Genomic DNA, 72,089 nt, shown 5'->3' with positions numbered 1-72,089 from the left:
ACTGCACTTCCTGTCTTCCCGCCCAGGAGACATTGGCCCACAAGCGGCGGGGGAGGGAGAAAATTGGAGGGGGACCACCGGACTTGTGGTCCCTCACCACAGCTGAGCAGTGGACACTGGACTGGATCTGATCGGTGGTCCCGGGGAGAGGGCGGTCACCAAGAAGGAAGTCGGCATCAGGCAAGCAAGTGAAACGCAGCTGAATGGCAGTTCCCCTTGGCACATGTGCCACCCCCCACCCCCATACTGCCCCCTCCACATTACCCACACCACCCCTCCACCACCACCATCACCCACCACTCCAACCTCTGGACACATTTCAGGTTTCTGGAAAGGGCTGTTCTATCTATACTGGAGATGCAGTCGCAGAGCCTGGGACTGCATGAGGTGATGTTGGCAACCATTCAGCCCCTGCTAGTGCAGTAGGAGGAGTCGAACCACCTGCAGAGAACGTGTCGACCATGCATGCCAGCAAAGACAGAGGCGTTGGGGGTGAAGATTTCGGCCATGAGTCAGGATGTCCAAAAACTGGGACACTCAGTGCGTGTGGTGGCCGAGACCCAGGACAGGGCTATCCTATCACAGCAGCTGTGTACCAGGGCCACATGGACATTACAGCAGCGCTTGAGAGCGTGGCCCAGTCACAGCGGATCATGGCTGAGGGTGTCAGTGACATTACCCGCGCACTGACCGACATGGCACAGACCCAGAGAGAGGTGGTGCAGTCACTGGCTGATGTGGCACAGACCCAAAGTGGTGGCACAGTTGCAGTATGGAGTGGCACATCCCAGAGGGAGGCGGTCCACCCCCTGTGCTCCATAGCCACGAGCATCAAGACCCTGCATGGGCTGCCAGGACTGGCAACGCCAGGTGGCAGGGGAGCTGCAGGGATCAACTCAGATCGAACCTCTATCCCATGGAAAAGCCCGGGGACCATCAGGCACCCCTAGGGAGGAGGAGGTAATGCGTCCCATGCTGGTGACTCCCGTAGGGGAAGTGATGGAAGAGCACAGTATCTTGGACTCCCCCTAGGCACCTGCCAGGAAGGTAGACACCAGTTAATTGTCCCTGGTGTATCTTGTGGGCAGTGAGCCGAACAGGGTGGCACCACACCACCTGGGCCAACACTGTTCCCCTGCTCAGCTGGAGTCTTCAATGGCATGCCCGATCCAGCAGGTCCTCGAATGACAGGCACTGTCGGTACACCGGGGCCTGTTGGGTGACCGGCTCTCCATTCTCACCGGCGCATCCTGTTCCTCTGGGGAAGCCTTCACTACTGAAGGGTCCTCCTGCTCCTACAGTTTCGGTGCATCCTCCAAGGCAGCTAGGGTGAAGGCCACCATTCCTGGTTGAATTCCAAAGGCCATTGTCTGCGGGTGATGAAAGGCAGGCACTTTAGCATGGAACATACCCTCATGCCCAATCAGGTCCAACGGGCAACATGGTGCCCCCGGTCTGTACTGCATCCCCTGCCCCTTAAGTTACCCCCCGACTCCTCCCCCATCCTCACACGCGTCCCTGGCCATTCCCCCGGCACCCTGCCCTTCGCAACCCTGACTCTGTCGGTACCCAACACTGTGGGGGCTTGGACCCTGGAGCCTGTCCCTGATACCAGGGGTACTGTTGGCTGGACGTACGTTTGCTGGTGGTATGCTCCGCAGCCCCCATCCGGCTACTGTGCCGGGCTATTGTGGACGTTGCCCTCGGGTGAGCAGTCTGCTGCTCCGCTGGCAGGTGGCGCACATTTGGTGAGGGTAGGCAAGAGTTGGTGGGATGGAGGATGAGGGCTGGATTGCAGCGGCTGGGGTGTGGTTATAAATATGGCAGTCAATATCGTCGGCTTCCTTAATCCTAATTATGTTTGCTCTCGAGTCACCAGGTATCTTTCGATACCGCCACAAGGTTCAAACCCGAATACTGATCAAAGAGCCAATACACCAGTTAGTTAGTTCAAAGACAATACTATTTATTTACACACACAGTAATATCTACTCATGCACAAAATGCTACAAACCAAACTCTGTCTAAAGCTAACGCCTATACTTAACTTCGGGTGCCCACTCAGTCAGAGGAACAATGGTTCGGATCTGAGGTTGTTGGGTTCGAAGATGTACAGGAGAACATCCGTCTGGTAGCGAGTGTTGACCTTGGACTTACTTGCTTCTGGTGCAGCTGGTGGACGGGTCTCTGCGCTTTGAGAGCCGAGTCCAAGAGAGCGATTCTCTCTCGGGGGTTTCTTCTTTGGCTTCGCACGCTTTTGGATGGGCCTTGAACTTGGCCCCACTTAATTGGGCCACATTTTGATCACTGGTATCGATCTTGACCAATAAAGGGGTGGGTGCCCTGGTGGCTGGGTGTGTCCTAGGTGGCCGTTGGCCTTGCTTTGTTTACGCTTTCAGTTTGGGGAACTGGCGCCGGGATGTCTGGAGCTGTATCGGTTGTTTGAGTGTCTTTCCTTTGTTCCCGGAGATGGGCCATCAATATGCTAATTGACCTATAGTTTCAGTCTCGTCTGGGAGCTGCCTTCTCCGATATGCATACAGGCTCTGCGTCTCCTTGCTTTCTTAACATTGTCCATATTTCCCTACAGTCATTGCGATCATCCATTTTGTATTCTGGAAGTGGCCATCCCAGATGGCTACAGTGTGGGGATGGAATGCAGTGATGGTGCGGTGTGGGCACCCATATGACCATTGTCACTCATCACATCCAGTGGGTGTTCAGAAGGCTGAGCAGCAAGATGGCTGTCTTGCAGGCTGTGGCAATGGCAGTCCATGCCATGATGCATTACTTCTGTGAAGAACTCACGGCCCATCCCCTGGTCACCTTTCCCACCCCACCCCCTCCCCTCGGCCTAGTCAGCATACCCCCTCAGTCTGCCCTGCCAGGGTCCGACCTCTTCTCTCTCTCTCATCGGCCACGGTGCATGTTTCCCGATTTTTGAAACCACAAGTGAACCTCCCATTGGTAAATCCTCCCAGTGGTGGCTGAGAATCGTAGAGGCCCCATAGAATACTGGGTCAGGTCCGCTAATGATATGCAAATGGCATTTACTGCGGTGTAGAACGCATTGACACCACTGCCGACGGAGAATCTTCTGCCCTTTGTCCTTATTATTTTTACCCCTTTCCCACCCCCCTCTGTGTTTGTCTGTCTTGTGTGTGTGGGTAGAAGGTAGGGCAGTAAAAGGGGGGGGTAGTAGGTTAGTTTGCTTATTGTTCAGTTGTATTTATTGCATATGTCATCAATATTCTTGTTATAAATAAACAAACTAATTGTGTTTCAACTTGCAAACTTGGTGGCTGTAATTATTCGGCAGCTAAGGGCCAAAGACTTCGGGAATTTTTCAAAAAAAATTCTATTTATTGATTGACAGGATGAGGGCATCACTCTGTTAGGCCAGCATTTATTGCCCATCCCTAGTTGCCCTTCAAAAGGTCATGGTGAGTTGCTTCTTGAACTGCTGCAGTCCTTGAGTTGTGGTACAATGTTGTTGGGGAGGGAGTTCCAGGATTTTGTCTCAGTGACAGTGAAGGAACGGCGATGTATTTGCAAGTCGGGCGGGTGAGTGACTTGGAGGGGACCCTCCAGGTGGTGGGGATGCCAGGTATCAGCTGCTCTTATCCTTTGGTGAGTTGTTGAAGTGCATCTTGTGGATGGTAATAAGAATATAATAATAATCTTTTTTAGTGTCACAGGTAGGCTTACATTAACACTGTAATGAAGTTGCTGTGAAAATCCCCAAGTCGCCACATTCCGGTGCCTGTTCGGGTACACGGAGGGAGAACTCAGAATGTCCAAATCCCCCTAACAGCATGTCTTTCGGGACTTGTGGGAGGAAAACCACGCAGTCGCGGGAAGAACATGCAGACTCCGCACAGACAGTAACCGAAGCCGGGAATTGAACCTGGGTCCCTGGCGATGTGAAGCAACAGTGCTAACCACTGTGCTACCATGCCACCCACACAGCTGCCACTGTTCGTCAGTGATGGAGGGTTTGAATGTTTCTGGAAGGAGGAGCAATTAAGCCCTGTCTTGTCCTAGTTGGTGTCGAACTTCTTGAGTGTTGTTGGAAATGCACTCATACAAGCAAGTGAAGAGTACTCCATTACACTCCTGACTTGTGCCTTGCAGATGGTGGAGAGGCTTTGGGGGGGTCAAGAGGTGAGTTACTCGCTGTAGGATTCCGAGCCTTTGACCTGCTCTGGTAGCCACAGTATTAATATGTCTAGTCCAGTTCAGTTTCTGATCAATGGTAACCCTCAGGATGTTGATTGTGGGGGATTCAGCGATTGTAATGCCATTGAATGTCAAGGGGCGATGGTTAGATCCTCTCTTGTAAGAAATAATCATTGCCTGGCACTTGTGTGATGGGAATGTAACTTGCCACTCATCAGCCCAAACCTGGATATTGTCTGAGGAATTGGAAATGGTGCTGGACATTGTGCAGTCATCCGCAAACATCCCCACTTCTGACCTAATAATGGAAGGGAGATCATTGAAAAAGCAGATGAAGATGGTTGGGCCTAGACACTATCCTGAGGAACTCCTGCAGTGATGTCCTGAATCTGAGATGATTGACCTTCAGCCACCATGACCACCTTCCTTTGTGCCAGGTATGACTACAATCAATGGAGAGTTTTCTCCCAGATTCCCATAGACTGCAGTTTAGCTAGGGCTCCTTGGTGCCATACTCAGTCAAATGCTGCCTTGATGTCAAGGGCAGTCACTCTCACCTGGCATTCAGCTCTTTTTCCATGTTTGAACCACAACTGTAATGAGGTCAGGAGCTTATTGACCCTGGCATAACCCAAACTGAGAATCTGAGCAGGTTATTGATGAATCAGTACCTCTTGATAACACAGTTGATGATTCCTTCCATCACTTTCTGATGATGGTTAATTAACTTGTGTTATGTGTGACTCCGGCACGCGTGGGAGTTGAATTAATCATTCGCGAGCCCAGAGTTTTGTAACAGCATGTAGGTGAGAAGTTAGAGTATCCCTCTTTCTCCCATTGTTTCCACTAGAGAAGAGGGACCACAACGCTCCAAAGAGGGCAATGATGTGTGGGGAAGTGCCAAACTAAACAGTGCTATTGAAATTGTAGGACATTTTGCATAAGTCTCTACACTCATGTAGACAATGTTTATCAGGGATGCTCAATGTTGAGTAGCACTATTACTTTCAAAATAAATACCAATATTATTTTGGATAGATTAAGATTGCTCGGGCAACATGGTGGCGCAGTGGTTAGCATTGCGGCCTCACGGCGCCAAGGTCCCAGGTTCGATCCCAGCTCTGGGTCACTGTCCGTGTGGAATTTGCACATTCTCCCCGTGTTTGCGTGGGTTTCACCCCCATAACCCAAAGATGTGCAGGTTAGATGGATTGGGCACGCTAAATTTCCCCTTAATTGGAAAAAATTAATTGGGCAAAAAAAAAGATTGCTCAAAATTGTTCGGGCCCAAGGTTCTGATAAAATCTTATCAAAGATGCTTAAAGAGACAGATAAGGAGCTGGATTCTCTGCACCCCAACGGCGAAATTGCGTCCGGCGCCAGGGCGGAGTATCCAGTTTCACACATGGAATCGGGACTGGTACCGGTCCCTCGATTCTCCGGCCCCCAAAAACGCGCCACATATCCACCACCTGCGGCCATTTCTTGAGACCCGACCCGCTATTCCCGGCTTGATGACGTTGTTCTAATATTGTCCCAGCTGTTCGGGAAACTCGCGGGCCAGCTGCGGATTCGGTCAGCTGTGGGCCAATCGGAGGGTAGAGGGGCTTCATATGGGACTGGGCCTTTATTGTGCAGGTGGTCCGGATCGGGTGCGCTGCCGATCGGTAGCACTATTTCCGTGGTCCAGGTCCGCGGTCTGAGTCTGCCATGGAGCACAGCGCGGCCGCTGGAGGCCATCGCCATGCGCATGCATGGCCTCTAACCCGGAAGTGCGGTGGGGTCGTACCTACAGCTGGAGCTGCGAGCTCCACGATGGCTCCCTGCTACCCCCCTGCAGGGCTGTGAAACTCAGGCCTTTTGACACCAGTTTTTCTGGCGCAAAAGACCACAGTTTTCATGACGGCATGGGGGACATAGTCCCTGAAACTGGGAATCCAGCCAAAGGTATTTCTTGTCTGTCACACAAATAACTCAGGGATTCTTCCATCAGACTCAGAAGCTCATGTTGTTCCTGCATTCAAATAGGGGGACTAAACAAAGCTGGGGATTTCCATTATTTGGAAGCTCCTAGAGCAGGAAAGTGATGGAGTTATTAGAAATTCATGTGGATCAAATTTAATAGGGTTTTCTTGAGGATGTCACCGAGGTGGTGAATGAAGTAAAATTGATAGATATTGGACTTTCAGTTAAGTTAGTTAGCTAAGTAAGGTTGATAAATAGTTGCTTGGCAGTATAGAATTTATGTGCTGCTAAAAAAATACATTTTGTCAAAGCTTTTCCCGAAAGCATAAATAGGCATAATATGTGGACATGTTCTTTCTGTTTGTGAAGAACAGGTCCTTGTGTATATATATATATATATGTATAGCTTCCAGTACGCACAAATATACATGCAAACATGTACACACATTGAACCTACTTCAGTTAAATAAAATGAGTAATAGAAATTTTCTGCTTCATTCCACGTGACGATGCCTTCAATCAGAATTGAACTGCCTGTTTTACATTTAAAACGCTGCTTGGCAGTTAATTATCAGTCACCATCACCTGGTGCATTTTCCACAGCAATGCCTCTCCCAATCAGAGTCCACTTGCCAACCAATCAGCACTTTCTTTGCATACAGTATAAGTTGTTGGGCTGGATCCGTCGGGACGCTCTGTTTTGCTGGCAGCCCAGGGGTTTCCCGACGGTGTGGGGCTGCCCCACAATGGGAAACTCCAGTGACCAGCCAGCGAAACAGAGCATCCCACCGGTGCACTGAATCAGAAATCTGGGGGAATGGAGAATCCAGCCCGTTGTTTCCCCTGACATTAGTATTCTTGTGAGTGTCCTGATGAGTGCAAGGTGAGAAGTTTCAACAAAATGATTTCTTTAAGATTGATAAGTTACCTAAAATTTGGTTACTTTGCATGGTGGATCCTTGCAGTATCATTGAGAATTTGAAATGTTGAATTGGGAATTTGTCCCAAAATTTAGTCACAAAGTTGGAGTTAGCAATGTGATTCAGCTTGGAGGCATACTCGTAGTTATCTCAGGGACTGGTCCTGAGCCCATTATTCTATCGGGGGCAGGATTCTCCGCCGGCGGGATTCTCCATTTTTCCAGAGTCCGGGGGTTTCCCAATGGCGTGGGAATGCCCCACAATGGGAACCCCCCGGTCGGCGTAACGGAGAATTTCGCCGGCGGGTCGGGGCTGAAATGTGGCGCGGCGGGGCGGAGAATCCAGCCCATGATCTTTCTTAATGATTTAGGCAGTGGTGTTAGGACGATGGTAAGAGGGTTTGGAGAAGGCACAGAGGTCTTTGAGAAGCTTGAGAAGCTATCGGAGTGCAATTCCCGGGACGAGCACTGACTGTTCTTTTTGCGCGGCTGGGGGCCCTGCCAGGGTTGGGGGGGGAGGGGAAGTGGAGGTGGAATAGGTCGAGCAGTCGGGGAGCCCCCAACATGACACAGCAATGCCCACACAATGAGCACTATTACAGTGGCGCTGGGTGAACACAGGGTTACCGGCCGTATGAGTGGGTGCTTCCCCCTCCCCGGCCACCCTTCTCAGGGGGAACACTCAGGGCCACACCGACGGCAGTCCCCAGTGAGGGCAGTGCCATGAAACAATGGCCCTGGCAGCAGAGATGGGCACCAGGAGCAGGGGCACCGATGGAGTGGGGGTGGGGGATGTGCATGGCGCGGTGCCAACTGGGGTGACCATGTAGTCCACGGCACCTGGTTTTGCACGGGTGTACGCGCCATGAAATCATTTTCTCCTCTCACCCCCTGCAGATTATCATATTTGGTCACCAACCAGTAATGTTGGCCGCCGTGGCGAGGGCCGTTGCCCTGCATGCAGCCCTGTGGCAGTATCATTGGAGTCGGCTCAGAGAGGAGGCAAGGACTGCAGCCGAGGAGCGGGCCGCAAGGGGCAGATGGCAGCTGCTCATGCTGGAGGGCCGCCCACCCGAAAGGCCCCATGTGTACCAGCGCCGCATGTCCTCTGAGGAACTCCCAGGCCGGGAACGCAGGAGCAGACTACGGATGAAGCCTTTCGGACACATCTGCCACATGATGGCACACATGGCACCATGTGGGAGTGGGGGAGCACGCCGCTACCAGTGGCGTCAAGGTGACGGTCGCCCTGACCTTTTATGCCACGGGATCGTTCCAGTCGCCGAGTGGGGACCTGTCTGGCATCTCCTACGCATTGGCGCACATGTGCACCATGCCATCACTGACGCCCTGTATGCCCAGGCGGACCACTACATTGAGTACCCTGTGGACCGTGCCCACCAGGATGCCAGGGCAGTGGGGTTCACTGCCATTGTCGGGATGCTCCTTGTCCAGGGGGTAATCGATGGGGTGCAGGTTGCCCTACGGCCACTGGCGGATAACAGGCCGCTGTTCACCAACCGTAAGGATACCATCAGGTGCGGATCCTGCACATCTGCACCTGATATCCAGGCAGTGTGCATGACTCCTTCATACTGGCCTAACCTGTGATACGCGGCATGTTCGAGGGACGCCCCCCCCCCCCCCCCCCCCCCCACCGGCAGCGGGGCTGGTTGCTGGGCGACAGGGGTTAACCGTTGCGGTCCTGGCTGATGACGCCTATACGGAGGCCAGAGGGGTAGGCACACATGTGTCGTGAGGACCAGCAAACAGGCAGTGGGTCTGACTTGATGCCGCACTCTGACCTCTGTATCGGCGACCTCCCTCTCCTCCGGCCTGCCGACAATGCCTAGTGCCCTCTGCTCAACCACGATGAGGGGATGCAGGTCTTCCGCTCCCCCTCCAGTCTTCTGCTGCTCCCGGCGGTTATGCACAGACTTGTCCTGGGGGGCAAACACAAATAGCAACAATGTTAGACGCCCTGGCGCATGCAGCCCAGGGATTGGGTCTCTGATGGCATTAGTGCACAGGACACCCGGCCATAGCGACTGGCATGGTTGGGTGCAACCATGTGGGTCAGGGTGGGGATGCGACCGTCCCCCTGGGGGGGTGAGGGGGGCGGTTCACATGTGTGTAGGGGTTAGGTGGGTTGGTGCCAGAGGCACAGTGCTGGGTACTCACCCTGGCTGCCATGAGGAGGTCGTGCAGCTTTTTTCTGCACTGGTCTGCAGTCTGGGCCACCACCCTGATAGTTCTGACGGCTGCTGCCACCTTTGCTCAGGCACAGCGAACAATGGAGCCTGCTGTCCTCCATCCCGGCCCGGGGTACAACACCGGCCTCCTCTCCTCCACAATGTCCAGGAGTCTCTTTAGTTCATCGTCCCGAAATCGCGGCGCTGCTCTCCTGGTCGCCATCTTGCCTGTGACGCTGGGTGTCGGGGGGAAAATTATAAAGTTCAGCTGTTGGTCGGCTCAATGATGGAACTGGCAAATCGGCGGATGGTCCGTTGGGCATTGCGTGAACCTCTCGTACTAGTCCCTTGTGGGCCATTGAATGGTTCCACCTGGGGGCCCGGTGACACCGTTGTGACCTCCATGGTGTTCATGACGGCGTCAACACTTAGCCTCATTTTGGGAGAATCTAGCCAGAGTTTGTGTGAAAGAGAAATAAGTGTGAGAGAGAGTGAGAGATGAGTGTGTGTGGGAGGGAGCTGTGTGCATGACAGAAAGATGCGTGTGTGTGTGAGGGAGCGATCAGTGTGTGTAAAAGAGGTTAGGTTAGATTAGATTTATTGTCATGTGTACCAAGGTACAGTGAAAAGTATTATTCTGCATACAGTCCAGGCAAATCGTACCATTAATGAAAATATCGAACATACGATGAATACATGAGGATACTGTTTTGTTATGCTCTTGACGTAGCATAAGCTGCTTCCTTGATGTGCACTCTGACAAAGGAAGGTTCAGACTTGGAGATAGCTTTAACACATTTATTTAAACTGTTAACAATTCTCCTACTTGGTTTCGACTTTCCTGTTAATCCTGCTGTAGCTACTCAGATTATCTAACCAGTCTGCTACAATCCACGTGGTGGGTGTGATGTGTTTCAAATCAACCCTGTGTACACACTGAGTGTCTCCACTGGAAAGAGGAAGATCATGTGTGCTGTGTTCTTATATATGGGTTGGTGTAATGCCCCCCTGTGGTAGTGTCACGTCTTTGTGGATCGTGAATGCCCATTGGTTGTGTCCTATCTTACTGGCTTATTGGTTGAATGTCTGTGTGTCATGTCTCTGGTGCTCCCTCTATTGTCTAGCTAGTCTACTTGTATTTACCTTAACCCCTTGTGGATTTACAGTGATGCATATCACCACAGATACATAATGAAAATACATAAACATAGACAGTGGGTGAAGTATACAGTATATGGTGATGGATGAGGCCCGGTCCTATGTGAAGCAGGCGAGTATCAGGGCCTCCCTGGCCCTGCGGGCTTGATGGACCCTCGCTGTTACCAACTGTCCTCCATGCTCTAGCTGGTTCTGCAGGTCCTCCCTGGGCTTGTCCTGCTGCCCCTCCTGGTCCAGGACCTCCTCGACCTTGTCCTCCTCCTCAGAGGTGGACACATATTCCTCCCACTCCATCTTCAGCATGTTGCTCTACTGCTGTGCCAAGTTGTGGAGAACACAGCTGATCACCTCAAAGTGGGCGACCCTCTAGGGTTGTACTGCAAGGCACCACCAGAGTCATTGAGGCACCGGACCTGCATCTGGAGGAGTCTGATGAATTGATCAATGACAGCCAAGGTGGCTGCTTGGGCCTTGATGTATCGGGTCTCTGCATTGGTCTTCAGCCTCTGTACTGGCACTATTATCTCCCAAGAGCCAACCGGCCATCCTGGGGTGATCCCTGAAGAGTCCGCAGATGTTCGACTGACCCAGGATGTAGCTGTCGTACACAATTCCAGGGAAGTTTGCACATATATGCATGATGTTTATGTGGTTGCACACTTGTTGGACATTCCTGTTGATGTAGGGCAATCCCAGGCGATCCAGAGAGTGCAAGGTGACATGCGTGCCATTTATTAGCCTCTGGACATGGGGCGTCCCATTGGTAGCGGAGAAACCAGCTGCCTGCCCGTGGACATTCTGTTGGGCCTGGTCCATGTCAAAGTTTACATAGTCCACTGCCAGGGCAAACAGGGCATCCGTGGCTTCAGGGACGTACTTCTGGGCTGTAGCTTATGAGATGCCGCATAAGTTGTCGCTTGAGCCCTGGAATGATCTGAGGTATACAAGTTCAGGGCTGTGGTGACCATGACGGTCACAGAAAGCAAGGATCCTCCACCTCCACATGGTGCCAATTCCACAAGGAAGTGGTACAGGTGCCACAACGTCCCCTTGTTGAGTCAGAGCCTCCTGCGGCACACACTGTCCATCATCTGTTCGAAAGACTAGTGACACCTGTCCACCTTGGGCCGTCGCCGGCCTCCCCCTCTGGGTCCCTCCCTGGCCTGATGGGCGGCTGGGTTCTCCGGCTGTGGGGCGGGGCCCTGCGCACGAGCCACCGCTTCGAGCCTCTGATGACACTGCTGTCGTATCCTCCTCCGCCGTTTGACCATCTGGCCTGCCAGCAGCACCATGTTTGCAGCTTCCGCTGGGTCCAAGGTATCGACTGTACCATGTAATATCTGTAAGGAACTGGGAGAGGGTGTGAGACTGACAACCAGCGGTATCTTCCACCCTGAGACCATCTAGTCATCCCATTACTCCTACCCCCAGCATGCATGCTCTGCCCATATACCCCGGCCGCAGCGTGGGCCCTGCTCACCGGACTGCACACCTTGTCCCGAGACACCCGCACATAACGTTACCTGGACCAGGCGCTGGTCCCCTCCCTGGTGCACATTCTGGTCGCCAAAATGTCCCTGGTGCTGGGGACCAGCCCCCGGGTGTTTGGATGTTAGACGCTGTGCCCATGGTGCTGCCTTCCGCATTGTTCAGGTACAGTGTCCAGGCGTCACGGTCATTGCGCAACAAGGTGGCTGCCTTGCAGGCCACGGCAATGGTGGTCGGTGCTTGAATACGCCCCAGTCCCGTGGGGGGGGTCACCCCGACCCCAAGGCCCGTCCCCTGGTCACCCTCCGTCCCCAGCCCTGGCTACCCCCCAGCCAGCTTGGCGGACCACTGTCACCCCTTTCCGTGCCCTACCTCCTCTCTCTCTCCCTCACCAGTCACAATTTTTAAAAGCAGAAGTGAACCTCGTTATCGGGAACTCCCCCCAGTGAAGGCAAAGAATCGCGGAGGCCCAGGAAAATGCCGGGTCAGGCCCGTAAATATATGCCAATGGCATTTACTGTACGTGCGGAGTGGAACGCCTTGACACTGCTGTCGGTGCACCTGAGAATTGTGATTTGAACCCAGCACCCGCCACGATTTCGCATCAAATCCGATTCTCCGCCTATTCGCATTTCCTGATTCCGACGCAGCCGACGGAGAATCTCACCCGAGTTATTCAGTGATCGAGAGATTAGAGTGTGTTTGAGGGATCGATGGTGTCTGTGTGAGAGAGAGGTGAATGTGTGTGTGAGTGCGAATGAACAGGCTGGACTCTCTGCCGTCAGGATGCTCCGTGTTGCCGGCAGCCCGGGGGTTTCCTGACGGCGTGGGGATGCCCCACAATGGGAAACCCCAATGACCAGCCGGCGAGATGGGGACTCCCGATGCGTGCTGAACCAGAAATCTGGTGCGGTGGGACGGAGCATCCAGGTCGAATGTTTGCGAGAGAGACAGATAAATGTGTGTGAGAGAGAGATGAGTGCTTGTGTGAGATAGAGGAGTGTGTGCGCGAGAATTCAACATTCCAGCAGTACTATTCCCATTTGAACCCAAGGAGCACCAACACTCAAGACCCAAGTACGTTTTTAATAAGATAATTTTAAAATTATCGTATATGTATATGTATATGAAAGAGAAAATGATTCCATAAATGAGGGGCTGGAATCTCCGTTTCTGAAGCTAAGGGGCCTCACGGTAGCATGGTGGTTAGCATAAATGCTTCACAGCTCCAGGGTCCCAGGTTCAATTCCCGGCTTGGGTCACTGTCTGTGCGGAGTCTGCACGTCCTCCCCGTGTGTGCGTGGGTTTCCTCCGGGTGCTCCGGTTTCCTCCCACAGTCCAAAGATGTGCGGGTTAGGTGGATTGGCTGTGCTAAATTGCCCGTAGTGTCCTAAAAAGTAAAAGGTTGGGGGGGGGGGGGGTTGTTGGGTTACGGGTATAGGGTGGATACGTGGGTTTGAGTAGGGTGATCATTGTTCGGCACAACATTGAGGGCCGAAGGGCCTGTTCTGTGCTGTACTGTTCTACTTAAGTGCTGACGCCAGTGTGTAAACAGTGGTGTTTTATGACAGCAACAGCTGTACCGATTCAGCAACTCCAGATGGGCCAGCATCATCTCCACGTGGAACGCACCTGGTTCCAAGTGAATCGGCGCCGGATTTGTGAGGTCCGTGATTGCCGCACATGACACACATACGCCGCAGCTGCACTTAAACAAGCTCCAGCTGAGCTGGAGACCCTCCTGGATGCTGTGGAGAAGAGGCGGAGGAGACAGTCGTTTGTGTTTGGCCCCGCCAGGAGAGGGTAGCGCACACCGCCGGGAACAGGACAACACCGGAGGGGGACCACCAGACCTATGGCCCCTCACTGTGCCTGAGCAGAGGGCACTGGGTGTGGTCGGCAGCCCGGAGGCGGGCGAGAAAGTGAGACCCAGCTTAGTTGCGGATCTCGAAGACATATATGTGGGCAGCCCCCTCATCCCCCACCCTTCACCCCACACCCCTCACCACACTCTCACCCCCCTCACCACCACCCTTCACCCCCTTCAGCCCCCTCACACCTCCCTCACCCCGCCACACCCTTCACCCTTAAACCCTCCCCCCCCCGGCCCGCTGTCTGACCATACATGCCATCTTGTGTCTTAGAGGACCTGCCGAAGATGGGGCGGGTCCATCCAGAGACCTCCCGTCCCCAGCCAATGCCAGAGCTGGTGCCCCTGGCTAGCGGGGCACCGACGGGGAGAGCAGCCAGAACACCAGCACTCTGCCTAAGACCCAGGAGACCCCGGAGTTCAGGTCAGAGGAGGACACGGACTTTCCGTCACTGCTGTCCGCAAAACTGTCCACCCTCCCAAAGACTTTCACCTCAGTTGGGCAGATTAGTGAAGAGGCTCCTGGTACATTCACTGCTGCGCAGCACACATCGCATCCAGTACATCAGGTGGAGGTAGGAGCAGCCGAGGGGCCGGACGATCGGAGGGCAGGCCGGCCCCAGGAACCAGCTGCCGTCTCTAAAGCTCCCGGGCCCCTGGAACATTCAGTCCCACCCATGGTGCAGGTGCAGGCAGAGGCCCAGGGACTATGGGAGGGGATGATGGCCGGTTGCATCACTTGCAGGCACAGGTGGAGGGGTCCATCCATATGCAGGAGCAGGGAGTGGTTCCGGTTATGCATGCCACCCAGGCCAACACCACATGAGTGACATCTGCGGTGGGGGCAATGGGGGTGACGGTCTTGTATTTGGGTCAGAATGTGCAAGGCCTGGGGGGGTTCTGTGTGGGGGGGGGGGGGGGGGGGGGCGTAGCCCAGGGCAGGGCTGCCCTCTCACAGGCAGCATGTGCCAGAGCCACCTGGACATTGCAGCGACGCTCCTCAGCATGGCCCAGTCACAGCAGGACATAGCTAGGAACGTCGTCGGCATTGCCCAGGTGCAGGACGGTATGGCACAGACACAGAGGGAGGTGATCCAGTTCCAGAGGCATGTGGCCCACATCCAGAGGGATGTCGCCCACTCACTGGCTGATGTGGCACAGACCCTCAGGGTGGTGGCACAGTCGCAGACGGAGATGGTCTACTCCCTGTACTCCATGGCTGCGAACGTGTAGATCCTGCTCGAGACCAGAGCGGGCCTCCAGGACTGGCGGCGGTCTTCAGGGGATGGGTCGGCTCTAACCCTCGCCCAATGGAGTGGCCTGGGTGTCATTGGCTCCCCGAGGGAGGAGGGGGTACTGGGGCCCATGCTGGTTATTCCCGCAGGGGAGGTGCCGAAACAGCATCTGACGGGCAGGGGGCAGAACAGGGTGGCACCATGTAACCCGGGATGCGTCCGAGGAGCGGCCGAGCCCATCCAGGCTGGGTTGCCCCAGGAGACGTGCGCCAACAGAGACGCTTGTCGCAGGGCAGGAGTCACAGCAGGCTGCCTCCACTCCTATTGTACCATCTGGGGAACCACCTAGGCGTAGTGTTATGGCCCGCAAGGCCAGAAAGTTAGACATCAGTTAAGCTGGCATGGGTGCAGGGCACAGTTGAGTTATAGAAGCTAGGGCAGAGACTGTATATATTTCTTCACAATAAACACCTGTTAACACCCTGTCTCGGGGCTCTGTCTGATGGGTGTGGGGGTGGGCCTGTCAGTGCTGGCCAGGGGGAGTGGGGGTGGGTGACCAGTGCAGGCCACGTCGGTGGACCGTGCTCCCCACCCCCCTGCCATGTCCGTCCCCAGCACCCCCACCGCAGGGATTCGACGGGACCGTGTGATGGACTGTCAGTGATGACCCAGGTGGAAGGTGCAACTGTGGGCATGAGTCAAATATTGTCATACAATGTGGAGCACTGGAGCTCATCACAAAGCAGGTTGTCATCATCCTCCATCCCGTGGAGCAGACCCGCTGTCACTGCCAACCCAGGGACCTCAGCTTGTCGCGCTGCAGGTTTGTAAAACAGAGGGGGTGTCCCGCTCATTGTCCACCTCCTCCACATCCTCCTCGTAGGATGAGGCCTGCCCTTCCTCCTCATCCTCCTCCAGCACATTGCCCCTATGCTGGGCTATATTGTGGAGGATGCAGCAGGCCACGACAATGTAGGTGACCCTCCTAGCCTCGTACTGGAGGGCCCCTCCACAGCGGTCCTGGCACCTGAAGCGCATCTTCAGGACTCTGCCGCACCGCTCGACCACACCCCTGGTCGCTGTAAGGGCTTCAGTGTATCAATTCTCCGTGTCGGTCAATGGCCTCCAGATAGGCGTCATGAGCCACAACCGAAGCGGGTAACACCTGTCGCCCAGCAGCCTGCCCCGCAGCCGGGGGGGGGGGGGGGGGGGGGGGGGGGGGGGCATCAAACATGTCAGGGATCACCAAGTGTGCCAAGATGAAGGAGTTGTGGAGTTGTGCATGCTGCTCTAGTATCGGGCGCAGACGTGCAAGATGCGCATCTGTTAATCGCAGACCAGCTTTATATTCATGGAGTGGAAGTCCATTCTGTTGGTGTATAGTGGCCTGTTATCCGCAGGTGGCTGTCGGGCGACATTCAAGCCATCGATTACCCCACCTACCCTGCACATTTTTGGGTTGTGGGGACGAAACCCACACAAACACGGGGAGAATGTGCAAACTCCACATGGACAGTGACCCAGAGCCGGGATCGAACCTGGTACCTCAGCGCCATGAGGCCGCAGTGCTAACTCACTGTGCCACCGTGCTGCCCGAATAGGACATTGTTTTAATGTCGCATCCAAGAAACTGCACCTCCAAAGGTGCGGCTCGCCTTGGTTCAAATAGAAATCATTTTTTAAGACATTTATGTCTGACGCCACATTAGTCCAGTCATTGGTGCGGGCAAGCCAGCGTGAAATGGGAGTCGGCTCCCAAACCGGATAAACGGCAAGGGTTGGAAGCAAGAAGGGAGTCTGGCTGTAGAATCACCCGCTAAATCCAAAAGTGATGTTTGATAGCCGGGTGATCGACTAACATTGTGGCGCCCCTACAACATGGGGAAAACCAAAAAAGGAACCAACTGTCGATGATGATATAACAAAACTGATTAATTTTGTAGCAATTAATGAGAATTAGTCGAAACACTGTCACAATGAACAGCTGGTAACAAGATCAGAGGCACATGATAATTCAACTGTTCTATTCAACTAGTCTACCTCAAAGTGCTTCAAATTATAATAATTAATTCACTTAATGAGCAGCCTTCTTTTTGTTATACACACAGAGGCAATGCATCCTTAGATACTTTGAAATTATATTTACTTTAAAGACCAACTTTTGTCTGATAGGAGAGTGCTTTATAATTGCATTTTTGTAAAGATGAAAAGCTCCTCATCTAATTTTGCCCTGAATAACTCACTGCAAAAAGGTAGTTTTGAAAATTTGAGCAGTGTTGTGTAATCAAGTGGAAAAGCAACACATAAGATTGTTAAAAAAGTTTTGACTGAAAGCTACACATCTCCACTAATACTGGATTTAAGATCTCAATTTGCTCAGCCACAATGATACAATGGATAGCTTGTGGACACAAGTTATTGAACAATGTCAGGTCAGCAACTGGTCCAAGGTCTTGAGGCAACACAAAATGGTTGCTGCAAGTCAGAGTTGTGCCCTTGGCCTCTTCATCTATTCAGGGGGAGGCAGCGGTATTGTTGTATTGCCACTGGACTAATAATCCAGAGACCCAGGACGGTCCCCTCTGAGGACCAGGGTTCGAATCCCACCACGGCAGATGGTGAAATTTGAATTCAATTAAAATCGGAAATTAAAAGTCTATTGATGACCATGAAATGAGTGCCGTAAAAATCCATCTGATTCACAAAAGTCCTTTCCTGGTCTGGCCTGCATGAGACTTCAGACCTGTAGCAATGCGATTGACTCTTAAATGCCCTCTGAAATGGCCGAGCAAGCCATTCAGTTAAGGATAATTAGGCAATAAATGCAGGCCCAGAAATGTATTCATGCTCTGAACATTCATCTGGAGGGGCTAAATGTATCCCCTATTCAGAAGGTGTCAAGAATGTCTTTCAGTTAGAACTGTTCCTTCATCGTCACTGAATCAAAACTTTGCAACACTTTTGGGCAGCACGGTAGCACAAGTGGATAGCACTGTGGCTTGACAGCTCCAGGGTCCCAGGTTCGATTCCCCACTGGGTCACTGTCTGTGCAGAGTCTGCACGTTCTCCCCGTGTCTGCTCGGGTTTCCTCTGGGTGCTCCGGTTTCCTCCCACAGTCCAAAGACGTGAAGGTTATGTACATTGGCCACAACAAATTGCCCTTAGTGGCAATAAAAAAGGGTTCAGAGGGATTATTGGGTTACGGGGATAGGGTGGAAGTGAGGGCTTAAGTGGGTTGGTGCAGACTTGATGGGCCGAATGGCCTCCTTCTGCACTGTATGTTCTATGTTAACACTGTGAGAGCAACTTTGCCAGACACTGGCTGTAGAAGGCGGCTCAATGACAATTAAGGATGGGCAATAAAGGGGCAGCACAGTAGAGCAGTGGTTAGCACTGCTGCCTCACGGCACCGATGACCTGGGTTCGATCCTGGCCCCAGGTCGTTGTCCATGTGGAGTTTGCACATTCTCCCCGTTTCTGCATGGGTCTCAACCCTACAACCCAAAGATGTGCAGGGTAGCTGGATTGGCCACGTTAAATTGCCCCTTAATTGGTTGGGGAAAAAAAAATTGGGTACTCTCAATTTTCAACAAAAAAAAGATGGGCAATAAATGCTGGCCTTGCCTCTGATGTTCACATCCGAGAATTAATGTTTTAAAAATTCTACTGAAAATCAAATTAGGAGCTGAGTTAGAAACGAGTCATAACAGCCCAAGTTTTATGTTGGTCTCGATAATGTTAGTTCATATGAGAGCATTTGAGCAGCTGCATGGGAAGCCATCACTTCGCTCTTCACTGATTGAGATGGCCATTAAAGCTAACCACATTGCACTTGGACTTGAGAGATATGTTTTGGCACTGTGTCTTTCCAAGAAATTCTCACGAGATACTGTACTGGATGCTCTGACTAGCATGCAATATTTTAAAAGAATGTTTTAAAACTCTGTCTGATTGTGTTGGTTGACAGCAGATTTTGCATTCAGCAATGTTCTATGTTCTATGTTAACACTGTGAGAGCAACTTTACCAGACAGTGGCTGTAGAAGGCGGCTCAATGACAATTAAGGATGGAAAATAAAGGGGCAGCACAGTAGAGCTTGAGCAGAAACCTACGGAAAATGAAAACTGTTTTGAAAACGGTTGCAATTCTGGGGACAATGCGGGCGGGATTCTGTGATCCTGAGGCAAAGTGTTGACGCCGTCTGAAACGCCGTCGTGTTTCTCGACGCTGACAATACTGCCTCAGGATCAGCAACTCTGGCCCCTACAAGGGGCCAGCACGGCACTGGAGCGATCCACGCCGTTCCAGCTGCTGATCCTGGCGTGAAAGGCACCACGGGGTCCGCGCATGCGTAGTGGCACTGGCGCCAACGCGCGCATGCGCAGTGGCTCCCTTCTCCATGCTGGCCCCAATGAAACATGGCGCAGGGCTACAGGTTCCGGCGCGAAAGAAAAGTGGCCCCCAGCCAGTGAGGCTGGCCCGCCGATCGGTGGGCCCCGATCGCGGGCCTAGCCACATCAGAGGCCCGCCAGAGTCGGACCCCTCTCTCCCCGCACAGGCCGCCCCCGGACCCTTCCATGTCGAGGTCCCGCCGGCTGAGAGCAGGCATGAATGGCGCCAGCGGGACTTGGGTTTTTTGCGACGGCCGCTCGGTCCATCCTGGGCACCACGCCAACCACGTCGGCGCCGATTCTCCACTCTGTGGAAGCGTGGTGCGATTCGCGCCAGTCACGGGGATTCTCCGATCCAGCCCCACTCTGAGAGAATCTTGCCCTGTGTGTCTGAATCACCAATAAATCCAATCAGAATTGAAATGGAAATTCTGGGCTGGATTCTCTGGTTCCTCCAGCAGCAGGAGGTAGTACGCCATTCCCTGACAGCTGGATTCCCGCCTCTGTCAATGGGAATTCCTATGGGGACCAGATGAAATTGGCTGGATTGCTGCGGGGACCAGAGAATCCTGTTGCCAGGGACTGGCCGGAGAATTCCAGCTTTTTTTTTTGTCCATTACTTTATCAGAGTTACAAAGCCAGAGCTCAGAGTGTGGACAGGGGCAAACCCCTAATCCAGCTCCTTGCCTGCTCCAAAAACCAATTCAAATTTAATCTAATTCATGGTCTCCACAAGAGAGACATACCAAATCCAGGCATTACTCCAGCTATTACCTGGGTGTGTTCATATTCAAAGTGGAAAACGAGATTCTCCAGCACCAACACTGTTCCCCTCACGACGCATTTTCCCACACCCGATGTGGTGAACCAGTGGCTGCTGCTGGGATGTTCTGGTCAAAATCTAGGGGCTTCTGCTTGGTCCGCCTGCCCCGCCCTGTCACCATGGGACCTACCACGGGGGACAGAGGTCAACTTTTGTTGGGCGAAACATTCCACCACTGGAATGACGAGAAAATCCTGTCTGTTAAGGGACCCAGAAAGAATAAGTTGAAACATTTCTGCCTGTCCACTGTTTAAATACAAATGCTCATTCACCTAGTTTCTGTGCATGTGCTGTGACCTCTTTGTGCTAATGCATTTTCTCATTAGAATCTCACTTCCAGGATCTTATAACATTTATTTTCAAGTAAAAGTATTAATTTATGGTCCTGTTCGAACGGAAGAAATAATTTTCAGTTTGACTTTCAATAAGCAAGGAAAATTCCCACTGAAGCTTCCTTTTATTGTCTTTGAAAGACCAAATAAAATGAAAAGATATTTTTTTCAGCTGAAGCCTTTGAGCTTCACTGAATCCCCAGGAATGTCTCACTTGCAAGACTGAAAATGTGGAACATGAACACACCCTGAATATTTATGTTGCATCAGCTAATGCCCTTGTACTACATTACCTGATGGTTGACTAGATTGATTAATAGGTTATGGATTTCACCGTGACCTGGGTAGAAAAGTTAGAGTATGAGGGGAAACTAGCTGGAAATGTAAAAATGGACAGCAGGAGTTTCTGCAGGTATTGAAATGAAAATGAAATTTTACATGGAAAAGAAGAAGAAGGTGAATGTCGGTCCCCTGGAGAATGACAATGGGTGTTAATAGTTAATAATAAAGAAATAGTGGATGAATTTAGTAACTATTTTTCTCCTGTTTTCACTATGGGAGATACAAAATTTATTCCAATAATTGCTGTAAATCAAGGGCGGCACAGCGGCACAGTGGTTAGCACTGCTGCCTCACAGTGCCAGGGACTTGGGTTCAATTCCGGCCATGGGTCATTGTCTGTGTGGAATTTGTACATTCTCCCTGTGTTTTCTTGGGTTTCCTCTTGGTGCTCCAGTTTCCTCCCACAGTTCAAGGATGTGCAGAGTTATGTGGCTTGGCCATGTTAAATAGCCCTCAGTCTCCAAAACAATGTGGAGGTTAGATTGAGAGGTTAATGGGTTGATTGGGCAGGGGAGTGAGCTTGGGTGAAGAACTCTTTCAGAGGGTCGATGGGCTGAATGGGCTCCTTCTGCACTGTCGGGATTCTATGAATAGGTGGAAGGGAGAGAGGAACTTGGTGAAATTATTATCACGAGGGAAGCTGTACTGAGCAAAATGATGGAGCTGTGGGTGAACAAATCTTCAGGTTACAAACCATTCGTTACCTATGGACTTGACTTAACCAACCTGTTGTATGGTGTGCAGTTCTTCATCAGACTCATCTGCTGAAATCTCTCCAGTGGCCGCCCATATTGGCTTGTTTTTCTTTTTTCTGTCTAATCACTTGTGTGCAGAATAATTTTTGCTTCTTGCAGTTAAAACAGTTTTAGCCAATCTGGGCAGTCCTTCTTTTCTTGCACATATTGTACTCTGCAGTATTTGCATCCTGCCTTTTGTCTGCAATTGCCCAGTTTTTTTGCTTTGGGCTGTCAGCTCAGTGTACGTATGTTCAAGCTGTTGTTTCAAAACTTCTGCATTTTGATACATGTCCATCGCTTTCTCTCGCGTCAGTTTCTCATCTTTCAGTAGACTTCCTCTCGTCAAGGGATCTCTGATGCCGAGGACCAATCTATCTTTAATCAAATCATCCTTTCACCATCCAAATTCCCATGAATCTGCTATCTGCATTACCTCCATGAAGTACTGTCCAATGCTCTCGTTTTCACTCTGAAGTCTAGTGTTGAATGCATATTTTTCATATATAATCTTTGTCTCTGTTGAACATGTGCATTCAAGGCTTTCACAATCTTTGTCATCTTTTTTCTTTGCTTCTCTTTAGGATCATACATACTTTGTAGCAGTCCCTATCCGACAGTGTTAACAGTGTGACTATTCCTATCCATTCAGGCTTACAAATAAGCCTGTTACAATCTCATAGTTTTGCTATTGTAAGTGAAAGATTGTCAGGCTGGCCAAGCATCACCATTCAATGTTACTGGAGATGGGATTGGAAAATTTACTGCAGCCATTTTTACTCACTCAGTAATTTAGTTGCTGCTGTCTCTGTTGAACCAGACTACAGTTCATGAGCCAGAAAGAGATTTTTGCTCTAGGCTCGATTACAGTTAAGCAAACTAATAAATTGATTTGTTTTCATGATTAAATGCTTATTCAGCATCACATTACACTACTTGTTTTTGCAGCCAATACTTTCACTTGCAGCCTGTGTGCACTTTTCTGTGCTGTCTCACTTGCAGACTTTCTCTGTTTTCTTTTGTTCTCTTCAGCAGCCTTTTGCTGATTTTGTACTTTTCTGTGTTCCTGGGTTCAAAGTGTCTTCTCTGCTCCTTTTGCAGGTTACAAAAATCATTATTTTGCCACTTACCCCCGGTACCACATTGCAAGAAGTGAGACAGCAATCTTAATCAGTGCCTTTTTCTGCGAGGTTGTCACTGAACTGATCTCACGATATTTGCCTCTGGCATGGTCACATGTTTATGGAAAGCCTGAGGGATCAATCAGACAGGCTAATTTCAGAATGCATACAGGGGTTGACAGGAAGCTGGTATTACATTTGGATTTATAGTCACATGTACCGTGGTACAGTGAAAAGTATTGTTCTGCATACTGTCCAGGCAGATAGTTCCATACATTAATAAAAACAGGACATATATAAATACACAATACATAGGCACAGGCAAGGCCTGAATCAGATCAGCCAAAATCTTATCAAATAGCAGAGTAGGCTACGGGGCTGAATGGCCTACTCCTTCTCCAAATATACATGTTCATATGAAGAATTCTATGTTCCTTTTATTGCTGTGGATCAATGGCATAGATTTTAAAACTATGTCCTGCTAGTCAATGATTTTCCACCGAAAAATCTAGCAGTGAAAATTGTTAATGCATTGCTGAGGCCCTGCAGAGGACAATTTACTCCCATCTAAACTGTGCAATATGTGGGGGCCGCGAAGTGTACCACTGGCAAGGGCAGCCCCAGGCGATGATACCCTGGGCAGCAGGGACAGATGTCAGGGCCAGAGTCAACTCAGTGCCTGGCACCAACGAGGCCAGGGATGCGGAGATGGCGGGGTGGGGGGGTGGGAGGACATGCATGGGCAGAGTCCGCAGAGTCAACCAGAGGCACCATGTAACATGGGGGTCCAGACCAGACTGCGGGTGAAGCTGAGAGTGCCGCCTGCATCGTGGCGGCCTGCTGCGTCCTCCAAAACATGCAGCAGAGGGGCGATGTGCTGGACAGGGAGCATGAAGGCCAGGTCTCCGCCAATGAGGAAGATACAGGGTAGGGGTAGGATGGGCAAGACATGGACCCAGGCAGGCATGGGAGGCCGCATGACTTGTGCACCAAGGCCAACGTGCACGGGAGGCTCTGATCCCCTTCCAAGTTCAGCATTTGTGGGGGGAGGGGTGGAACTAGACATGGGCATGGACACCACCTCCCACCCTCACCCCACACCCCCTGCCATCCCTACCTCCAGCCACCAACCCCTCCTCCGCCACACTACTGGGTGGATTGGCAGTAACACCAGATCTTGCCCATAGGATGGAGGATATTGGCAACCCGCTCTGCAATAAGCACCCATTATAAGGCAATATCTAATTACTGCCACGGTAGCACATTCCACCAGCAACTTGCGTGTCCCTGCATGAGAGCTGGCAGTTGTGGGGACAGGTGGGAGGGGAAGTCCCCTGCATTGTCCACACATTGCCCCCTTCCCAGACCCCCCCCCCCCCGTACCCTCTCTCTGGCCAGCTCAGACAAGCCCACCACTCCCACCCATCTGAGAGGGCACCACGGCAGATTGTAACAGTGTTAACAGGTGTTTAATGTGCGCAGTTGTTTATAGATACATGTCCTAGCCCCTAGAACTAAACTGTGCCTTGCACCCGTGCCAACTTAAGTGGTGTCTAACTTTCTGGCCTTAGGGGGCCCTAACACTACATCAAGTTGGATCCCCAGCTTGTACAGCAGGAGTGGAGGCAGACTGGTTTAGGGGCTGGTTTAGCACAGAGCTAAATCGCTGGCTTTGAAAGCAGCCTAAGGCAGGCCAGCAGCACGGTTCAATTCCTGTACCAGCCTCCCCAAACAGGCGGCAGGATGTGGCGACGAGGGGCTTTTCACAGTAACTTCATTTGAAGCCTACTTGTGACAATAAGCGATTTTCTTTTCATTTTTTAAATTTCTGCTGTGATTTCCGCCCTGTGAACTGGGTCCCCGTTTGCGGGCATCTTTTGGGACGACCGGGCATGAACGGGTGCGGCTGCTGCTCGGGGTCCCAGGTGGCGTGGTGCACGATGGCCCCAGGATTACTCCATGGGCTGGGTGTGTGAGCGGAGCTATCCCCTGAGGCAACCCTGCCAGCTGCCACTGCCTGTCTGACGGCCCAGTTTGGTCTCGACCAGGGTCTGCACGCCCATGGCCATGGAGCACAGGGTGTGGGCCATCGCCATCTGGGAATGCGCCACATCACCTGTGACTGTGCCACTACCCTGTGGATCTGTGTCACATCAGCCAGTGACTCCGCCATCTCCCTCTGGGACTGAACCACCTCCATCTGTGTCTGCGCCACATTGGCCATGCCTGCGCAATGCTGCCGACATTCCCAGCCATGACCTGCTATGACTGGGCCACGCTCAGAAGTGAAGCTGCAATTTCCAGCTGGCTCTGGAACATGGCTGCCTGTGAGATGGCAACTCTGTCCTGGGCCTCGGCCACTGCCTGCCCAGAATGCCCCAGGCCGTGGACTTGCTGATCCATTTCCGCAACCCTTGATCTCAATGCCTCCATTGCGTACACCACCCGTACAGTGTTAGCCTGAGTGGCATGTCTCTGGATGGTGGAGGGTGTTGGAGGCAGCTGTGATGGGAAATCAGTGTCATCCTAGACTCAAACTAGCCCCTTAACAGTCACTGAGTCAGTCCAGGTGAGGCGCCAGTTTTGCTGTCGTGGAACTTCACGGATTCTGCGCCGGCGTCAACACTTCATCTCAGAAACGGAGAATTCAGCTGATGCACTATTAAATTGCAACTGCAGAACAGCAACATTTGCAAACTTTGACCTGACAGGGTCAGGACCTGAGAACTCCTATTTCAAGCATCTCCCTACTGCCTGCTATGTCTGTTGAACCAAACTGCAGCTCACTAGCCGGGAAGAGGGGATTTGTGCCTCAAGGCTCGACTACACTAAAGCAAACTAATAAATGGATTTGTTTCCATAATTAAATGCTTATTTAGCATTAGATTTCTCTACGCACATACATCTCACTTCAGATGGCTTAGTTCAGCAATAAACGAAAGCATGGAGCAGAACTGGTTACAGACACAACAGCAATCGAGCCAAAAAATATATAAGCTCACCCACAATCAATCGATTGTCTGCCAAGCACTCAGCAAGAGATTGTCGGCAGCTAAGGATATACTGTGCTGAGGTTTCATCTGCTGTTACGGTTTTGTTTCGCGATTTGTGCCTTCTGATTCATGGCTGAGACCTCCCCTCTTGTTAAGCCAAAAAATAATGAACCTGGACTGGCCAACAGTAGCGAAACTGACAAACGGCAAACCCAGTCCTGTCAGCCCTCCAAAGTCTTCCTTCCTAACATCTGGGGGTTTGTGCCAAAATTGGGAGAGATGTTGCACAGACCAGTCAAGCAACAGACTGACATAGTCACAGTCACCATATTATACCTTACAGGCAATGTCCCAGATACCACCACCACCCGCCCTGGTTATGACCTGTTCCACCAGCAGGACGGACCAACCAGAGGTGCCAGTACAGTGGAATACAGTCAGGGGGCAGTTGCCCTGCTGGTTAAACCTACGGTTCACCTCAGCTCATGAAACATGTTGAACACCAATCGTAGGCTGCATTGACGGTAGAAAGAGTGCATAATGTGCTCTGAGTAGTGGATTTAAATATCCATCACTAAGTGTGACTCAGTAGTACTACTACTGATCGAGGTGGTCAAGTCCTAAAGGAAGAGCTGATAGCTTGGGTCTGCAGCAGGTGTTGAGGGAATAAATAAAAAGAGGGAAAGGGCAGCACAGTGGCGTAGTGGGTTAGCACTGCTGCCTCACGCGCCGAGATCCCAGGTTCGATCCTGGCCCAGGGTCACTGCCCTTGTGGAGTTTGCACATTCGCCCCGTGTTTACGTGGGTTTTGCCCCCACAACCCAAAGATGTGCAGGCTATATGGATTGGCCACGATAAATTGCCCCTTAATTGGAAAAAATTAATTGGATACACTAAAATTATATTGAAAAAGAGGGAAAAACTTACTTGGCCTTATCCTCATGGTGGTAGCACAACCCCTTTAATGAGACACGCCTGGCAGCCTCTGTGACTAGCTCGGGGCGAATCGCATGGGAGTGCGCAAACCCTGACTAATAACGCGTTAGCGAGGGGACCTGGGACCCGGGCTGTGTGGATCCCCAAGCCAGAGAGCAACAACCCATCCTATTGTGTTCTGTGTCTTTATGTATTTGCCTAGAAGGCTCCAGAGTGTTATCTCAAGCCATCACATTGACAACGAGGTAAAAAGTTTGCTCACAGCCTGTAGTACTTCATGTTTTGAAGGGGGGGGGAAGAAAAAAGCAATTGAAAATAAAAAGACCGACGAGAGTCAGAAACTATAAATCATGACACCCAAATGCCTAATTTTGGTAAACCAGACCCGTTTGATCAGGGGGTTGAAGATTGGAGACAGTACATCGCACGTCTCCGTTACTTATTTAGTAAATCCCTACAGTCCAGAAGGAGGCCATTCAGCCCATCAAGAGTGCACCGACACTCTGAAAGAGTATTCTACCAAGGCCCACTCCCTCACCCTGTACTTTGATAAAGAGCCTCACGTCCCCGGTGGTACCTGACTCAAAGGTCTTTGACCAGTTAATCAAGTTGATCAAGGAGCATTTTAACCTCAGGCCCCCGATCATCCTCCAGCAGTACAAATTCAATTCCCCTGGCAGGGACGCTGAAGAATCCATCTCAGCCTTCATAGCCTGGCTTCATCAGCTTGCTGAGCATTGTGAGTTCGGAACCGCACTTAGCGACATGCTGCGCGACGGTTTAGTTTGTGGAATCTATAATCTCAACATTCAAAAGAAACTCCTGGCTGAAACTACCATGACATTAGAAAAGGGAGCGAGATTGCTCAGGCGAAGGAATGCACTGGAGAAGTGCCACTGAGCTCCAAAGCGTGGCCGAAGGGTAAGCCAATTCAGTATGGGGTGATGTGGCCATGAGGTGTGCAGCAGGATCAGTAGGCTTGGAGAGAAGCAGACATTGTCCTTGGGGCTGGACTGATGTCAAAGGACCAGGAAAAGAATGGATCATCAACCTAACACAGAGGTGGACTGTTATCATTGTCGGGGGCTCCATCGTCAAGAGACTTGCCACTGTTGAGAGTTTTTAGATCCAATCGCGGAGCCAATATTCAAGCATGTTGACAAGCAAAGCAGAGCACATCAATGCAAAATGTAACAACAGCAGCAGCACTTCACAGTTCACAGCGCCAATGAACCAAGGGGAAGCGGTGGCGTTGTGGCATTGTCACTGGACTAATGAACCAGAGTAATTCTCTCGGGATCCAGGTTCAAATCCCAGCATGCCAGACCAGTTCCCTATTCCCTGCATCACCGGGTCAAAGCTGAGCTTAAGCAATGAGAATCACTGGGCATAATTAGGCCAGTTCATTTTTCCGAGTGGGCTGCCCCATCGTCCCAGTCCTTAAATCGGATCAATCCTTAAATCAGTGGGGACTACAAATTGACCATCAATCAGGCTGGCGCAGTGGATAGATGCCTCATTCCCAGGATCGAAGGCCTCTATACCTAGTAGGGAGGCCTTACCCACTCAAAATTAGATGTCAGACACGCATACCTACAACTGAAATTGGACAAAGAGTCACATAAATTCGGCATGGTAAATACACATGAGGGCCTATTTTAGTACAAAGGGCTGACAATTGGCAGAAGGTCAGCCTATGCTATTTTCCAGCGTACAATGGAAAATCACCTTAAAGGGACCCCTAAAGTGCTGGTCTACCTCGATGATTTTTAGGTACTAGGGCTACTTCTGAAGAGCACATGTTAGCCTGGAAGAGATGCTGTAAAGTTTTAGGATGCTGGTGTCCATCTCAAATGTCCAAAATGTACATTCCAGGCCACAGAAGTGATGTATTTAGGATTCCGTGTAGATGCAATAGGTCTACATCCCCTCAAGAAGAAAGTCAAGGCTATCTGAGAGGTCCCAGCACGCAAGCATGTAACTGGACAAATTCTTCATTGAATCCCTGCAGTGCAGAAGAAGGCCATTCGGCCCATTGAGTCTGCACCGACCCTCCAAAAGAACACTTTCCCTCGGCAGATTCTCAGAGAATTTAAGAGAGCTTAATGATACAGAAGAAGATGAAGAAAATCTAGATATATATTCATGTGAGGGAAAGAGGGTAAGCCTCTTTCCTGCCCTGTCCCCATAGCCCCGCACGTTGATCATGGCCAATTCACCAAACCTGCACATCTTTGGACAGTAAGGAGAAATTTAGCTTGGTCAATCCTCCTAACCTACACAGTTTGAACTTGGGAGGAAACCAGAACACCTGGAGGAAACTCATGCAAATATAGGGATAACGGGCAGACTCCACACAGGCAGTCCCCAAGGCCAGAATTGCACCGGGCCCCGGCACCTGAGGCAGCAATTCTAACCACTGTGTCACTGTGCCGCCCATCCTTGCCATGATAAATTATTATAGCAGTTTCATTCTAAATTTAGCCACAACATTGGTACCACAACACCAACAACTAAAGAAACAGCAATGGTGGCAATGGAGGGAGCCACAGGATAGAGTATTTTTCTTGGTGAAGCAAACTTTGCAAACCTCAAAACCCTTAGTTCACTTTGACCTTGGGAAACTGATTGTCTTCACATGCATCGCCTTACGGGTTAGGGGCACTACTACCTCACAAGATGAGGGATGGTTCTGAGCAGCCCATCACTTTTGCCTCGAGGACCTATTTGAGATTTTCCTCACATGCTATGCTTCTACTTACAGGTTAAGGGAAGTGCTAACCCACAAGATGAAGGGTGGTTCCAAAACGGCCATCACATTAGCTTTTGAAATCAAGAGCGAAACTGCTCAAATCGAGAAAGAGGGATTAGCAGTCAAATACAGTGTGAAGAAATTCCACCAATATGTGTACGGAAGACGATTTGTTATAATCACTGACCAGAAGCCAATATTGGGCGTCTTAAGAGAGGCTAAACCAATGCTACCAATAGTTACTGCAAGAGTGCAATCTTGGGCCTTGCTGCTTGTGGCCTACAACTATGCCTTCCAAGCCAGACCTCGCATGCAGATTGCCAATGCAGATGCATTGAGCCGATTCCCCCTACCCCAAAATGTGCCACCTCCATCAGTACACCAGGAGATCTTAATGACATTGAACTGCCTGGATACTTTCCATTTTCGGGTGGTCACTTTTGGAACTGGATCCAACGAGATCCGATATTGTCAAAAGTAAAATGGATGAAACAGACTGGGTCACACCATGAGAAATTTGAGAATTTGAAGCCCTATTTAACATGCAAAGATGAACTGAGCTTTGAGAATGGTATATCCTGTGGGCCTCATGAGTCGCCCTTCCACCACCAACCAGGAAACCTCTCTTACAGGAGTTATTTAGTGCCCATCCGGGGCAAGCAAAGATAAAGATTTTGGCACACATTGATATATGGTGGCCAGGAATTTATAAAGCCATCGAAGAAATGGTACAGCAATGTCTCCCTGTAAGGGCCCACCCTGTTGATTCCCTTCTTTCATTTTTCGCCCATGGATGTTTGATGGACATATACCTTTAAGTCGAGGAGAGGAAGTGAGGAACTCAAGAGTTGCAATATAATACACTGTGCTAGCTTTAAAGTGCAGAACTCTGACTTTTTTGCACCTGAGAGAGATCGGAGGGGTTCAGTTCAAATGGTTGGTTGGCAGCCAATGAAGTGGCAAAAGGCCATATTCTGTCCTGCAGTAGGCGGTGATTTGGTCCTTACTGAGTTAGATGATTTTTATTGAACAAAGGAAAGGGCAGTCGGATCCTGGACACTGAGAGAAGAAGCTGTGAGTCTCTATTTCTCTATTTCTCCAGAAAAGCTGCATAGCTGCTGTATTTCTGAACCTACAGAGAACTGGATGACCCTATAGTGAAAACCATTACAGACTGAGAGCAGAAACCTCGAGCTGAAAGCTGAAACTGAAGGAACGTGTACTAGAAGACAACAATCAGAAACAAAGGACGTGTATATTTTCTACTTTCATCATTATATTTACACCCCTCTGTGTTTGTTAGTCTGTTTGTGTGTGTGTAGAGGGTGATGGTGAGTTCAAGACGGGGATTAGGAACTGGATAATAGTTACCTATTTGTATATGCTGCATAAATTTGTGTTTAAACTTACAAACCTGGTGACTGAAGTTATTCGGTAGCCAGAGACCAAAGTCTTTGATTGTTTTTCTCAGAATTATCTGTAAATTTTAATTGTGCTATGACTCCAGGTCAAGTGGAGCTGGAATTCATGCGCACTAACTGAACGGAATGTAACATAATTTGTGGGCTCGGTTCCATGATCTTTGGAATGGTAGACAGTGAAGTTTGGGTTACAGTACAGTAAGAAATCTTATAACACCAGGTTAAAGTCCAACAGGTTTGTTTCAAATCACTGGCTTTTCCCAATGTACCACGCCTCGGGACATCCTTTCCTCCAACGTATGAGGTAGACAACGTTGGCCAAGTCGCATGAGTATGTACCGCGTACCTGGTGGGTGGGTGTTCTAACGTGTAATGGTGGTACTCATGTCAATGATCTGGCATGTCTTGAAGAGGTAGGGTTGTGTGATGTCGTGGTCGCTGTTTTCCTGAAGGCTGGGTAGTTTGCTGCAAACAGTGGTCTGTTTGAGGTTGCGCGGTTGTTTGAAGGCAAGTAGTGGGGGTGTGGGGATGGCCTTGGCAAGATGTTCATCTTCATAGATGACACGTTGCAGGCTGCGAAGAAGCTGTCATAGTTTGTACACTCCAGGGAAGTACTGGACGACAAAGGATACTCTGTCAGTTGTGTCCTGTGTTTGCCTTCTAAGGAGGTCGGTGGGGTTTTTGCTGTGGTGCGTTGGAACTGTCGATCGGCGGGTCGAGTGCTATATCCCGTTCTTACAAGGTTGTCTTTCAGCATCTGTAGATGTTTCGTAACGTTCCTCCTCGTCTGAGCAGATCCTGTGTATACGGAGGGCTTGTCAATATTGACTCGACATATTATCCCTCCCTCCTGTCGCTCTGTCTAGATCAGTAAAAACTTAATTACCGGCAAATATTTGCATTCAAAGTATTGTCTTGCATCATTAACTTTGTCGATATATGTGGTTGTGGAACCCACCTCTTCATTCATCTGATGAAGGAGCTGTGCTCTGAAAGCTAATGATTCTGTTAGACTTTAACCTGCTGTTGTCAGACTTCTTACGGTGCCCACCCCAGTTCAACACTGGCATCTCCACATCATGGGTTACAGTATAAATGGCTCTGGAAGCTGCTAAGGTTTTTCTTCAGGTGGACGACTTGTCTTTGGTTTATTTAAAAGCGCTTCAAAAAGATAAGCTAGTCAAAGTGGCAGGTGAATTAAAAATAGAGGTACCAGCTAAAGCTAGGAAGGTAGAGGTCACCGAAGTGATTGCTCAGCATTTCAATTTGAAAGAAATGCCAGAAACACAGCCTGAATCATGGCAACAATCAGTAGAATTAGCTACAACCTAGGCTGAGACTGGACCAGATAGACCAGCAGCACTCAAGGGTGGGACATCTCCCCATTGAGGAGCAGAAGCCCAAAGTGACCTTATTCAGCCCATCCACAGTTGTTTACAGCTTCTTCCGGTGGTGGGGCGGGGTTTGGACAAAGAGCAAATATCGCTGGTCACAGGAAATGATGCATGCCCATGACCCATGTTAAATGAATCCACATCAGTTGGTGAAGTTAAAACTAAAAAACAGCAGCTGTCTACACTGGAGAGGGCTTATTGTTCAATCAACATGACTCCACCCCCCACCAATGTCCCAGCTACCTGTTGCATATGTGCCTGGAGCTAATGAAAAGTTGCTAGGCAGAGCAAGCATCAATGCGGGACTGGAGAATAGCACTACCCATGGTATGATGTATAGAATCACATGGTAATGGGCTGAGAGAACTCTTTGCAAGTTGCTTGCTGAGATCTGTAAATAGATTAACAATCAACGGTTCATATTTAAACATGCAAGCCTCAAGATCTCATTACTGAGACGTCTGAAGAACCCATACCACAACATCTTGCTCAGCAGCAACACCTTAACACAACACGATCATCATTTATACTCTTTTGAGCACAATGAAGGAACTGTTAAGACAAATTAAACAAATAAAATGGGGGGAATAGCTCCTTAAAGGGACTCTGCAACAAAAGACAAAAGCTCAAAGGAAACTTACAAAAGATAAAATGTAATTGTGGTGACGTCAATAAAGCACTGATCCCCGTTTGTATTTTGTTAAGTAAAACAAGTTAAAAATTAAAGGAGACAAATTAACGCATTAACAAAAGATCAAATCAACAAAATAAAGGTCAACTCCTTTATCCCTATTTATAGGTGTACAAATACCCATCACCATTTTAACAATGTAATTCACATAAATACTTAACAATGTAATGAATAAGACATTGACAATACTTAGCAGGCTAAGATATCACAGATCATAAATGTGCTGCTCTTGCCTTGCTGGGAAAATGTAAAACTGCAACCTACCCGGGGAACAAACCTTGGCTTATTTTGTGTGGTTGCCATGCATAAGGGAAATTGTGTTAAGCTTCACCTCGAGGTAAGATGTTGCATGGCATGCATTAATGAGGACACATACCGAAGGTTAGTGCAACCTGAAGATGCACTTATGTGGCATAAAAGAAGTAAGCTGTGGAGAGAAATAAGGCTGGGGCTGGTACTCGATCTAATGAAGAGACATCACATCAGAAACACTTCTATGAAATGGAAAAAAGAAGAACCTGATGAGGTTTGCAGTTTTTCAGTTCAATCAGATAATAAGATGCATCGGATGGAGTGAGCGAGGGAATACAATTACACGGAGCAATATACATATGATTAGTTTTTGGAATAAATAAGATGACACAACTGAAAAAGCCATTACCTTTCGTATGTACTTGTCAAGGACTTGTGTATAATTTCATTGAACAATGCAGTAGAAATGTCATTTAAAAGGCAGTTATGATTTATTCTGAATACAGTATAGTCAAATAATTGAAAGTTTGTTTAAAAGAAGCTATACTTACTGGACTGCGAGTCTACTCACTGTTTAACCTTACATAGTCAGAATGGTTTACATTCATGGTGCAAAATGTACTGCAAATTGGAACATTTTTCTTCTGTAACATGTTATTATGTTAATATTGGATCTCTGAAAACTCAAATCCATTGTATTTAATTCTGACTAAACACTAAATTAAGCTGTGCCCCCCCCACCCCCCCCAACTTGACTCAGATTCTGCTCAATATAATTTGTGAATATACCCAAGTATTTAAGACCAAGTGTTAGCTTAATTTGATTTCATCATGCGGTGTGTGAGGGAAAAATTCTATGCTTTCAATAAATGCTCGTTTCACACTATCAGAAGAGACTGTAAGATATTCCTTTGAAATAACGCCATGGTGAGCTCACCCCCACTTTTAGAGCTTGAATAGATTAAATAGCCTGGCACTCTGGTGTCTTACTGAGGGAAGGCTGCAATGTCAGTAATGTTGCCCTTTGCACCCATCAGCCTATTCTCAATTATGGTTGACTTTAATTTTCATATTGATTGGTATATCAAGTTGATAAGGCTAGCTATGACAACAAATTCAGAGAGTGCATGAGGGATAGTTTCCAAGAGCAATATGTTATGGAGCCAACCAGGGAAAAGTGGGTATTGAGGCAGGTTTAACAAATGACCTCAGAGTAAAAGATCCCTAGGAAGTAGTGATCATAGCATATTCAAATTTAATATTGTTTGAGAGTGAGAAACTGGGGTCAGAAACAACTGTGTTTAACATAAATAAAGGAATTGCAATGAAATGAGGATAGAGTTTGCTAAAGCGGACTGAGCGGATAGATTAGCTGGAAAGACAGTAAACACATGGCAGGTATTTAAGGAGGTAATTCATGACTCTCAGAAAAGTTATATCCCAGTAAAGAGGAAAGATTCCAGGAGACGGATAAACTAATAAAGTTAAGGAGAGTATTAAATTGAAAGAAAAAGCCAAAGGTCAGTAATAGCCCCGAAGAGTGGGATAAATTCAGAATTCAGAATCTAGCACACAAGGACTAAAAATATGATAAAGAGAGAGAAAATTAACTATGAGGGCAAAGTAGTGAGGTATATAGAAACTCATGATAAGTCCTTCTTGAAATATATATAAAGGAAGAGAGAAGCCAAAGTGAACATAGGTCCCTTGGAAAATGAATCCGAGGACATAGTTACGGTGATAAAGGAAATGGCACTGAAGTGAAATAGATATTTTGCATCAGTCTTTAAAATCATATCTAACCATTTATTAGAGCTTTTTGAGGAAGTCTCACCAGAGTGGAAAGAGGGAAACCAGTAGATATGTTGTACTTGGACTTCCAGAAGGCGTTCGACAAGGTACCTCATAAAAGAGCCCATGGAGTTGAAGGTAATATGTTAACATGGACAGCGAGCTGACTAATTAGCAGGAAACAGGAGTGGGAATAAGGGGTTCTTTTTCAGGTTGATAACAGCTGGGGTTCAACAGGGATCAGTGCATGGTGCGCAACTGTTGACAATATATAGCAATGACTTGGTGGAAAGAGGCAAATGTATTGCAGTCAAATTTGCAGACAACACAAAAATCGGTGGAAAGACGTTGTGAGAGGAAACAAACTGTTTGCAAAAATATATTGATAGATTAATTAAGTGGGCAAAAACTTTGCAAATGGAGCATTATGTGGGAAAATGTGAATTTCTACATTTTGGAAGGGAGAACCAAAGGGCAGGGTATTATTTAAATGGAAAAAACTACAGAAAACTGTGAAACAAAGTTACATTCCCGCCACACAACTGCTTGGCAATGACCATCTCCTACAAGAGAGGATCTAGCCATCACCCCTTGACATTCAATGGAATTGCCATCGCTGGATCCCCCACAATCAATTGATCAGAAACTGAACTGAACTAGCCATATTAATGCTGTTGGCTACCAGGACAGTTCAATGTCCAGGAATTCTATGGTGAATAACTCATCTCCTGACACCTCCACCGACCCCCCCCCCCCCCCCCCCCCCCCCCTGCTGAAGCCTGTCCATTATCTACAAGGCACAAGTCAGGAGTGTAATGTAATACTCTCCACTTGCCTGGGTGAATGCAGCTGCAACAACACTCGAGAAGCTTGACACCATCCAGGACCAAGCAGTCCACTTGATTGCTCCTCTTTCAACAAACATTCAAACCCTCCATCACTGACGACCAGTGACAGCTATGTATACCATCTACAAAATGCACTGCAGTAACGCATCAAGGTTCCTTAGACAGAACCTTCCAAACACACAACCGCTACCATCGAGAAGGACAAGAGCAGCAGATATCTGGGAACCCTACCACCTGGACGATCCCCTCCAAGTCACTCACCACTCTCACTTGGAAATATATCGTCGTTCCTTCACTGCCACAGGGGCAAATTCCTGGAACTCCCTCTGTAACAGCACAGTGGGTGTACCTGCATCTCAAGGACTGCAGCGGTTCAAGAATGCAACTCACCACCACCTTCTGAAGGGCAATTAGGGATGGCCAATAAATGCTGGCTGAACCAGTGCTGCCCACATCCTGCAAATGAATTTTAAAAAAACTTGGGGTACTTATGCACAAAACACTGAAAGCTCGTGCACTGATGCAGCAGGTAATCAGGAAGACAAATGGAATGTTGGTCCTTATTTCAAGTGGGTTGGAGTATAAGAGTCGGGAAGCCCTTCTGCAACTGTACGAGGTATTGGTGAGGTTTTATCTGGAGTACTGTGAGCACATTAGGTCCCTCTTATTGAAGGAAAGGTCATAGAATCTCGACAGTGAAGAAAGAGGCCACTAGCCCATCAAATCTTCACCAACCCACTGAAAGAACCCTCTTCCCAGGCCCATTTCCCTGTCCCATCCCTGTAACCCCGCCTAACTTTCACTACTTTGGACACTGAGGGGCAATTTAGCATGGACAATCCACTTAAAAATATTATTTCATTGGGAGTGGTCCAGAGAAGGTTCACTAGGATGATTCCCGTTATGGAGGGCTTGTCTGATGAGCAAAGGCTAAACAGGTTGGGACACTGCTCATTGGAATTTCGAAGAATTCATTGAAATATGATCAAGGGGGTTTGACAGGGTAAATTCTGAGAGAATGTTACCCCTCATGGGGGACATTAAGACAAGAGAGAATGGTCCCAGAATGAAGGGGATTTAAGACTAAGATGAGGGAAATTTCTTCTCTGAGAGTTGGAGACTTTGGAACTCTTTGCCACAGATAGTTGTGGGGACAGAATCCTGTATATTTCAGGCTGAGATAGACAGTTCTTGATCAATAAGGGAATCAAGGGTTACAGAAAAGGGCAGGAATGTGGATCTGAGGCATGTTGGATCAGCCATGAAGACAGAGAGTGGGAATAAAGGGGTCTTTTTCAGGATGGTAGCTGGTGATTGGTGGTGTGTCTCATGGGTCGGTGTTGGGACCACAACTTTTCACAATATATATTAACGCTCTGGAAGAAGGAACTGAAGGTACTATTGTGAGGTTTGCAGATGATACAAAGATATGCAGAGGGACAAATAGTATTGAGGAAGCAGGGGGCTGCAATAGACTTGGGCAGGCTAGGAGGGTGGACAAAGAAGTGGCAGATGGAATTCAATATGGAACTGTGAGATTATGCACTTTGGTAGGAAGAATAGAGGCAGAGACTATTTTCTAAATGGGAAAAGGTTTAGGAAATCAGAAGCACAAAGGGACTTGGGAGTCCAAAGTGCAAATTCTCTTCAGGTTAATGTGCAGGTTCAGTCAGCAGTTAGGTAGGCAAATGCAATGTTGTCATTCATGTCGAGAAAGTTAGAATACAAGAGCAGGGATGTACTTTTGAGGCTGTATAAGGCTCTGGTCAGACCCCATTTGGTGTATTCTGAGCAGTTTTGGGCCCTTAATCTAAAGAAGGATGTGCTGGCCTTGACAATAGTCCAGAGGAGTGTTACAGGCCAGGGCTTAGAAACTCCAAAGTGTATTATGAAGTCCACCTGACCTATAACTTTTATGTTGAATTTGGCTAGGATGAGGACAAGAGCCTTCACTTGAGGTGTGATTCATCAATCTTTCCAGACACTTTAATCAAAACAAGCTTTATTCTAAGAACTTAGTTAACACACAGCACGAAATGTTATCAATTACAGACATATAGAACCCCCACAGCTACAGTAATCTATGTGTAACACTTAATGAATTCCCCCTTATCTGTTCCAATTAAAAACAAAATCCACTAAACCAAAAACCCCCATTCAAGGGCATGGTCCAGCACACTGTATTCTCACTTGAATGAGATGTATTTCCCTGAATATATCTTTTAAGTTACCAAAACAGGTAGTCACAACGTGTTTCGTTCTGGAACAGGTATTTAAAATGAAAATAGGATGAGACAGGCCAAAACACTTCTTTCTCCTTGTCTGTAGTCCACAGCAGTCAAAAACTGAAGGCGAAACTAAAAGCCTCACATAGCCACAGCACAGCTCCACCCACACAATGACATCACTGAAACCATGTGCGAAGACAAAAACCTTTCTTAAACGGACACTCTAATGACAGGAATGATCACAAGAATGATCCCTGGAATAAGAACTTGTCATATGAGGAGCGGTTGAGGACTCAGGGTCTGTACTTGTTGGAATTTAGAAGGAGGAGGGGGATCTTATTGAAACTTACAGGATACTGAGAGGCCTGGATACAGTGGATGCAGAGAGGATATTTCCACTGCGAGGAAAAACTAAAATTCGAGACTACAACCTCAGACTGAAGGGCCAATCCTTTAAACCAGGGATGAGGAGGAATTTTTTCAGCCAGAGGATGGTGAATCTGTGGAACTCTTTACCGCAGAAGGCTGTGGAGGCCAAATTACTAAGTGTCTTTAAGACAGAGATAGAAGGTTCTTGATTAACAAGGGGATCAGGCATTATGGTGAGAAGGCAGAGTGGGGATGAGAAACATATCAGCCATGATTGAATGGCAGAGCAGACTTGATATGCCAAATGGCCCAATTCTGCTCCTATGTCTTATGTCATATGGACCCAGAGGACTGCCATGCAGTGCTGCAAAAAGCTAAATGACCTCCACCGGGCCATGCGGGTGAGTTGGCATCGGCTCTAGGCATCAGTCCCGTATGTCACACCCGGCCCCCAACAACCATACACCTGTACAGCACCCATCCAGCACCATACCATGTCCCACCACACCCATGCCAAGCAGTAGTGCTCTCCCATGAAAGCACACCACCCTGCCCACCCCCCTCCATCAGTGCATGATGCGTGCGGCTCATGATGCCCTCTCTGAGTCCCCGCAGGAGAAGCTGACCCATAACAGATGGGAGAGGGCCAAGATGGGTGGCGAGGTGCCGGATATCAGAGTCCTTACCCACTCCAAGGAACGGTGCCTGGAAGCTGGGTGGGATGGTGGTCGGCGACAGATCGGTCACCGACGTCAAGATTGGCCTGCACCAGAGAGGTGAGTAACCATCGGCTGCCACCTGGAGGACTGGCCACATGTGAGTTGTAACTGTCAGCATGTTGATCCTGCCCGCCACTGACGATCTCAATCTGATGGCGCCGGCACATCCGGAGCAGACCACCCCCCCCCCCCACCACCTTCCATGAGAACACCTGGGGGAAGAGATCAGAGAATCCCACCATAAGAGTAGTGGCACAACTTTCATCCCAAACCTCCACCAATGCAGAGACACACACCTCGGTGGGCGAAAGTAGTGGACAGCTTTCTGAAGCATATTCTGGTGAGCACCACACAGTTGCTGATGCACATTAGGAGGAGGCGGGAAAATCCAGGCGAACAGTGGTTGCAGGTCTGCTGGATCCCTGAATACAGCTGGGTTCCAGTCAGATGCTGAGCCTCTGGACCAGGCTGACCCGGCGCTGATACAGTCGATAGGCTGTGGCCAAGAGATTCAGAGGGGGATGTCAGCGACAATCCAGCATGTCCACAGCTGATTGGAGGATTCCCAAAGGCTGAGGACACAGGAGATAGCACCGGAAATGTGTGACATCGAGGACAACACTGCTCGTGTGGCGACTGCAGTGGACAGCCTGGAGCAGGACATCAGCACCATGGTGGCGGTGCATAAGGCATTGCCCAGTCAGTGACGGCCATTGCTGAGTGCGTCAGCAGCATGTCCCAGTCACTGAGGGACATGTCCCAGACTCAGGTGGACCTGGCCGGCATGCTGCAAAGTATGTCCCAGTCTCAGGTGGGCATCATTGAGGTGCTCCAGAGAATGTTCGAGTCACTGAGGACCATGTCAGATGCAGGGGAACATTGACGAGCCAATACAGAGCATGACCCGCTCACCGAGGGGCACTGCTGAAGGCATCAATATCATGGTGCAGACATTGAGGAGCTGCCAAGATTGGCAGAGCCACACGATGGAGCGGCATTTGGAGATCTGTCCAGCTGCCCCTCCATCCCAGGGCCCCACAGGCACCAAACAGAAGTAGCGGTTGCTGGGTGTCAACCTGGAGTCTCCCTGCAGGATTACAATGGCAGCCACCAGCATGTCCGAGGCTCTGCTGACAACCGCGCTTTTTGGAGTCAGCAGAGAAACAAGTGGGCACAGTATGGCATGTACTGCCAGCGAATGGGCAGGTGTCCTCTGGCCCCACAGCCCCCAGAGGACACCCGCCGGGGCATCAAAAGCAGTGGGATGTCGTAGCTGCATGCTGCCTTCACACTAATGTGCATTCTGGAGAAACACCTAAACATAGTGGTAGAGCTCAAAAAGCTAAGCATATAAAGGATCACTGAGAGGACATTGGATGGAGAAGGGAGGCTGGGTGAGGAGGCAGCAAAGGGGGTGGGGCACAAGGTTGGCAGGATGGGGGGGCGGCACCATTGGGGGCCAGGGGCAGTTGGGGTCACTATTGTCCAACAATAAAACACAATGCACTCAGATCTCCAACCGTCTGCCACAGCATCCCGTCTCCGCACCCGGCACAGTGGCCCTGGATCTACCTCCTGTAGCCATCTAAGGTGGCCACCTGCAAAGGACCATGGGAATTATGGACAACCCAGGGCTCTGACAGATACGCAACCCATGTGTATCTAAAACACAAGTAACCAAACCTGGCTGAAACCCCTGCCCGTTTACATTTCAATGGCCCATTTTCCCAGGACAATAGAACTCCAATCAAGCAACCGATACAGCCACAGATTGATCGGCGCCACTCCCCTTACTCGGAAAGCACAATTGCCAAGGTCAATGACCGCTGATGACCACCCAGCTACCAAGGCACCCACCCCTTTATTGGCCGAAATTGAAGAGAGTGATCAGAGCCCTGTCGAAATATTGGGTCCAAGATTAAGGACCACCCCAAAGAGCGCAAAATCCCAGGGGGATAAAAGAGAGCACAGCCATGTGTTCTATCTCTTTTGGATCCGGCCTGTGCAGCAGGAACAGCCAGGCAATTCAAGACCAACGATCGCTACCTGACGGATGAGCCCAGCAGAGACAGAGCCACTTTCTTTGCACCAGTCAAGTGAAATCCAGATAAAGGCCTTATCCATTTGCACAGTGCCAGTCGCCTTGAAGTAAAGTATAGGTTATCGTAGCTGATAGGTGTAGCTTAACTCGTAGTAGATATTGTGTTTGCATGTTGTTGAGATAACTCTTGTGTATGTAAATAAACCATCTTTTCAAACTAACTAACTGATTGTGTGATAATTTGATCGATATAAGAGAAATGCTTGTGGTTCACCGAGATAAATAAATAGAGCAAAACTCCATCCCCACCCAAGGCATACCATATTGTGCAGGTGATGGGCATGAGCGTGGGCTTGACAGGAATCAGACTATTGCACAGTGAGGAGCACCAGTGTTCAGCTCACAGCAGGTTATCATCACTCTCCTGCCCTCGACATTTGCCTGCTGGGAGTGCCAAAACAGGCCAAATATCCTGGAGTGAAGTAACACAGACCTTGGGAGGGTGAAACAGGACGGTGGTGGTGACTGCACGTCCCCCGCTGCTGCGCCAAGCTGCGGAGGGCACTGCAGTTCACCCTAAAGCTGCCGACCCTCTGGGGTGGGGGGTGGGGGTGGGGGATGGGATGTACTGCATTGCACCACCAGAGCGGTCAAGGTATCTGAACCGCATTTTTGAGTAGTCCGATGTACCACTCAATGACAGCTCGGGTGGCCTCATGGACTTCGTAATATACCAGGTCTCTGCGTCAGTCACTGGCATCTCTACTGGTGTCATTTTCCAGGCCCTAAATGGTTACCTCTGACCCCCAATAGCCATCCGGTCATCCTGTGATGACCCTCGAAGATGCCGGGATCTCCAAGTGTCCCAGGATGTAGCTATCATGCATGCTCCATGAGAAGCATGCACACATCTGCATAATCTTTATGTGGTGGTCACAGACAAATTAGACGTTTAGGGAGCAGATCCCCTTCCTGTTTATGTAGGGCGCTCCCATAAGTCTCGCTGAGTGCTAGGCGACACGCTTGCCATCTATTACCCCCTAAACCTGGAGCATCCCGGGATGATAGAGAATCCTGCTGCCTGGGCATCCTGTTGGGCCTGGTACAGGCAACATTTTATATAGTTAGCTGCCCTGGCAAACAGGACATCCGTGAATTCACGGATGCACTTGTGGGCTGCTGTTTGAGATATGCCGCACAGGTCCCTTGAATGGTCCTGAGGCGTAAAATTTCAGGGCTGCTGTGACCTTAACGTCCATTGGGTGTGGGTATCTGGTGCCAAGTCAGTGAAGGCATGGTACAGGTGTTTCACCATCCCCTTTTTTGAGGCGGAGCCTCCTTCGGCACACGCTGTCCGTCATCTGTTCACATGACCAGCGACGCCTGTACACCTTGGATCATCAACAGTTTCTCCCTCTAGATCCTTCCCTGGTCTGATGGGTGACTGGGTCCTCAGGGTGTGTGGTGGGACCTTGCGCATGGGCTGCCGCCTCGGGCCTCTGTCGACACTGGTGCCACCGCCTTCTCCAGCGTCTGGCTGACTGGCCTGCCAGCAGCATCATGAAGGCAGCTTCCACAGGCTCCAAGATATCATCCTTAACTTAACTTATACTCGTTCTAACCTTTTAAAAATTAATTCTAAAGCTAACATTATTACTAACCTCTCTCTTTTATCTTCTCTTGCAGGCTTGAAGCCGATGCCGGTGTTATGTAGTTACATTGTATATCTTGTGTTGCCCTATTATGTATTCTCATGTATTTTCTTGAATTTTGTTTAATTCCCTTTTCTTCCATGTACTGAATGATCTGTTGAGCTGCTTGCAGAAAAACCCTTTTCACTGTACCTCGGTACACGTGACAATAAACAAATCCAATCCAATCCAATCCAATCCATCCCGTAAGGAATTGAAAAAGGTGAGGGACAGTCAATCAGCAATGGCCTCCAACCCGGTACCCTCCAGTCCCCAATGCTCCCCCACTCATCCTCTGGTGTTCCTTAGGGTACCATCCAACACGCCCTGTGCGCACACACCTCCGGCTGCAATGGGAGCCCACAGGCACCAGTGCCTGTACTCGAGACACCCCTTGGTAACATTACTTAGACCAGTGTGCTGGTTCCAGCCCCGGTGCACACACCCACCCTCTGGTTGCGGGCATGTCCCAGTGCTGAGGTCCAGGTCTTGGGTGGTTGAATGTTGCCTCCTGCCTCTGTGGTGTTCAGGCTTCACGGCCTGGTTAGGATGTGAGGCAGTAACTCCCACCTGCAACATGGCATGTGTACCCACTGGAATCCACTTGTGTGCTGTGAAGTGCTGACATTAGTACAATTGCCTATTCCCAATTAGCAATAGCCTTCAGCTGTGAGCCTGGGGGTCGCCACGGTCAGCGGTGGTCATGGGTGGTCGGCGGGACAGATAGGCAGTAGCTGGAGTTGCTCAATTATCAGTGCCCCCAGGCTGATTCCCCGACTTTCAAGATGGCTACTCACCTTCTCGGAACTCCACAGCAGCTACTCCGCCAGCTTCACGTTTTTAAAAAGATGTGATAATCCGCGCCCGCTTGACCGCTTGCTGGGGAGTCGGTTAGATCACAGGAGGCCGTTAGACAGGGGGTCATTCCAATTAATGGTATGGAGATTGGTTTTAATTGGTGATTGTTGGTTTCTCACCGCGCCACGGTGGGATCCTGATTTCACCAACAGGAGCGGGCCGGTTAGATTGCAAACCGATCGGTGCCTATCGCGGTTCATCAGACTTAATGAACCGAGGACAGGTTAATGAGCAAAAATGCAGAGAAGGAATAAAATGGGGCCCTTTCAAGTTGCCAGTAGAAATCAGAATGGAATTCGAAAGCAGTCGAACAAAAGAGGTTTTCGGACACAATTTGAAGGTTGGATGAGAAGGAAAGGGGATGCAATTTAAGGATTGGCATTCCAGAGAAGGGGGATGATGATTCCATGTATCATCATGGATAATCAAGCAGAAGGAACAAGGAAGGAATAGCATTGGAGTAAAACAGCATTGGAAAAACCGGGAGAAGGAAGAAAACTGATATCTAAGCATGCGAGGGAGATATGTACCTCGGAATGAATACTGAAGAAGAAAGGGCCAAAGAGCAATGAAAGATTTGAATTGGAGAACCTCAAAGGAAATTTGTGCCTTGTGTGTTCAACGTGCAATTATCACACCTTATGTAGCCATGACAAATAAAGCAGAACTGAACAATAGCAACATGAATATCATTGCCTCTTATGATGACTCATTTCAGAATCAAACACTGAAAAGACGTTGGGTCAAAAAAATTAAGTTCTTCATGTGAAACTCTTTGATTGAAGTGGTTGCAAGCATTCACACAGCTTTCATTCTCTCTCCCCTCAGAGTGACATGATTCAATGGTTGAAAGGAATTATGGTGTGTTGCATTTTCTATTCCTATTCCTTTTTCGATATTTTGTTTTAACTGGACAACGAGGGCTGCATTTTAAATATAAGTGTGACTAAATGAGTATTATTAAGTTTGAAAAGAACCAACAGGGTAGTTGGTGGAATTGTTGGTTGCCTTGTTCCTATTTTTTTCATTGACTTCCGGTTAGATATACAATAGTTGTAGCAGTAGGTGGCAGGGTGATTGCCACTCTGCAACCATGTCAAGGGCAGCACGGTAGCATTGTGGATAGCACAAATGCTTCACAGCTCCAGGGTCCCAGGTTCGATTCCGGCTTGGATCACTGTCTGTGCGGAGTCTGCACATCTTCCCCGTGTGTGCGTGGGTTTCCTCCGAGTGCTCCGGTTTCCTCCCACAGTCCAAAGATGTGCAGGTTAGGTGGATTGGCAATGATAAATTGCCCTTAGTGTCCAAAATTGCTGTCAGTGTTGGGTGGGGTTACTGGGTTATGGGGATAGGGTGGAGGTGTTGACCTTGGGTAGGGTGCTCTTTCCAAGAGCCGGTGTTGACTCGATGGGCCGAATGGCCTCCTTCTGCACTGTAAATTGTGTTGTGTTGTTACACTCATTTCAAGCAGATAGTTACCATGGCTACTACAGAAAATGAGGCTGTTTCTCTGTATCTGTGCCTCTCTACTTTATTTTGTCAGTCTGGCTTAAATTATCTGATCAGATTCACTTATATTGCCAATGTTAACATAGATGGCCCAAGCAGGTAAATGACCGGCTGGATCTTTACTCAGGTTAATGCCCACCTCATTTTCTGCCATTATTTCTGACCTAAACTGTGCATTGACCATTGACCCAAAGACTAATATTGAATTCAGTATTTTTGTTAACTTGTGCAGATAATCTCAACATCACCTGATGACAATCCGGCAAGTAACATTTAAAGTGAACTGACCCCCTCAGACAATGGTAAATATACCAAAGTTAATTTAAAGGTGATGTCAAGGCTTTGAGTATTTTCTTCTTTTTTTAAATATTCATGCATGGGTCGGGGACGTTGATGGCTATGTCAGCATTTATTTCCCATCCCTAACTTGCCCTTGAGAAGGTGGTGGGGAGTTGCTTTGTTGGACTGCTGCAGTCCATGTGCTGCAAGAATACCCACTGTTTAGGAGGTGTCACAGTCCGTGGATATTGTAAAATATATAAAGAGTTAATGTAATGTTACTACTTTAGTCACTAGATGGTGCTATAGAGCAACCATATAAATATCACATGCCTCCTTGACTTCTGGGAGACAGATGGAGATTGAGGGAGATAGAGAGAGAGCAAGACAGAGTTGTGGAGATAGTTGAACTAAAAGCATATTTAATAGTGTTGATGTGTTGTGTAATCTTTACTTAACTAATTCCTTGCTAATATGTTCGTATCTAATTCAGTGTACTGTAATAAATTAACTTTGTTTATTAAACACAGCTTGCTGTTCTTTTTTAGCACTACAGCCTTCACTATCCTGAAAGAACTAAAACAAAGAGAACAACAGGAGACAGTTCCAGGATTTTGACCCAGCAACAGTGAAGGAACGGTGATCTACTTCCAAGACAGTATGGTGTGCGGTTTGGAGGGGAACCTGCAGATGGGGGTATTCCCATGCATCTGTTGCCCTTGTCCTTCTAGGTAATAGAAGGTGCTGTTGATGGCCACTTGGTGAGTAGGTGTAGTGCATCTTGTAGATGGTACACACTGCTGTCATTGTGCGTTGGAGGGGAAGGCAGTGAATGTTCATTGTAGTGGACGAGGTGCGAATATAGTGGACTGATTTGACCTGAATGCTATCGAGCTTCTTGAGTGTTGTTGGAGCTGCACCGTTCAGGCCAGTAAATGTTCATAGTTCTTCCCAAGGATGTGTCAATGATTCTAATAGGTTCCCCACTGGAAATCTGCCATCTGAGCCAATTTTGGATCCAATTTGCCAAATTTTGCATAATCCCATAATCTTGGGGCTGTTTAGCACTGGGCTAAATCGCTGGCTTTGAAAGCAAACCAAGGCAGGCCAGCAGCACGGTTCGATTCCCGTACCAGCCTCCCCGAACAGGCGCCTGAATGTGGCGACTAGGGGCTTTTCACAGTAACTTCATTTGAAGCCTACTTGTGACAGTAAGCGATTTTCATTTTTCATTTCATTTCTTACCTTCTCGACAAGTCTCTCATGTGGGACCTTGTCAACAGGCTTACTGAAATCCATTAAGATTCCATCAACTGCACTTGCCCGCATCTACACATGTAGTCACCTCCTCAAAACTTTCAACAAAATTTGTTGGACACCCGTTAAGTCCATTTTAGTTCATTACCCATCAAATTTTACATTGAATCTATTTTTGTCCTCTCATTTTGAAATGCCTTCTTAACCACCTTATCTACATCCACAAAGTTCTAAATAAATCGTTGATGCGATGCCCGGGAATCAAACCTGGCTCAACTGTTTGAAAGGCAGCTATGCTCAAGACAAACCACCATCACTCACATGTAGATCAGGCGAGGGACTGATTTCAGGCAGGCCTCAGCCTTCAATGCTCTGAGCCTGAAGAAGGGTGCAGACTAATTATAGTCACTATTCGAATTGTGTTGAACCTAACAAGGTCTAACATGTGGTTCAAAATGGTTGTCAACAATGTTCGCAATTCCATGAAGACTGAACCATGTTTTGTTGCCTATGACTTTATGCCCTGCAATCCTGTCAAACCCAGGGAGCGACAAATTCGAATGAAATGTAGCTTAAGCCCAGCCATTATGGAAATCCACATAAAAGGCCTGTGTGCATAAGCTGGTCTGAGCTCCTGGTTTGAGGTGCTACTCCTCAGCTGAGATCTTCAACCAAAGTCCCACTGCTTATTCTAATAGCTTCAGTGGAATTTGAAGACCTCATGGCACGATTTGTAAAGCAGAGGCTCCTTAGTATCCTGGTCAGCACATTTTCCTAAAGCGAGTGTGAGGCCCTTTTACCATATTCATGAAGGGCTGACCATATTCATTAAGAGCTCAACATCTTTTAGAATGGAACAGAATAGAAGGAGGTCATTCTGCTCATCGAGACTGCACCGGCCCTTTGAATGAGCACTCTACACATGTTCCCTCCCCTGTCCACCCCACTCCCCCGTCCACCCCACTCCCCCATCCACCCCACTCCCCCATCCACCCCACTTCCCTGTCCACCCCACTCCCCTGTCCACCCCACTCCCCTGTCCACCCCACTCCCCCATCCACCCCACTCCCCTGTCCACCCCACTCCCCTGTCCATCCCACTCCCCTGTCCACCCCACTCCCCTGACCACCACACTCTATTCCCGTAAACCCATAACCTAACCTGCACATCCCTGGACACTAAAGGGCAATTTATCATGGCCAATCCACCTACCGTGCATGGGCGGAATTCTCGCTTGGCCGATGCTGAAATCAAGAAATGCGATTGGGCGGAGAATCGGTTCCGACGCCAATATCGCGACGGGTGCTGATTTGACGCCAAATTGCAATGCTCCGTCACCTTGACAGTGGCGCTACTGCGTCTGGGAACGCATGTACAGTAAACACCAGCGGGATTCGCCATTTCTGAGGCTAATTGTCATCGCCAACGCAGAAGTCGTGAACTTTCACGACAGCAAAGCTGGCGCTACACCTGGACCGATTCTGCTATTGTTAAGGGCTAGCACCGGTGCCACGTGGAACACAATTTGTTCCAGTGAGAAACGGTGCTGGATTCGCCGGTTACACGATTGACACTCGTGAGGCAATCAAGCTGCAGCCGCATATACACACTTCACTCCCCACACACATCATCCCAGCCAGGAGAGGAATCCCGTGGTTTACTGATGCCAAGCTGGAGACCCACCCTTGATAGAAGGGAGGCGGATGACCCTGTACCCTGGCCCGGGAAGGAGGCTGCCAGCCGTCGGTGTTTACCATGCCTGAGCATAGGTGGCAGAAGCCATAAGTGCAGTGGGTAACACCGCCTGGAGCTGCCACCAATGCCGTAAAAAACTGCATGACCTTCTCAGGGCTGCCAGGGTCAGTAGGCAACACTATGCCCCGGCATTAACCCCCATAACCCAAACCTCCCTCCCATGGGGAGGGCGGCCAAACCCCCACCCTGCACCACAAGCTGGAACCCATACCAGCCGCCATGGTGATTGCACACCCCCCACCCCCCCCCCGCCCCCCACCCCAGGAGAAGACAGTGCAAAACCACCGCGAGCAGCAGAAGACAGGAGAGGGACTGCCGGACCTGCGGTCCCTAACCATGACAGAGCAGAGGGCCCTGGATGTGTTTTGGTGGACGGGAGAAAAGGGAGGTCGCCTGGGTAGAGTTTGGCCATGGGCAAGGAAGTGTACCCTGCTCATGTATGACATGTGTCAACACCCTCCCCTCAAACACCACCCTCACCCCCACACCACCCTCACCCCCAGCCTCACCCCCACGCCACCACTTGCCATACCCACCCACACGTTCACCCCCACCAATCCTAGGCCGCGGTCTAATCACGCGTCTTGTCTTGTGTCTTTCAAGAACTGTTGGTGATGGGGAGGGTCCATCATGCGTGCCCCGCCCCGATCTAGTGCCACAGCCGGAGTCCCCTCCCATGAGCGGAGCCGTGATGGGGATAGCAGCTCGGATGGCAGCACTTCGCCTCAGACTCACGAGACAGCGGAGATGGAGTTGGAGGATAACACGGATTTCCCATCACAGCTGTCTGCAACATCCTGCACCATCCCAGGGACTACGTGAGGGGTTGCCGGCGAGCATCCAGTACCAGCAGGTGCAGTTGGAGGAGTCCAACCACATGCAGCAGCAGAAGGTGGTGCTGACAATGCATGTCACCCAGGCCAACACTGCACGGGTGGTGTCCGCGGAGGAGGCATCGGGAGCGACAATCGTGGATCAACATTTCCAAGGCCTGGGGCATGCTGTGCAGGCACTGGCCAAGGCCAAAGACAGGGTTGCCGTCTCACAGGCAATCATGTACAAGAGCCACCTAAACATTGCAACGGTGCTCCTCAGCATGGCCCAGTCATAGCAGGCTATGGCTAAGAACGTCGGCGGCATTGCACAGACGCTGGCTGACTTGGTGCAGACCCAGAAGGAGTTGGCCCAGTCCCAGAGCGAGATGGGGCAGTCACTGGCTGATGTGACACAAAGCCAGAAGGTGGTGGCAGAATCTCAATGTGGTGTGGCACAGCCCCAGAAAGAGATGGTCTACTCCCTGTGCTCCTGTACGCATTAACGCCGCTGTTGAGTTGACGGAGAATTGCAATTTGGCGCCAAATTCGAGCCCTCCACCACAAACATGGATTTTCACATTAACTTCATTATAGTGTTAATGCAAGCCTACTTGTGACACTAATAATGATTATTATTATTTGATAGGTGGCTTAACATCTGATCCAAAAGTGACACCTCTAATAGTGCAACACTTCCCCCGTATTGCAATTATTATCAGCTTTGATTTTTGTGCTTGAGCTCTGGAGGGGTCTTGAATCTGGAACCTTGTGACTTGGAGGTACAAGTCCAACTGAGCATGAGTGACACTCTACGAAGCCAATGGAACGGCCATCTCTCATACAATCTCATAATGACTCAAAGCACTGCAGTCAAAGAAATCTCCTCACTGTTGGTACCAAAGGAAATGAGGCAGCTAACTTACACACTTGAATTTACAACCATCTGAAACATGCTGAAAATACTGGAAAATCTCAGCACGGTTGGCCACATATGTGGAGAGAAAGATTGAGGTGGATTTCCTTTCATCAGACTCTTGGCTCCATCTGACGCTTGTTTTGCTGAAATCCTGCAGATGATTCACTCTTTGTTGATTTAGAGAGCAATTTTCTGCCTTATGCGTTGTAATTGCACTTTTCCACCATTTTCCATTTTGAAAAAATGAAAAGAATGTGTTGTGTGTTGGAACTCGTAAAAAGGAATAAACTTTAGATTTTTCTGTGACAATGCGAACAATATTTTTTTTGAATAATCTTTATTGTCACAATTATGCTTGTTGTGTTATGCTGCTTCAGATAACACAGGCTGCTACTTGATGCAATCTTAACTAAAGGATGCTCCAGCCTCTGAAATGAGTTCAACGTGTTTATTGAACTATTAAAGCAGTTCTCAAATGAGTTCGACTCTCTGCTAATCTAACTGTAGTAACTCAGTCTAACTGTATCAGCTTGCTCTAAGCCACGTGCTGGGGTGTGATGCTGCTGATCAACCCTGTCTAACTCTCTAGATGTCTGTCTGTGGAAAGAGGCAGGGTGTGAGTGCCTCATCCCTTTTATAGTGTTTATGTCATGGCCCCTTGTGATGATGCCACCTCTGAGTGTCCTGACTGCCCATTGGTTGTGTCGTATTCTGAGTGTTCATTGGTTGCATGTTTGCATATCATGACAAGGCTTACATTAACACTGCAATGAATTTAATGTGGAAAGCCCCATGTCGCACATTCCGGCGCCTGTTCGGGTACATGTAGGAAGAATTTAAAATGTCCAATTCACCTAATAGCACGTCTTTCGCGACTTATGGGAGAAAACCCAGAGTACCCGGAGGAAACCCACTCAGACATGGACAGAATGTGCAGACTCCACACAGACAGTGACCCAAGCTGGGAATTCAACCTAGAACCCTGGAGCTGTGAAGCAACAATGCTACCCACTGTGCTACCATGCTGCCCTTTCTCATATTGTCAGATTTTTCAGTATTAATGATAGTTTTATTGGAATACAAATGTGGAGAAAACTTTTATTCATAGGAAATATGTATGTAAACCCCCCCCCTCAAAAAGAGAGAATTGTCACAAAAACCTGCTTGATTTGCACCCCATCCTCGAACACCATTCCCTCCTTCAGCGGCAGGCAATGTGTACCATCTCCAATGTGCAAGGCAGCAACTCACCAAGGTTCCTACGACAGCACCTTCCAATCTGGTGACCTCTACGACCTGGAAGGACAAGGGCAGCAGATGCATGGGAACACCACGATCTGCAAGTTCCTCTTCAAGCCCCACACCATTAATACTTGAAAATATATCGTTCTTCCTACACTGTCACTGGGTCAAAATCCTGGAATTCACACTCTAATGGCACTGTGGATGTACCTACACCACATGGACCACAGCAGTTCGAGGAGGTCGCTCACCACCACCTTCTCGAGGACAACTGGGGATGGGCAATAAATGCTGGTTGGGCCAGCGACGCTCATGTCCCATGAAAGAATTGAATAAAACTCTAAAGCTTATTCCTTTTTACAGGCACCATTACACATCAAGCCTTCCTTGCATCTTCACAAAAACAAAACTTCAGTTGGAAAGGGCAGTCACAGCACAAAGGACAGAAATTTGCAGAAAGCATTTGTTGGAAGATGCTTGCATGCAGGCATAATGGCAAGAAGGGTCACACAGAGTGCAATAAACTGGAAAACTGTGGGCCTAAGGGATTGTGAAACGATTGGTTTAAATTGGTCTTAGATGCTTGGGCAACCAGGTAATAGAGATCAGTAGCCTGTTTGATACTCCTCCTGATTTTCCTCTCCAGAGCAGAAATGGATTTCAGCACATCATCAAATAAGCTGCTGCTTCATCATTGAAAAAATATTTTTATTCGTCCCTGGGAGGTCTGTGTCATAGCATTTACAGTGCAGAAGGAGGCCATTCGGCCCATCGAGTCGGCACCGGCCCTTGGAAAGAGCACCCTATCCAAGCCCACGCCTCCACCCTATCCCCATACCCAGTAACCCCACCCAACACTAAGGGCAATTTTGGACACAAGGGCAATTTAGCATGGCCAATCCACCTAACCTGCACATCTTTGGACTGTGGGAGGAAACTGGAGCACCCGGAGGAAACCCACGCAGACACGGAGAGATCGTGCAGACTCCGCACAGACAGTGACCCAAGCCGGGAATTGAACCTGAAACCCTGGAGCTGTGAAGCAATTGTGCTAACCACAATGCTACGGTGCTGCCCTGGCAAGGTAGCATTTACTTCCCATCTCTAATTGCACTTGCGAAGATGGTGGTGAGCCATCTTATAAGCCGCTGCAGTCCATGTGGTGCAGGTACAGCACAGTGGAGAGTGTTGTCAAAGCTGGCTTTGCGAGTTGCTGCAGAGCATCTTGTAATATGGCACACAATGTTACCACTCTGCATCAATGGTGGAGGGCCTGAATATTTAAGGTGGTGGCGGGAGTGCCAATATAGCAAGTTATTTTTTCCTGGATAGTTTGAAGTGTGTTTTAGTTTTGTTTTCAAAGCTGGATAGCTGCCGTCACAGCCAGAAAGTGTATTAGAGTCTCTCTTATGGTATTGTGTGAAGCAAATAATGGCATGATGGGAAAACTAGTCAAGTCTTCTTGGTACAATTGAATTTAACCTAAGACACAGATTCAAAATACACAGATATACACAGCCGAGGTCGACTTGACCTAAGAACCGAGTGACTCTAAAATTCTAAGATAAGGTGTTTTCATCATTCGCCTAAATGTAGTCTTAATACATAACAAGCTGAACAACTGTCTCTTCCTGTATGTAAACAACTTCTTCCCTTTCTTAAATCAAAGACAAGATAATGATATGAAACTCAAGTCCCCTAAAGGTCAGAAGGTGACGCCATTGTAACGATTATTACTTATGTTTTACTTTCAATCAAATTCCTGACCAAGCTGTATTCATGTTATCTTGATCCTATAATGTATAAGAATCGCCTTCTTTTCTGTACTATCGCAGACTTGGGACGGACTCCGCAGTTTGTAATTGACTGCCTTCCGACTTTCCAAGTTTCTGCCATTTCTGCTAGCAGTTCTAATTAGTGAATAAAGTTCAGTTTTGCTTATCTAATGAATGCTGTTTGAATTTCTCTATCACAGTCAAGACGCGGGGAAAATATAAAATACAACATTTGGCGCTGCGAGAAAAAATCCAATATCCTGAAGTGAGCTTCCATGAGGGACTGAGAAAAAGTGATCAAAGCCATGACCGGAGTAAAGAGACGGACGCCGGCACAAGGTAAGATTGACCTTGGTCTCTCTCTCTCTCGGATCTGTGCTGCGACCCCTCATCCCTGACGGAAGTAACTAAACAGGTGACGGTTCTCGAATCTAAATTTGACTGAGAGTACATTTTTTTTGTGTAATTAGCAGGTCAGGGACCTTGTTGATCTCGTTTTTCATCCGCATCAGATTTATACAGGCTGTCAATAAATTTGGGTCAGGGACCCTTTGATTAAGTTTTGGGGTCAGGGACCCTGTCAATAATTTTTTTGGGTCAGACCCTGTCAGTAAATTTTTGGGGTCAGGGACCCTGTCAATAATTTTTTCGGGTCAGGGACCCTGTCAGTAATGTTTTGGGGTCGGGGACCCTCCAATTTGATTTGGTACCAGAAATTTTGTTTGAGCGGTTTTTTTGCCTGGGGCACATTTTACTGACATTATGCGACAAACTTTAGACAAAACTAGCGGCAATTCCCCTCTATTTTTCATGTGTTTAGAAACCTCTTCTCAAGAACGTAATATTCGAAGATTGGCTGCAGCGCTGCTTTAAACAATAAATTAGGTAACGATATCTGGCCAGTAGGTAACACAGGGAACTTGGAACTTTGACAATAGCATTGATTCAGAAAAAAAGCAATCTGGAAAAAAAATGCCGCTTTCAAATTGTTTAATTTTACAGTGGAAAATAAAACAGTCCACTTAACGCAACGAACAATCACAATGAGTTGAAGAGATAACGCCCGCAAAAGAGATATTAATGAGTGTGTGAACGGTAAAGCGAAAGATTGGAAGACTTTAAAATTGTAATGTGAGCTTTGGGATAAAGACAATCAAAATGATAAAAAGCAATTCGGCAATAACAAATCTCCTGCCGGCAGAAAAGTAGGACTGGCCAATAAGATTATAGGAAAGGAGGATCCTCCCAGTTGCTCTGGCATGCCGATGTTCTCATATTCAAGCGATACGGAAGACGAGGAGAATTTGAACCCTGGACCCCACCCTCATTTTGCGCTCCCCGATCTTGCAATTCCACTGTCCTAAGTCCTGACTCCCACTTCTGATCCCATTACCAATGAAACTCCTGCTAACGTATTCCCCTTAGCGACACGCACTCGGTCACAGACGCAAGCTGTAAATATCGAACAACCCTTCTCTACGGAAGACATGATAATTGACTAAAAGGTGTTGATTAAACGATCCACAATAAGGAAATTATAGAAGTGAAGTTGATAAGTTACCAATTTAGAAGCATGCTGGCTATAATGACTGGATTTTAACATTGTTTTTGAACGAAATTTAGTACATCAGATGATGTTAACTGACTACTGCTTGGAATGTTGTACTGGCCTTATTATGATAACAAGTGGTTCTTCTGAAGGACAACAAAATGCGTACTCGAATTGTTTTTAAACTAATGGCAAAACATTCATATTTCCTCTTGCAAATGTTCCCAAGCTTCCCAAAATGTTCCAAAGTTGTTCAGTTCACACTATATCAGTTTAAAAGAAAGTAACTTTACGAATAAGAGTAATTGAAATATGAATAAGTTTTTAGATTGCGTGAAAAGACGTAAATGGCATCACGCCAAGTTCTCCACCCCTTAGATTCTGCAGGAAACATTAACCATTTCAGCAGACAGTTGGTCTTTTCTGAATTGACAAACGAAGAAATACATCTCAGAGAACAGCTAATGCCTCTAAAATTAATCAGTGCAAATTGACTTAAATGGAATAACACAGATAAAGTTTTCGAAAGAGAATGAAAAATTTTTGTTCAAAATTTGTCCGCAAGGACAAGGGCTGAATCCAAGAGAGAGAAAGAGAGACAGAGGAAGAGATTGAAGGAGAGAGAGAGAGCCAGCGACAAGAGACAGGAACTGTTAGAGAGAGCGAAAGAGAGCGAGTCAGGGAGAGGCAGAGATGGAGAGGTAGGCAGATAAAGAGAAAGAGCAACAAGAGTTCCAAAGACAGACAGAGTTATGTAGAGAGGGAGAGAAATAGATAAGAGAGAGAGGGAAAGAATTCATATTTCATTTTTCAGACTTTGACTTTAAAAATTATGTTTCAAGCTGTGATGATTTGAAAGAGGTAAAGAGATATCGATGCCAACATGGTCCTTGTTATTACCTGAAACCTTCGCGATAAAAGGTTCCCGTTAACTTTGTAAGGCGGGTGGCATAGAATCTTTACGGTGTCACCTTCGAGCTGTTAATTGGTTTGTACGGAGCGCGATTACTCCGTGATTTAAATTATAATCTCCTGCAGATGCGGATAACTCTGCTTAATAACACATGAACAGGGCAAAAAGCGTGCGGACCCTGACATAAAACATCACACACGTAATTTCCTTAATCAATTGTTAAAATTGTAATCGGAAGGACCATCTGGCATCAGACAAAGTGTGCAATGGGTAAAACTTTAGATACAACTTTTTAAAATGGCAGCGTACTGCAAACGCTGTGTGAACAACTAAAAAGACCTATCAACAGTAATAGAAGCTCAACAAGTGATTTAGGAAAATAATAGGGCGTCAACTGCTAAAAAGTGAGTTGCTCTATGGAGGGAATATTGTCCAAAATTGAAGGATGCCTCCTTGTTAGCCAGCTGGCAGGATAAAGAATTAAAATTGAGTATAGAATTGACAAGTCTTGAAAACGGAATGCGCATATGGAAAAGAACCAAGTTAGGCTATCCACCTTGATTAGAAAGTTGCTGATTAGACACTGCAAATTCGGAGCGGTAATACAGTGCATTGATAATGGTATGTTTATAGAACTGTCTCAAATACGAGGTCACCAGCTGCAGAATTTAATAACTTCTGTGCCTGCGCCTGATTGCTCTGTGTTCTATGCTGGCAGCTAACATTAACCCTGAGTACCACTGTTTAAAACACCCGATAGAGTCCAGATGAGAGAATATAGTGACCCAAGCCTTGATAACCGCATTACCATATCACCTATCCCGCAGGCCCAGCTTCGAAACTTTCCCCTATTCACTACTCCACAGTGGTGGTCGATTGATTTTGATCCCTCACATTTTTCACCTCCCTTAGATATTCCCAATCCACATGTCACTCTTTGCTACGATCATACAGTAACCTCGCCCGATTTGGAGAGCATTTACCAAGACAAAAGAAGGGTCTGCCTTTCTTGTCGATTTACCCCACAGCCTATGGCATCAGTCGAGACTTGTATCACCCCACGTGACCCTTTCTGTCAACGAAGGCTACAGTACCAAGTCCTTGGGATTTCTGGCAGCTGCACTAAGAGGACAAGCTGATCCTTTCCTTAATGATAGTCAAACCCTACCCGCAGGCACTTTAGAATATTTTAAAAGCCCATTTGTCCACATTGGTACACTGCACCATCATCATTCAGCCCAATCTACGACTCCTGAACTACCCACAGATTTATGGGCAGCCTCCAAACACGAAGTTGGTCTCACTAATGTCCCTCCTCTTGTTATTAGAATCAAACCTGATATGCCCTTGCCCTCTATTTCACAGTACCCTTTGCGGCCCGAGGCTGAAGAAGGAGTCTCGGTCATGATTCAATCGTTCCTTCAACAGGGAATTTTGATACCATGCCAATCGCCCTGTAACACCCCGATTCTTCCACTTCCTAAGATAGGAAGACCATCCGAATGGCGTTTAGTCCAAGACCTCCGGCTTATTAATCAGATAGTTGAACCCTTACATCCTATTGTCCCAAATCCAGCGACAATTCTTAGCAATGTCCCACCGGAAGTGACTATTTTTACCCTTGTTGATTTGCAACATGCCTTTTTTGCTATACCCCTCGCCCCTGAATCACAGTATTTGTTTGCCTTTACATTTAAGGGGACACAATACACTTGGACTAGACTCCCACAGGGCTTCATTCATTCTCCAACCCTTTTCTCACAGGCATTGCACTCCCAGTTAGCGACATTAGCACCTCCTGGTGGCTCCACCATCATTCAATATGTTGATGACTTACTCCTTGCCAGCCCTGATTTCATCACTAACCAGCGTGACACCTTTTACCTGCTCATCCGTCTCCATTTATGGGGATATGTGATCCCGCCCGCTAAAGTTCATAAAGGCCAACGACAAGTCAAATTTTTGGATGTCCTAATTAGTGCTACTGATCGCTCCCTTACTCAAGAACGCATTACTCCTATATTGCAGACCCTATTTCCTACATTGCCCAAGCAGATGCGAGCCTTTTTAGGATTAGTGAACTTTTGCAGACAATGGATTCCGAATGTTACTGTATATACTAAAGAATTAACTCCGTATTCCTCTCAAAATGCTCCTCTTAAGTTTGAACTACCTGATTCAGCAAAGCTATCTTTTATTACTCTGAAAAACGCCCTGGCTATCGCCCCAGCACACGACCTATGTATGACAGACCTCCCTGCACCCAAATTCTTACTGCTGTCCATTTGTTAGCACAGGCAGCCTCTAATCTAACCCTTCACCAGGAAGTACAAGTGCATACTTCACATTCTATCGTGGCTCTCCTAACGTCTCAGCAAACCCAGCATCTGACTCAAGCGCGATTGAGCCGCTATGAGGTTTCACTATTGCAAAACCCCTACCTCTCTTTTCATTATTGTTCAACCTTAAATCCTGCTGTGTTCCTTGAACAGCCCCCCGATAACCTTGAGGACCCACCACACGATTGTTTACTTCGGAATCACTTCCTTACCGCACCTCGCCCGGATTTAACAGACAGGCCTATTGATAATCCAGATCTAATTTTTTATGTTGATGGCAGTTCTTCCATTTCCCAATTTGGCGTCCCACAGTCGGGATATGCTGTATAACCGACACTGACGTGCAGGAAGCAGCAGCCTTCCAGACCCCTGTCTCTGCACAAAATGCCCAGCTATTCGCCCTTACTCAAGCATGTATTTTGGCCACAGACAAAAGTACTAATGTTTACATTAATTCTAGATATGCCTTTGGCGTGACCCATGATTTCGGCCGCCTCTGGCAACAGCGAGGTTTTCTCACCTCTGTGGGAACTCCCATTCAAAATGCACTTTGGGTTAAAAATCTCCTCGATGCTATTCAGCTTCCCCGTCAATTGGCAGTTATTAAATGTGTTGCGCACACGAAGGGTGACACTCCTGCTCAATTAGGAAATGCCCGTGTTGATTCAGCTGCCAAAACTGCAGCTTCATCAACCTCTTTAATTGTTCCCAGTGGGGCTAATCAGGCTCTAAACCAGGTACCTACATTACGGACGAAGGGCATGCCAGAGATAGCTGAAGTTCAAAATTTACAGAGGGACGCCTCTGATTCTGAGTGAACACTATGGAAGTCAATGAGGTGTTCGCACTCCTTGACACGAGACCTCTGGCTGACTCCAGTTGGTCAAGTTTGTATTCCGAATTCTTTATTGCCGTTACTTGTTGATTATTTGCATTCTTGTACCCATCTTGGCAAGGAGGGAGTGGTACAGCTACTCCTAAAAACTTGGTGGCACCCAGATTTGAATACAGCAGCGCACACGCCGCTGGATCGATGCGTCATTTGCATGAAACATAATAAGAGTAAAGGTATTAAAGGTCCTCCGGGACCACCCCCTTGCCAGATGATCCTTTTGCTTGTATACAGCTTGATTTTATTGAATTGCCAAAAGCACAGTGCTATAAATATTGTTTAGTAATAATCAATGTGTTTAGTAAATGGATTGAAGCCTTCCCCACCACTAATTGTATGGCACATACGGTGGTGAAGTTGTTGTTAACGGAAGTCATTCCTTGTTTTGGGGTACCCAAAATGGTGAGCTCAGACAATGGACCACATTTTGTAGCTCGGATCAATACTGAATTGTGCAAAGCCCTTGTAATTAAACAGCAACTGCACTGCGCGTATCACCCGCAGGCAGCAGGAATTGTGGAAAGAGCCAACGGGACTTTAAAAGAAACATTATCTAAATTAACTGAAGACACTGGGTTAAATTGGCTAAAAAGTGAAAATGAAATGAAATGAAAATCGCTTATTGTCACGAGTAGGCTTCAATGAAGTTACTGTGAAAAGCCCCTAGTCGCCACATTCCGGCACCTGTCCGGGGAGGCTGGTACGGGAATCGAACCGTGCTGCTGGCCTGCTTGGTCTGCTTTAAAAGCCAGCGATTTAGCCTGGTGAGCTAAACCAGCCCCTTGGCACTGTTTCACATGCGAGTGACTCCCCATTCGCGGACCGGACTGTCAGCTGCAGAGATAGTCTATGGTCGGCCAATGAGGACTCCCTGGGATGCCCATGAAAAACCCCTAGAGGGAGTAGACCTCCATGTGATGGGGGAACAAATGCAGAACTATTTGAATCAATTAACACTTTCTTTGAAGTTTCTTCACTCACAGGTAAAACAGGTACATCTACCAGTAATGACAGGGACAGCCGTCCCTTGATATCCAGTGGTCAAACCCGGAGACCTCGTGTTGGTAGAAAAACTGGGACAGAAAGAAACTAGGACAACGCTGGAGCGGACCATTCCTCGTACTACTGACGACGCCAACTTCGGTCAAACTTGAAGGACGTTCAAGTTAGATACATATATCCGATTGCAAGAAGATAGTCTCCAACCCAGACGAGAACACAGGATGAAGATCTTCAGTATAATTTTTGGACTTTCTGGACTACTTAGCCTTGATGGCCACTCGGTAGTAAAAAAACGAACTAAACGAGACCTGCCTTCCAATACCTATTTACATATGTCATATCTTTACACCGAAAAATTGAATATTAGCAAGTGTTGGGTTTGCACCCACATTCCTGTTCATTCAAGGGAAGGAATACCTCTCCAATCCCTCCCCTTTCATACCGCAGAAACAGTTGAATGGATTTTACGACAAAACCAAACAGGAATCAGGGGAGATAGGGGGAATATGAAAATATGGAGATCTGTTGGCTATGACATGACTAAATTTTCAGCTTCGTATCAACCTACCTGTAATCATGCCTTAACTCCACCCTCCCTCACTGTCCACTCGTATAATGTTCAAGGTTCCATATGTTTTAATAAATCAGGGAAAGGAAAGTTAATGGGGCAAAGTAGGTGCAACCTACCAATACAATCCCCTGGATGACATCAGCTGATGATTTTACAGCCTACAATGGAACCTATTTCATATGCGGCACTAAAGCATATCCGTGGCTCCCCATTGATTGGACAGGATCCTGCTTTTTGGGATATGTCATACCCCAAATGCGTCATCTACCCACCCTTAAGCACTCCCCCTCGCGAGCAAAAAGAACAAATTCTAAAATGGAACAATTCCTTATGATGGCCTTTCCCTTGTACGGAACGGGCAAGGCTTCCAACGAACTGATCTACATGGCCTCAGCATTGGAAAATCTGGCAAACGTAACTGCAACAGAAGCCAGGGACACTGGACAGGCACTGGCCGAGGTCTCAGCTGAGCTAGTGACTGTCCGGACCGTGGCATTGCAAAATTGACTGGCTTTGGATTATCTGTTAGCCTTGCAGGGAGGAACGTGCGCTATCATAGGCCAAGAGTGCTGTACTTACATTCCAGATGGCTCTGAAAATATCACTGACCTGGCCGACCATATTAAGAGACAGGCTGCTCAAATTCAAGAAATTGGCAGTGAATTTCACGACAATAACCCGCCGGGTTGGCTAGGGTGGTTGGGTCATGGATTATTTGACTGGATCTTTAAGTCCTTTATTCTACTTCTACTAATGCTATTAGGGATAGGATTGCTTTCCTGCTTGTGTAAATGCATTTTCAAACGAATCATGGATATACCTATTTAGCTAGTTGTCATGATATGACAAAAGGGGGGAGTATGGTATTGTGTGAAGCAAATAATGGCATGATGGGAAAACTAGTCAAGTCTTCTTGGTACAATTGAATTTAACCTAAGACACAGATTCAAAATACACAGATATACACAGCCGAGGTCGACTTGACCTAAGAACCGAGTGACTCTAAAATTCTAAGATAAGGTGTTTTCATCATTCGCCTAAATGTAGTCTTAATACATAACAAGCTGAACAACTGTCTCTTCCTGTATGTAAACAACTTCTTCCCTTTCTTAAATCAAAGACAAGATAATGATATGAAACTCAAGTCCCCTAAAGGTCAGAAGGTGACGCCATTGTAACGATTATTACTTATGTTTTACTTTCAATCAAATTCCTGACCAAGCTGTATTCATGTTATCTTGATCCTATAATGTATAAGAATCGCCTTCTTTTCTGTACTATCGCAGACTTGGGACGGACTCCGCAGTTTGTAATTGACTGCCTTCCGACTTTCCAAGTTTCTGCCATTTCTGCTAGCAGTTCTAATTAGTGAATAAAGTTCAGTTTTGCTTATCTAATGAATGCTGTTTGAATTTCTCTATCACAGTCAAGACGCGGGGAAAATATAAAATACAACACTCTCTGTAATCTAAAGACTGTAAATCGATCCTGGTGATTTAAAACTAATAACAGTAGTGACTTTCAGCTGATGTGCTTCTGGTAAAAGGTGCTTTAAGTCTTATGGATGTTGAAAGGACAGCTTAAGGATTACTTTGTGTCGTATTCTTCGGGGATTGTATTTGAATTAATGGTTGCTAAGATGTTCACTGTATGTTTTAAAAAGGTCAAGTTGAGTTCATAGAATAAACATTGTTTGGCTTTAAAAAATACTTTTCCATTTCTGCTGACCCACACCTGTAGAGTGGGCCATGTGCTCCCCATACCACAATCCATTAAAAGATGTGGGTCAGGTGAACTCCATTATACACTTTAGGGTTCTCTAAACCCTGGCCCATAACAGCCCATATGCAGGGACCCATCCCACACCCTGAGGACCTGCCCGTCCATCAGGCCATGGAGGTTCCCACAGGGGGAGGACGGCAACGGCCCACGTCTTGGTCCTTCAAACACATGACAGACAGCTTGTGCTGCAGGAGACTCCACCTCAACAAGGAGACGGTGCGGCAGCTAAGCTATGTACTTGTTTAATTGGCACCATGTGGAAAAGGAGGATATCCACTCCTGGTAGGTGTAAAGGTCACCACAGGCCTGAATCTCTTTACACCACAGACTCATTCCAGGGTTCGAGTGAGGACTTGTGCATCTTTTGCCAAATAACATCCCACAAGTGCATCCATGAAGTCACGGATGACCTGTTTACCCGGGCAGCCGACTGTATCAATTTTGAGCTGGACCAAACCCATCAAGATGCCTGGGCAGCAAGACTCTTCACCACTGTCGGTATGTTCCAGGTCCAGTGCACGCATGTCACCTTGTACGCGGTCTGGAACTAGCCTTCATTAACAGGAAGGAATTCCACTGCCTGAATGTTCACCTTGTGCGTGCCCATCACTTCAAGATCATGCACGTGTGTGCATGCTTCCTAGGGAGTGTGCATGACAGCAACATCCTTGGGCAATCTGAGATCCCGGGCGTCTTCGAGGGACACCCAGGGTAGCCGGCTTTTTGGAGATAAGAGGTACCTGCTCATAGCTCGTGGCTTTGTCCATCATCTTTCCTTCTTTCCCCATTCGGCCCACCTACCCCCACAACCGTGCACCCCACCCCACCAGGTCTGCCTCACACTACCCGGCATCTACACCTCCCCCTCCCCCGCCAGCGCCCTGTTCTACCCTCCCAGGGTCTGTGTTACTCCAGGGTGATGAGCCTGTGAGCGGGTCAATATACAAGGCAGGAGGGTAATGATAACCCGCTGTGAGGTGAGATCTGGTGCTCCTCAATCTAGGCTAAAGTCTGACTCCCGTCTGTGTGCTGAGTGCACGCTCACACCCATTATGGTGTGCCTTGGTATGGGGGGGGGGGGGGGTCCCAAATATGGCAGCTGGGAGCCTAGGAGGACTTGCGCCGGGGGAAGGTGAAGGGCTACTGGGGGGGTTGTGGGGGGGGGGGGGGGGGGAGAGAGAGAGAGTGCAGGCCGGGTCACAGTCCTGAATAACATGACGGACGCTTCACATATATCGGGTGTAATGTGCTTTAACATTGTACAATCATGAGTCCAGCTGTCCCCAGCTCCCAATGGTGCCTCTCACGCTTCCCCCCAGTGCCCTCCCAATGATCTTCTACTGCTATGTCTCGTTGTGTCCCCAGAATTCATATCAGAGGTGGAGGCAGCCTGCTGATTACTGCGTCCCATGGCCCTCAGTGCCCCTGGTGGGCGTCCTCTGGAGGGTCTGAGGTCAGATGGTCCCGTTTGACTTGGCAGTATGTGCGACCAATTTTCGCAAGCTGGTCCTGAGACACGCCACTGTTGGCGTAGACGCGGGATAGCTGGTGACCGCCATTGTCACCCCGCACGGAAGCTCCCCATCAGCCTCCAGCACTCCCTCCTCCCAATCAGTGCTTGTAGGGCTCTGGGGGTCACCTCGGGATGGAGAGGCAGCTGGATTGAGCTTCGGATGCCCCAGCGTCGTCTGGCTCATCCAGTCAAGGCGGCTCCTCAATGCCTGCAACATGGTGTCAAAGCCCTCAGCGAGGTCCCTTGAGAACGAGCCATGCTCTGCAGTGCCTCGCCAATGTCTACCTGCATCTGAGACATGGTCCTCAGTGACTCAAGCATGCTGTGGAGTACCTGAGTAATGGCCACCTGAGACTGTGACATGTTCCACAGCGCCCGGCAAAGTCTACCTAAGACTGGGACACGTCCCCCAGCAACCAGGACATTCTCCGCAGCGCTTCGGCAAGGCCAACCTGAGAGTGGGAAATGCTTGGTCCACCTCCGTCAAGGACATATCCCCCAGGGTTCGGACATGAAGTCAAGGTGCTCAGCCATGGCCAGCACTGATTGAGCAACGCCTTGGACACCTCCACTCATGCTGCTGAAATTGCACTCTCGGCTCTCCACTGTGGTCGTCACGCCAACGCTTGGCCTTGATGCAACACATTGCTGGCACTGACTCCTGCACCTATAGCCTTTGGGACTCCTCCAATCTGCTTTGGACTCGCTGGAGTGAGAAGGTGACAGCTCCTCCATCTTCCTGCCTATTAACCTTTCTTATGTAAAATCTCTGTGAATGACAACTTCAGGTTAGGATTTCAACAGGATAAAACCTTTTCGTAAGGCCAATATGGATCCAGCTGGCTGCCCCTGTACACCCTGTCAGCTATCACACGAATAATAATGGTTATTAACTTGAGGCAAATAATTATTAACTGTGCAGTCTAATTTGAAATGACCTTCTGAAATAATATGCAAGATTATATGCAAGGAGTATGCCATTAAGAATGGTTTACTTGTATCATCTAATACAATCATTTGCCTGAATCCTCTTCAAATCATTAAGGTCTCATTAAGAAAACATTTTGAAGTAAAGCTTCCTACCTAATTACTTTAATTTCATAGTCCACATTAGAGATACGACCGTTGTTCATAATGCAGAGATTTCGATCCAATTAACCTTTTGTGTGCAATGTTTCAGCAAATTATGTCGATGCCTCTTCAGCTCAGGAGAGGTCAGCCATTTCATCACTGAAATGAATACACGTAATTAATACAGTTATTTACCCATTTAAACAACTGAAGAAATTGTTGTGAACTTTCTCACTCTGTGAGGGCACATTCCAAGTTCCGACTATTAAAAGAATGAGTAGAGGGCAGCACGGTGGTGCAGTGGGTTAGCCCTGTTGCCTCACGGCGCCGAGGTCCCAGGTTCGATCCCGGTTCTGGGTCACTGAAAGTGTGGAGTTTGCACATTCTCCCCATGTTTGCATGGGTTTCGCCCCCACAACCCAAAGATGTGCAGGGTAGGTGGATTGAACATGATAAATTGCCCCTTAATTGGAAAAAACAATGAATTGGGTACACTAAATTTATAGAAAAAAAGAATGAGTATGACAATAGAAAGAAATACATGCTGGTCCATGCTCCGCAACCCAGCTGGAGCGACATAATACTCAGGGGGAAATAAAAGACTTGCATTTAAATAACACCTTTCATGACCAAAAAACCTCTCAAAGTGCTTTCCAGCCAATGATGTACTTTTGAAATATGTCCACTGTTGTAAGAAGAGGCAAAAAAGATAGACCAAACACTCTCAAAATTAGGGGAACAAAAAAACTAGTACGGTTCTTTTCAATCCCTTTAGGTAAAAAAATTACTCTAATAATCTTTATTGTCACAAGTTGGCATCCATTAACACTGCAATGAGGTGACTGTGAGAAGCCCTGAGCCACCACATTCCGGAGCCCGATCGGGTACAAAGAGGGAGAATTCAGAATGTCCAATTCACCTAACAGCACGTCTTTCAGGACTTGCGGGAGGAAACTAGGGCACCCAGATGAAACCCACGCAGACACTGGGAGAACGTGCAGACTCTGCACAGTGACCCAAGCAGGGAATCGAACCTGGGACCCTGGCGCTGCGAAACAGCAGTGCTAACCAGTGTGCTATCATGCTGCCCTAAATTAAACCTGATTAATGTCACAGGTTGTTTATCACTTGTATGAAATAATCCCCACCCCATTAAGAATTAGGTTCAGCTCTCGCTCAGATGAATTCAGCAGTGCTCACTGCATGATCCGCTCTGCACACTCAAATGTTTTCTTTCCCTCTCTTCCCTTGAAAATTACAGGTGGAGTTTTCCAGCCCTTCCCAATCCCACCAAAGGAGCCCCCCCACACACACAAGCACAGCAAGTTCCCCGGTGGCCAGACCAGAAAGCAACAAAAATGGTCATTGCCTTCGGCAGGACTGGAAGATTCTGCCGGCAGCCAATTGCGAGCCGCTTCCACCACTGGAAAATTACCTCACATGATTGGGGCGGGGGGGGGGGGGGGGGGGGGGGGGAGGGAGGGAAAATCCCGGCAGATTAATTTTGGGGGGCTTGTGGGGGTAATCCCGGCTCATGAATTTTGCTGGATTGGGCTTTCTGTGCAGCATCGCACCCAACTCATAGTTGCTGGGCTGTATGGTCATTTTGCCTCTGTGAGTCTCTCCAATCAGTGAGAGGGGACCAATTTTCAAATGTTTTATCAGTTGTTTCCACGGAGCAAAGCCCCCCACCCTTCTCACCTGATGGTCACAACTGCGTTTTTCAGAAATAGCCAAAAATCAAGAATCTTTGTCTCATGTTCTTACATTTCCAGACCCGTAAATGTTCCGTCGCTGAGATTGGTTGCAAATCAAAATGGCGGTTAAGTCCTTCTGGTGTATATGGCTTACTACCATGGCATATAAAACTCACTGGGCTATGAATGAAACCGTTGAGAACAATACTAGCCTAGTTTCTTCGCAAACAAAAAAGTCCAAAATGTAGCAGAACAGGTGAGCAGGGTGTAAAAGGATATTGTCTTCAGGCAGAGAAGAAAAAACATTCCTCTTACTTGTCTGTCAACAATTTCTGTCGAGACAAATCAGGACTAATGCTCAAGTCTAAGCTCATTTTGCTGAAGTGAATTTATGCCCAAATTTCCAGACAAGCTGATAAGCATATTCTACAATGTAAAAATCAACATCGATAAACGGGGATAATTGGAGCTTAATGAAAATGCAGAACGCACACCTTCTTTAAAAATGAAAATTAAAGTTTCAAACCATCATTCATGCACATTAAGGCCCAGCATGTTTCAGAACCTGCAGTCATAGAAGCTTTTCGATTTTTAATGTGACTCATGCTGTTCCCATAAATATGCATTCATAGAAACAGAAAATGCACCACAGGTCTCCATGGGAATAACTAAAATTGTGAATATAATTTTATACCAGTTTTGAACAACTTGCTTGGCCATGAATTCACATTTGGACCTCTTTAGCCTGGAGGTGTGGGGTGGAGGAGTCGATGGGGGTGGAAGCCATTATGAAGAACCCAACATGGATTTGGACACCAAATTTAAAAATATATATAAAAGATTGAGGGAATTCAGGCCTGTCATAATTACCTGTGTAACACACTTGGATACAAGTTCCTGCATCTTTTATGCTGGGTTTTTGCCCCGCACCCAATTATACATAGCCCTGAGTACCCCAAATACACAGGGAACTCTATCCTGTATTAAACCTCTTCCGAAGTGCTTAATGTTGAGATTGACAAGGGACAAGGTTCCTCCAGTATGAGGAGAACAAACGATGCATGCAAAAACAGAGAGCTTGGAAGAGGAAAAAGGACCAAGGGAACCAATGCCTTCCAGGACAATGTGAGAAAACCAAATCAAACATTCGAAAAGCACAGTTAACATGTTACTCAGGGAAAGCCTGACTTCTGAACATCAACCAATGGACAGCACAAGCCATACTGTCCCACACATATGGCATGAAATTACTATGATGAAATATTAAATCATCAAGGTGTTCTGATAGACATCCATCACATTTTAAAGGAAGCCGTGAAATCTTAATTGAAGGTAAGTATTTTTTCCATTCGCTAAGTATCTGCAAATCATCCATAGTTCTTTAACTGGCACAAATTCATGCTTATATGATTGGTGCTTATCTATTTGTTAACATGATGTCACAAGTTATGGATTGCGATCACAAGCAAATTGGCATCAAGTGTAGCACTGTCTTTCAGAAAGGACAAATAACCAAGGTACCGTCAGCAAGCTTCCAATTCTCTTCCTGCACCTCGTGGTGCATTAAGACAGACTATCGTCTGTTTGCAGAGCTAGTTATTCCTGGAACAGGTCGCTAGTCGGGGCTTTTAGCTTGAGGGGTGGCACTCCGCATTAAGTGTGGTTGACCAGGAGTCTCTCCCACTCTTACCGCCATTTGGTGTGTTCGGAAGGATTTGCAGGTTGACACACTCAACCTGTTTGACCGGGTTATGAACACACCTTCCTTGGCCATCACGTCCTGGGGTCGGACCCGACCCCGGAGCTTCTGCCTCAGAGGCAGGGATGCTGTTCACTGCACTACAAGACCTTCTATGTCATTAATCTTAGGAGGATTGTTTGAAGAGGAGCAGAAGAGTTCTCCCACTAGTATCCTAGCCAATGTTTATCCCTCATCCAATATCTATAACAGATGATTTGGCAACTGCTTTTATTGCTGCATATGAGCACTTGGTATGCACAAATTGGCTGCTCTGTTTCCAACATTAAAGTGAGTGCCTTTACTTCAAAAATACTTTGTTGGCAGCAAAGTGCTTTGAAGCTCCTATATAAATGCTAGTCTTTCTTCTTTCTTTCCCTCGATACATTATTTATTAAAAGATTTGGCTTGCACGTAGTATATGCTGCATTTTATTTTGTAGTAATAAGAATAGAATGCATACTTTGATGTAAAACTGAATTGTGACTTGACTTTAATTCAATGTAGCAGCCCGACAGCAATAAACCAATGCTTCAGTTTTTACTCATTAAATAACTGCAAAGAACTGCTTTGTCACATATCCCAACCACAGGAGGAAGGTCACTGTCATAATATGCACCCATGAACATCATGAGGTAAAAGCAGGCAGTGACAGACACCCTGGTGAGCCATTCAACATACAGGACAGAACATGACCAATCACCAGACAGAACACCAGAGCGAGGCTTGCAACTATAAAACACACGAGGCATCAGCACTCTGCCTCCTTCCACTAGTGACAACTGTAGTAACAGTCAGGGTGTACAGATCATTCAACACCTTCTACACGTGGATCAGAGATAGCCTGGTCTAGATAGTTAATGTTAGTTTATTTAGAGTAGTAGAGAGTCAACCCACAGGCAGCTGTGCGCTTCGTTACTGAAGTTCAATAAATCTTATATTGAACCAATGCCTACGTTTGGTGTATACTTGATCAGTTAACTGCATCGTGTGCAGTCCGTGTTACCCCAGGGTGAACAGCATGACAGTCACCAGAAATCAACAATTATTACTGTTAATGTTTCTCACCAAGTGTTATTTTTTTTCAATTCCTGGGTCATAGGAGTGAAATAAGTGCCATGTAAAAGAACTCTTTTAAAGGACCGAAATCTTAATCTCTATACCTGACTGGAAACCCAGTTGAAAGTTGAAAAAACAAAACGCAAGGATCACTATAAGCATTGAGTGGCTGTGAATAAATTCTGAGTCATTGTCAGTGTAGAATTCAACAGAAGATATGCAGGAACGCACGGTAGGATAGGAATGAACAACGGTTTATTATGGTACACACAAAATCACAGATTCTTCCAGAAGGGCCACCCTCCTTGACCTTCACCACGGTCCGGGTTTGCATACTGAGAGCTTCCCCCTTGTTAAGAAGAAACTCCACCCCCAATTACCAGGGGAGTTCATACACTGAGGTGAAAGGGGGGAAATCATGCAGAGCACCGTTATTGGCACCTAAGAGGGTCGCAACAGTCAGCACACATGGTGCAGCTGACTGAGGCCAAGACTTAGTTCGGAACTGCTCCTTCATGTAACTGTGCAGTAGAAACCCGGCTTACTCGTATTTTCAGTTCTTGAATGAGCCAGAGACAGCATCATGTAGAAGGTAAAGCGTCTTTAATAACATGGACCAAGCATTATCTAATAAAATGCCTTGGTGCTCATGTATACAAATCCTTAAAGGTGGCAGGGAAAATTGATCTGGTTGTTAAAAAAAAATCATGAGGGTCATTTGGTTTTGAACATAGAGGAGTAGAATATAAAAGTAAGGGAGTGACTTCCGGTGACGGCAGGCAGGAGGCAGCTGCACACTGGAGGGCTCCCGCTCGAGAATAGGAATTTCGGAGTTTTAACGCCTGGTCCCGGGGGCAACGGAGGCTGAAAAGGCTGTAAAAAGGCACAGGGAGGAAAAATGTCCAAGTTTGGGAGAAAAACGGCCATGAAAAAGGGGTTTAACGGAAGTCCGCTGGGGAGTGAAAAAGTCAGCGCAGGAACTGTAAGGAAAATGGAGGCTGGAGCATCAGGGGAGGCTGCATCACTCACAGAAGAAGAAATGACCAAGGTGATGGCTGTGGAACTTGAAAAACAGTTCACAAAACACATGGAAGTGATGAAGAAGGAGATGGGGGCGGTATTGAAAGTCCTGGTGGAGAAGGCGATTGCCCGGTGAGGGCGGCGGTATCAAGCGCAGCGGCAGAGGTGCAGGAGCAAGGTGAGACATAGAAGAAAGTGGAAGGGGCATTATCGCAGCACAGTGATCAACTCACCTCGATGGGGAAGGAGTTGCGGAGGGTGATAGAGGCCAACAAGGGTCTGCGAGCCAAAATGGAAGACCTGGAAAACAGATCCAAGCAACAGAATCTGAGGATTGTGGGTCTGCCCGAAGGTGTGGAAGGCCCAAGGCTGACGGAGTATTTTGCCATGATGTTGGCGAAGCTATTGGGGGAGGGAGACGATCCCTCCTGATAGGAACTGGATCGGGCTCATTGGTCGTGGCGGCCTGTATCAAAGGCGAGTGAGCCGCCAAGAGTAGTTACACTGTGTTTCCGTAGGTATAGCGTGATGGAAAAAGTCCTGTGCTCGGCAAAGCAGAAGTGGGTGATGCAGTGGGCTGGAGCTGGTATGTGCATATACCAGGACTTTACGGTGGAGCTGGCAAGGAGGCGGGCTGCTTTCAGCCGGCTGAAGAAGGCACTGTACACCAGCAAGGTGCAGTGCAGCATAGTATATCCAGCTAAGTTGAGGGTGACCGTCAAATCCAAGAACTTTTAGTTTGGGACGGCAGAAGCAGCAGAGGAGTTTGCGAAGGCAGAAGGACTCTGGCAGAATTGAGAAATGGTCGTGTACCAATGTAGCCTCATGTAACATTATTTTTTCACTGCATGTTGGTGTATGTACTAAATGAGTCGATGCTGTATATATTTGGACAAGGGAAGAGATGGGTGTCATACATGGTACTCTTTCGGGGATTGGATGGCATTGAATATTAGCGGGGAAAAGTTGGGGGTGGACTGTATATGTCAATGGTGACCATAGGCGATTCTTGATTCCTTTTTCTTTTTTCCTTTTTTTTTCCACCTTGGGAGGGTTTGTATTATTTGATGCTTATATTGTCAGGTGGGTCGTTATTTGGAGGGTGGTAGGAGGATGGGATCGTTGGTGTTGATAAGGGGATTGACATTGTAGTTGTTACCGGTTACTGTTTGTTGGTGAGGTATAAATTCTGAAGAAAGTGTGAAAATGGAGAATAAAAATATTTAGAAAAAAAAATAAAAGCAAGGGAATCCTGCGAGAAATTTGTACATTACTTGTTTAACATCAGTTTGAGTATTGTGGGAAATTCTGGGCATAGCAATTGAGAAATGAAGTAAAGCCCTTTGGAAGAGGAACCAGAATATTACCAGGGACTATGGACATCCATTATGAAGAGCAGATGAGAAAAAAGTTAGAATTGCTCTCCTTGGAGCAGGAAGTTAATAATGATAATAATATCACTTAATTGTCACAAGTAGGCTTCAATGGAGTTACTGTGAAAAACCCCTAGTCGCCACATTCCGGCGCCTGTTCAGGGAGGCCGGTACGGGAATTGAACCCGCGCTGCTGCCTTGATCGGCTTTCAAGCCAGCTGTTTAGCCCACTGTGCTAAACCAGCCCCAGAGTTGTTCTAATAAGTGTTGTTCTAATAAAGTTTTCCAA

General features: G+C 47.9%; 1 long non-coding RNA gene across 1 annotated transcript; it reads left to right on the top strand.

The window, feature by feature from the left end:
* Positions 1–14,125: 14,125 nt before the first annotated feature.
* On the top strand, positions 14,126–50,527 carry LOC119977644. The gene is made up of 3 exons (XR_005463246.1): positions 14,126–14,195; positions 46,070–46,282; positions 49,137–50,527. It is a non-coding gene; the product is annotated as an uncharacterized LOC119977644 (long non-coding RNA).
* The last annotated feature ends 21,562 nt before the right edge of the window (positions 50,528–72,089 follow it).

This window comes from Scyliorhinus canicula, chromosome 1 (assembly GCF_902713615.1).
Source record: "Scyliorhinus canicula chromosome 1, sScyCan1.1, whole genome shotgun sequence".
Taxonomy (NCBI): Eukaryota; Metazoa; Chordata; class Chondrichthyes; order Carcharhiniformes; family Scyliorhinidae; genus Scyliorhinus; species Scyliorhinus canicula.
This window is presented reverse-complemented; position numbering and strand designations above follow the sequence as displayed.